Source organism: Podarcis melisellensis (assembly GCF_964234715.1).
Source record: "Podarcis melisellensis genome assembly, chromosome: 15".
Taxonomy (NCBI): Eukaryota; Metazoa; Chordata; class Lepidosauria; order Squamata; family Lacertidae; genus Podarcis; species Podarcis melisellensis.
Window position 1 is genome coordinate 2,774,374 of NC_138532.1, and position 71,653 is coordinate 2,846,026.

Genomic DNA, 71,653 nt, shown 5'->3' on the forward strand with positions numbered 1-71,653 from the left:
TGAGCAATAGAACTAGCCCTGCTCTTGACATTCCATGTGTAGGCAATTGAACCCTCCAGACTGGTCTTTTATTGGAAGTGTATTCTGCTTTGTGTGCCTTGTGGGGCATCTTTGGGAAAAAGAAAATGCTAAGGAGTAAACCCTACACAAATTCAGACTGGAGTCCCTAAGACAATTGGATGGTGCCTTGTACTCCTCCCTGCAGCAACTCCTGCAGCCAAGCTGGTGCCAGATGTACTGCTCTGCTTTCCTTTGGACCACACCAGTGAGGCCAAGAGGGGAGTCTTGTTGTCTGGGTAGCCCAGGACCTCCATACACACTGCCCAGACTTGCACCCAGGGAGATCACTTTGGTGCAACAAAAGTGCACACACAGCTGGACATTTATGGTATGAAAAGTTATAGGATTTCAGCAGGAAGTAACAGGTGTGTGCTTATTGGAAATGAGGCAGCATGATCACCCAAAAACCTTACTGACACAAATAGCATTCAAAACAGGCTCATGTGGTATGACTGCCCTGAATGTGAAATAAAAGGGATATCTGGAATAACGTGTGGATAGGGAGCAAGATGGGCTACAGATTCCACCCAACCCACATAACCAGAGTTTGCAATTGCATGAAGTCTAAGGGTTGTAGCTAGTGTAAGTCTTACTAAGAGTAGACCTATTGAAATCAATGGACATGAGTATCTTAAGTCCACTGATTTCAATGTGTCTACTCTGAGTAGGACTAGTGTTGAATACGGGCCTCGAGTGAAAGAGATCCTCTGATGGAGCACTTCTGGTGGTCTCTGATGTTTGGCAGCCTTTACTAGGGACTGAATGTTGATTGTAGCAGGTCTTGCCCTGTAGGAAAAAGCCTAGAATAATCTCTGCCCACTTTCAAATGTATGCTGACAATTTTGTATATTGTACTCTGCTTTGCTGTATTTTTATGAAAAGTGTGGTTAATAAATATTTAAATATATAGGCAAATAAATAGTTTCCCCTATCCTCATCCTTTCTGCTGGGGAATGCATGACATTATCAAAGCACTGCAGTGAAAAGGAAGTGATATTTGCTGATATTTTTTACATTGATTCTTGTGTAAAGGTGTCCCATACATGGAGGGTGGGGCTTTCAGACATGGGCTGTGTACACACTACACCTTTAAAGCGCATTCTTTCCCTCAAAACACTGTGAGGGGTAAACAACATCAGCAAGAATTCTTTTAGGGAAACTCACTTGACAATGTTGGGTTTTGAGAGGTAAAGCATGGGAGATAACTGCAGGCAATTGGGACCCTTTCCTACATTAAGTAGGACACAAGCCCCAAGGAAGCTATGAGGTCCCAGTCACACAGAAAGCCTTTGGCTGGGTTTGCTAACAAGGAACCTTAGGCTGAAACATTCCAGGGCGTACCGTGGATAAAGGCAATGACTGGGAACATTCCTATCCATAGCCCATTTCTTTCAAATTTGTAGCAGTTGTTATAGGACTGGAGGTTGGATAGAATGGGTTCCAACCAAGCCTGTGATTTTGTAACTGTAAGACTGTAGTCTCTAATAGCAGGACCTGCTGGACTTGTCAAATCAGTCTCTTTGTTAAAGTGTGTTAGGTATCCATTTACATGTGTAAAGAGTTGGTCAAGACCAAACATGTTACCATAGAGACAACTGGCTGGTGATGCTCTTTCAGGAGGGGGTAAGCCTTCCGCCCTCACCTGGCTGGATGTCACGTCATCCTGGGGTGGGGAAATAAGCCAGGGAGCTTGTATTTGTCTTAGTCTGGTCTGACGTCAGGAGGTGAAAGAGAGACACAGAGGCTTGATTTGCTTTCTTTGCTGAAATAAAGCTGTGGCTTTGGAGGTTGTAGGGATTGTTAATGCTGTGAGCTCTTCTGTCTTATGCTTAGTTTGTACATATCTGTAAATAAAACTATATATAAAGACATTACTGTACCCAGAGACCTACATTCCTAGGAAACCAAACCCTAGAATCAGAGAATCGTAGAGTTGGAAGCTACCCGGAGGGTCATCTAGTGAAATCCCCTGCAATGCAGGAATCTCAGCTAAAGCATCCATAGCAGATGCCCATCCGACCTCTGCTTCAAAACCTCCAAGGAAGGAGAGTCCACCACCTCTCATGGGAGACTGTTCCATTGTCAAGCAGCTCTTACTGTCATAAAGTTTCCCCATATGTTTAGTCAAAATCTCTTGCAACCTGAAGCCATTGGTTCAATTCCTACTCTCCAGAGCAAGAGAAAACTAGCTTGTACAGTGGAGTACAGGGTCAGGTTTAAAGGACTGGTTTTGACCTTTAAAGCCCTATGTGGCCTAGGACCCACATACCTACGGGACTGCCTCTCTTAGTATGCCCCGCGGAGGACCTTAAGGTCCACAAATGACAACACTTTGGAGGTCCCAAGTCACAAGGTGGTTAGATTGGTCTCAACTATGGCCAGGGCCTTTTCAGTACTGGCCCCGATTTGGTGGAATGCTTTGTCAGAAGAGACTAGGGCCCTGCGGGACTTGACATGTTTCTGCAGGGCCTGCAAGACAGAGCTGTTCCACTTGGTCTTTGGTTTGGATTCAGTCTGACCCTTATGTTTCCCTCCCTTATGGTTTTGATTTATGGGATACTTTTAAAATGAGGCTGCATTTTAAATTGCATTTTAATCTGTATTTTAAATTGCCCCCCCCTATTATGTTTTTACTGTAATTTTACTGATGTTAGCTGCCCTGAGCCCGGCTCTGGCCGGGGAGGGCAGGATATAATTATTATTATTATTATTATTATTCTGTGTGACAGTCCTTAAGACATTTGAAGATGGCTATCATATCTCCTCTAAGTCTCCTCTTTTCCAGGCTAAATGTACCCAGCTTCTTCAAGCGCTCTTTGCAAGGCTTTGTTTCCAGATCCTTGATAATCCTGGTTGCCCTCCTCTGCGGACATTCCAGCTTGTCAACATCCTCCTTAGATTGTGGTGCCCAGAACTGTCGTGCTCCTTAAATTGTGGTGCCCAGGTGTGGTCTGAACAGAGTGCTTCTATTACTTCCCTTGATCCAGACACTAGACACCTGTTGATGCAGCCTAGAACAGCATTAGCTTTCCCCCCTGCTGCATCACACTGTTGACTCATGTTAAGCTTGTGGTCCACCAAGACCCCTAGATCTTTCCATGTGGACTGCACATGTACTGGGAAAATGCTGGAACCCCTGGAGCCTCTTATCACTTGGATATTGGGGTGCGCACAGCAATATACAGTATTAAAATTACGTTAGTGTTTTATGTTATTGCTCATGTAATGTGAAACCTTACCTTGTACTTGAGAACTTCTAGAAATTACAAGTTTTTTTAAAAAACAACAACGCTATTTCACGCTGAGCAACAGGAAGTGATGTTTGCTGGCATTAATTGACCTAGGTGAGAGATTTGCTAAAGTGCTGCCTAGGGGGTCGAAGTACCAGGGTGTCATGTTTAAGGACCCTACAGGAAAAACACAGGAAGGTCATTGTGTCAACCCCTTGGTGGAAATGCAGCTGAATACACACAGGTCCTAGGCAGTCATTCACAAGAGGAAGGAACAAAATAGCTTGAATGACAGGGCACGCATGGCACTTGCACTGTGGGAACAGTCAAGAATAGAATGTTTTTAACACATGTCTAAAAAGATGTTTATGGGACGCGGGTGGCGCTGTGGGTTAAACCACAGAGCATAGGGCTTGCTGATCAGAAGGTTGGCAGTTCGAATCCCCGCGACGGGGTGAGCTCCCGTTGTTTGGTCCCTGCTCCTGCCATCCTAGCAGTTTGAAAGCAAGTCAAAGTTAAAGTAGATAAATAGATACCGCTCCGGCGAGAAGGTAAACGGTGTTTCCGTGCGCTGCTCTGGTTCACCAGAAGCGGCTTAGTCATGTTGGCCACATGACCCAGAAGCTGTATGCCGGTTCCCTTGGCCAATAAAGCGAGATGAGCGCTGCAACCCCAGAGTCGGTCATGACTGGACCTAATGGTCAGGGGTCCCTTTACCTTTAAAAAGATGTTTAGAAACAGAAGAAAGCTTTTCTGTGGTGCCTTCTCACCAGATTGTCCCCATCTGTATGTGGATTTCTTATGCATGAATGTTAATACATTAAAGGGCTGCTGCATCTCTGTTGAATGAACATCAGCCATTGGAACATAGGACTGGGTCAAATCATTAGTCCCTGCAGCTCAGTATCTTCTCCAATGATTGGCAGTAGCTCTCCATGGTTTCAGACGGGGGCCTCTGTCTCCCAGCCCCACTAGGAGACTGAACCCAAGACCTTTTGCTTGCCACTGAGTTGTGGTCCTTCCTCCTAGGCCATCTGCATGCCCACAAGTATGTGATTAATGCAGTGCTTTTTTTCTTAAAAAATGTTTAAGGGTACTCTCCTTTTCCTATTCATATTGAAATACTGCCCTTCAATGTGGCCAAACTAAGATTCACAAAATGTTTAGGGGTATGCGTACCCCTGCATCCCCCCCGAAAAAAAGCACTGGAATCATGTATATTTTATTGGCTGGCGGGTGGGCTGGCTGGCTGATATCCCACTCTATCCCATGGGCTCAGAGTGATTTTTAGTGGTCCCACACCTCTGTCAAATTTTAATAGCCCCATCTTCAGTCTAAGGAAATCAATTGTTTAGGGATAAAACAGACCAAGTTAAGTAAAAACAATATTGCAAACAGAAAATCTATTTGAAAGCCCCAAACAAACCAAAGTTGCTGTATTACACCAAGTGGTGCCATCAGGGCAGAACTTTGAGGCAGATGTCGAGCAGCATGGCCAGGTTGGGGGGGGGGGGCAAATGCCACAAGACAGGCTTGCCATATTTTCACATTGGTAAAATAATACACATAACCATCTGATGAACCCTCCCTCCCCAAGGAAGGCTTTTAAGTCTAGAGTCTGAAATTACTTGACTGCACTGCTGATCACACCATAAATAACCCGGTGTTTTCTTTAAAGGACAGTGCTGTAGTGGTGTTGCAGCATGGGCTGTGAGGAGAGCTTAGTCCTCTGTCCAGTGGTGATGGTTGTTAAGAATTCCTGCTTCGTGATTGCAGTCATGAGGTTTTTGTCTATCACATGACGGTGTATGTTTTGACTCCACAGAGTGGGAAGTGACGGAGACAGGATGTTTGTGTTCCTGTGTTCTGTGAAGTGGGACTATTGTCCTTTGTTCTTTCTCTTTGCTGTCTGATGCTAGAGAGAGAGGGAGCCATGTTGCAGTGCTCCGTGTGTTTATATGTAAATAAAGTAGATTAGCCAAAATGCTGAATTGCTGAGGTCTGTTACGCAAACTGCGAACACTCTGTGGATCCCTAAGTGTGCCGGTGTCTGTTGGCATCGGTCGCTGTGATGTTTGGGCTGAAGAAAGCTTTCGAAGCTCCCGAACGAATGACCAGGAGGGAAAGAACATGCCAGTAGGGCATGTGTCTCTACCAGGGTCCTACTTGAGTGTAGGACGAGCTCCTGACACTGGAGCTTTGACTGGGAAGGAAGTAGATGGATAGAGGTTCACTTTCCTCCCTTCTTTTTTATATTTTTTTAATTAAGGATTTCAACATAATCAATTATCAATCATATTATTACATACATTCTTTTCACCCTCCCCCCTCAACCCCCCTTAAAGACTTTCCTCAGCTCCTTTCTCTGATTTCTCAACACATTTTATTCTCTGCATATTATAAAATTGTACATATATTTGTCTTATCTATCATATATTCAACTAATAAAATTTGTGAATGTTTATTCACTGCCAAAGAGTCCAATTATTTTTGTTGTCTTTTTAAGTAATTTGTAAAAAGCTCCCATTCTTCCGTGAAGTAAAAATTGCCCTTGTCTCGCAATTTGTATGTCAATTTAGCCAGTTCTGCATAGTTCATCAATTTCTCTTGCCACTGTTCTTTTGTCAGGATTTCTTCATTCTTCTATCCTTGTGCTATCAAAACTCTTGCCACTGTTGTAGCATACATAAACAAGTTCTTTGTTTTCCTTGGCAGGTCTTGTCCTACAATACAATCCCTAACAAAAATGCTTCTGTTTTTGTTTACAAATGTCATTTTAAACATTTTTTTCAGTTCATTGTATATCATTTCCCAAATTTTTAAAATTTCTCTACATTTCCACCACATATGATAAAAAGTCCCCTCTTTTTCTATACATTTCCAATATATGTTTGACCCGGTTTTGTACATTTTTGCTATCTGTACTGGTGTTATATACCATCTATACATCATTTTCATATAGTTTTCTTTCAAAAGATAGTTGGTGTGCCTCTTTTCTTTCTGCTAGTTGTTCCTTGAAACTTTAAAATGGGGGGGAGCGTTCCAGAACCAAACCTTAAACCAGGAAAGTAAAGCAAGGTGAGGGAAAGGGGTGATTAAAAGGGGTGGGGTCAGAAGTAGGATTTCCAAATGCTGAAAAAAACAACAGCCTAAACTGCTAGTGTGCCTTTTACAGCCAAAATAGGGTGTGGCCATAGCAGCAGAGAGGGGTTGCCAAGATTTTGGGGTTGTGGGCACATTTACAAACCAGAGCAATTGTCATGGGGCCCCACAAGCACTGCTGGACCCCATCACCCCTAATAAGTGGCTAAGTTAGGCGGGGACGATGCTGAGGATATTCTAGCTGGTAAAAAGTTCAGAAAAGAGAAACCCACATGATCTAGTGGCTACAGCAGCTCTCCCAATGAAGAAAGCTTACAACATTTGGGGGTTGTTAGTCTTGGGAACAGGTGAGCAAAAGGAGACATGATAGAAGTGTATAAAATTATTAATAGTGTGGTGAAAGTGGATACATAAAAGTTTGGCTCCTTCTCTCAACCCTTGAACTCAGGGGGATCTAATGAAGCTGAATGTTGGAACAATCAGGACACCCAAGAGAAAGCCCTTCTTCACACAGCAGCCCAGCATTAAACTGTGGAACTCACTCTCACAGGAAGCAGAGATGGCCACCAAAAGTCCATGGAGGCTTAGGGCTTTCCCACACTTTCACTGGTCCCACTGCTTTCCCCTGGGAAAACAACTCTCTAGCACGCAATTGGAGCAAATGGCATTTCGGGTTTTCTCCAGGTTGATGTTTGCTCTGATTTAGTGCTAAAGAGGGGAAAGGGAGAAACCCCTTGGATCTGTGCTTTCTAAGCATGGGACAAGTGGAAGTGCGGATGAGTCCAAGTCTATCAATGTTTACTAGCCACAATATTTATGTTCTATCTCCTCTGTTGGAGGCAGAATGTCTCAATGCTGGGAATCAGAAGTGGGGAGAGTGCTGTTGCCCTCTGGTCCTGCTTTGGGGCTTTCCATGGGCCTGATCCAGCAGGCTCTTTTTAAATTCTTATGATAGAATTGTAGTCCAGCATCTGGGAAGCCAAGGATGAAGAATACAGGTGTAGGTAATACTGAGCTCCTCATCTGACTAGGTAGGAGTTCACAGAAGAGATGAGAGTAGGACCAGAGGCTTCCTGGTATATTGCACAGCCTCTCAGCTGCAGCAACTACATTGCATCAACTCTCAAAACAAAGTCACAGGGATTCATTTCTACCACTGTGGGGCAGTGGAACTCTTAGCACAGCTGTGTCTGATGTGGCTGCTAGTGCTGAGTCATGCTCCTTGCATCTAGGGGCGCCATGTCACAGTGGGCGGGGGGGGGGCGGGTGCAGCTCAGACCCCGTGTTTCAGACGGCCCTTCAAGATCAGCTGTATTTCTGGGTCTATTGGCGAAACATATTGTTACAGTAAAATGGGCTATATTTTGAACAAAACAGCTGGTGTTTGTGTGACCTAATCTTGTTCTGCGTTAATAGCAAGACTGCAGCTATTATGGGGTGTAAAGAGTACATTGCTGGGTTGCATCCAACCAAGGAAGTAGACCCATTTAAATGTGTTAGTTATGTTGAAAAACTTCAATGGGTCTACTCTGAGTAAGATTAGCATCGGATACCATCCATTCTTTAGATTTTTTTGTCAGTTTAACTGGGCCCTTCAAACTTGGGGCCCCCAACGTGGCATTCATGGGCGCCATGGAGCTAACAGACACCCACTTTATTACCTGCCAAGGTCTCCTGTTCCTCCCAATCATTATTTTTAAAATTTGAGCCTTATTTGGCTGGTTATGTTTTGGTTGTTTGGTGAGGAGGTTGCCTGTTTTCTGTGGGTTGTGGGTGTTGCCTGCTTTTTTGTGTCCGTTTTTGTTTTATTTGGGATGTGTAGGTGACTTACCTTTTGTCGGAGGGGGCATACCTGAGCATCACCAGTTTTTCTTCTGTGACATTGGTATTTTGTAGTTCCCGTAAGAGATTTCCAAATGTGCCCCCAGGTCACAAAATGTGGGAGACTCCTGTAGGAAGGGGCAAAAATGGCCCCTAACACTGGATGGCCTGTCCTGCAGCAACTAGGACTTTTGCTGCCCCCCCCCCACCTTTGCAACCAGCCAGTTCCTGACAGAGGCACTATGGCAGTTCAAGAACACATTCCAGCCAAGCAAAGGGAGTGGAGCAAGACCAGTGAAGGGGTGGCTTAAGAATGGCTGGAGGAAGAGTCCCAAGGGCCAGATAGAGTGGCCTGAGGGGCCACATTCAACCCCAGTCCTGGGGTTCCCCACCACTGATAAAGGTCATATCCAAGCCATACATTTACAGCACTCTTATACCACTTTTAAAAGTCATGGTTCCCTGCAAAGTTTCCCAGGAACTGAAGTTTGCCACTGACCTATAATTCTCAGGACAATTGGCAAACTACAATTCCCAGGATCCACATTCCCCATTATAGGTTGTTCTGTACCATTATCTAAGGGACACTTCTATTTATAGTTATTGTATATTAAAAACTAAAAAAAAAGTTTATAAAAAGGTCATGAATCAATGAGTAATAGCCACAAATAGCTCTCCAGGAATCTAGTTGCTTACTAAGCCTTGCAGTTCCCAACTCAATCAGATGACGTATCATTCTCAAGTCTCTTGTGACCCAGCTGGTCAGCACATCCAGCTATTCACTGGGTCAAACAAGACAGCCATTATATATTACAAGGTTTTATTATTTATAATGGAAGCTTCTATGTGGGGTTAAGTAGCAGCTGGAGGGGGAAGGGTTACCTTTCCCTTCCATGCACTGTGCTTCTGATTCTGATTGTGCTCTCTTGGGCAGCTATTTACATTTGAAAAACTAAGACACTTCGTTGCAACCATGCATCTCAATGTCACATTTAGTTTGATTTAGTTTGATCCCAGAAAGTGACCACTGTTGGTGGCTTCCTCTTCCTTTAGATAGTTTTGCTGCTGAACTCTGCTGAGGTCCAGCTGTACCCCAGGCTGACTTAGGACCAGTATTGTTGCCTGGGTTTATGATGTTGGAGAGAGAGGTTTGGAAGAAGTTCCTACTCTCCAGTAGCAGAGCTAGCACAATGGCTTCAAGCACATTAAAACTTGTTTAGGTTTACATCTGCCCTCATCCACCTTTGAACAAAGTTCCCCACAGAAATACTTAAGCTAGAATAAATCACAGACACTTAGCTTTGCAAATAAGTGAACATTTTACTCACAGAGTTTCCAGAAGTTACAGCAAACAAGTCTCCATCTGTTGGCAGTAAAACAAAGAAGAAGAAAAAGGTTCTAAACGCCTTTAAAAAGGAAAGTATTTGGTTTCCTTACAAAAAAAGATCATGCAATCTTTGGGTTAGCAAAGATGCAAGCTTTAAAGACTCCTTTCAGAGTGATTCAGTTCACTTGCAGGGAGCCAAGGTCTTATGGCTTCTTGCTTGTTTCAGGAAGCATGAAGAGAAAAATGCTGAAAAGTGGGATGGGGTAGGGGAGAGCAGAGCCTGCTGAGAGGCTGTCAAACTACACCCACTTGCAACCTGAGCTCAGGTTTACCCTTTCATGCACCCTTTCATATTCCAACTGCACATCTTTGTGGCTCAACAGGGCATGCAGTTAAACTGTTAATCAAAAGGAAGATGGTTGGATCTCTTCTCACCCCGAGCCCTGATAGCCGCCATGTGTGGTGCCTGCCTTTCTACCCTCAGAGAGGTAGGGTGACTACTGCCACAATGTTACAGAAGACGACACAGATTTGTGTAAGTAGATTAATAAATAAATGTGCTGATTTCTATGTATAGATACAAGTTTAGAAATCATTAATGTAATTTAATCAGAAATGCAGAATTTTGCAGCATAGTGAAGAAGACAGGGACTATATGGCCTGCTTGTGGACCTGCTCAGTGCGCTGTCAGGTTGATGTGCAGGGACACATTAGTCCCGCAACATCTGGAGGGGCGCAGGCTCCTTATCCTCGTGCTTCTGTGTTTTTGACATGATTATATATGGATGGAAATGTGACTATTTTAAAATTTCTAATGGCTTTTTCTAGTTGTGAGTTGCTTTGAGCTCAACCTGGTTGCTTGGGAAAAGTGGCACACAAATCAAAAGCAATATTAAATCAAATCAAAGCAACCTTACATCAACATTGGCAGTGGGAACAAATCCTCCACCATAGCAACAGAGTAAGCCATTTTGTTAAATGCTCTGTGCCCCCATACCTTGTGGCTGTGTCTCTCTGCCACCGAGTGTCTGCCTAATGATTGGGCCAGCCCTGAAGGCAAGGGTGGCAATGCAGATTTTGCCCACAGTAGGACCTTTAGTGTTGGGTGCAAGTGTGACAGAAGTATACTGGGCTTCTAAGCAACTTCTGGCACTTATTGGTAACTGAAGAAGCTCTTATTACCTTCTGTGTGTGAAAACAGGAGGCTTTATGCTGTCCTTTATATTCTACAGGTAAACTCTGGTTTTCACAAAAGCCTGCCTGAACCATTCTGGACACCTGTTCCTGTACATCTGCAGATGTTCTTAATTAGAGATGGGGCAACCAGCTCAACTAAGCCGCCCTCTAGAGGAGCTTTTGCCCACCTGGCAACCTCTAGAGGTTAAGTACTACAACTCCCTACATTTGCAACCTCAAGCCCTCGTCCGATAGCACCCCTATGCTAATGGCAAACTCATTCTCCCAATGCCAATCCTTATGCAGCCAAAAGAACACCATCAGTGTACAAGAGGGAGGTGTCAGCAGGGATGGGGGGGGGGAGCACACATTTTCCCCAAATGCAAAAAATATTTAGAAAAAATCTTAAGTGTGCAGAGCCTCCCACCGATACAGATCCACAGTATACATTTAAAACATAGTTAGCATCAATTTAAAGCATGTGACTTCTCCCAAAGAATCCTGGTAACTGTAGTTTCTGCTTCACAGAGCTACCATTTCCAGCATGCTTAGCAAACTATATAGTAGCTCTCAGCATTCTTTGGGGGAAGTCATGTGCTTTAAATGAGCATTGAATATGCTTTAGATGTAAGCGTGCTCTAAGCGGCTAGCGTGCTCAAAGGGCATGGAGCGCTGACTGACAGTTGTGGCAGGGGGAATGGAAATTAGTGTCGGTGGGCAGGTGGGATGGAGTATCCTGAAAAAGGACATGGCAGGCTGGCTGAACAGCAGCATTCCACAAGGAAACATGTTTTATAATCCCCAAAAGTACCGCCCCCCTTTCATCTCTTCTGTGTTGGAAATTACATCTTAAAAATGGATATGAAGCTCCTCTAAGACAAGAAGCTGACGGACGAGAAAGACATTGTAGCATTCAGGATGGGTGAGCTCCTATCTGTTCAAAACACATCTGCAGCTGCTCCCTTCTCCTCCCAAGTATCTGGTTACAACACGGAATGACTGGCATTAGCAGATACAAATTTTATGTTGAAGACAAGCAGCTGGTTGTTATATTCCTGCATTTAATACAAAGTTCAGGTTAACTGCTGGGTAGTAAGAATAACACCTCCCTCCTAATTAGCACAGGCTTCCTCAACCTCAGCCCTCCAGATGTTTTTGGCCTACAACTCCCATGATCCCTAGCTAGCAGGACCAGTGGTCAGAGATGATGGGAATTGTAGTCTCCAAACATCTGGAGGGCCGAGGTTGAGTAAGCCTGTATTAACATCTGCTTGTTTATGAACCAGTATTTTAATTTAAACAGGATTGCCTAACTGTCCCAAAATACCATCAGCTGCCATGTTCAATATCTGTTCAATCTCCAGCAATTAGTAGCCAATCACATTTAGCTTCATGTCATGAAGCTTCACCTGCTGGTTTATGTTTACAAATCAGAGTCCTGTAAAAGGACCAGGAATGGCCACTCCTGCAGGGTTGGGAACTACAGCCCTCCCAATACTGTTGGACTCCAACTCTCATCAGTCCCAGCCAGCATGGCCAACAGTCAGGGATGCTGGGACTGGGAGTTCTAGGCCAGCAACATCTGGAGGGCTATAGGTGGTTGCAGAAGGGTGTCCAGATGCCAAAAGAGACAGGATTTCTGTATAGAGTTATAGGGGAGGAGGCATAGGAGAGGTCAGCAGGTCTAACCTGTCCTGTAAGCTGCACCTGCTGAAATGCCTCCTTCTGCACAACTATTGAAGGCCAAAGAGCCCTGGTCTCTTTTGCATCCTTCCTAGGTGACTCTTAGAAATGGGTACAGAGTTCAAATCACTGTGACCAGTTGTATCCCCTTTGATTTCAAGGCACCTACACTATGTTACAGGGATGGGGAATCTGAGGCCTACCAGATGTCATTGGCCTTCAACTTCCATCAAGCCCAGCCAGCGTGGGCGATGGTCAGGGTGATGGGAGTTGTCTTGCTTGTGGTCTTCCCATAATGGACATCAGCCTGGTCAATGTGAGAATGGCATGCTGGATGAGGGTGGCCACTGGCCTGATCCAGCAGGCTCTTCTTACATGCAGGAGGATGGTCTTTTTTAATGCATCTCCCTGCCAGGAGGGTGTGCATGTACATTACACACTGCAGAAGCCATGTGCGATTAATCTGGGCATTGTCACTTGCTCTGCATGCCTTTCTGCTTTCTCTGTGCCTACCAATCACTGACACCGCAGCTTCACCTGTGTTACCTGAGGCCCTCCAAACCAGAAAGACAAGTTGCTGAAGAGACTGGGTCAAGGAAGAAACACAAAAGCTGGTATAATTACTCTGCTAAGTGGAGCCGCTCCCTGTCCCAGGAAAGCTCTGCACTAGGGAAAGTGAACTGGATCGGAGTTTATGTCCTCATGGAACTTCAGGGACAAAACCTACAGGAAGCGAATGAAATGAGCAAGCAGATGCGAGCCAGCCAGCGAATCCTACGTCCTAACACTCCCAAGGCTGTAGGGCAGGCTGGAAGTTGGTTAGGCAGCTTGTTGTGGTCAGGAAACTGCCAATCCAGAGACAAAAGCTGGAAGTGTTTCCCTAAAATTGATAGAGCCAGACGGCCCATCCACTGACCAGCTCCAGGAGCCACAGGACTTCTCAAGTTGCCATTCCAAATGACTTCCACAGTCCAGATGCTTGAGAAACATCTCCTTAGAACTTGCCAGTTCCCATATGAATGGGCCCCAAAGGTGGGTGCTGAAAGACTAGGCCCTGTGGGGTCATGAAGAGTCGGACACGGCTAAACGACTAAACAACAACAAAAGTGGGAATGTGGAGGCTGGGCAGCCAAATGCAAAAGACGACAGGGCTGCACCTGCACAAATACAAGTTTTAGTACTTGTAGGCCAGCAATATCTGGAGGGCCATAGGTGGTGGCTGCCCGGGGACCAACTTCAGGGGGCCCTGGGCACCCACAGCCACCGGCGGAGGAAGGGGGGCGCGGTGGGTGCAGTCCGCCCTGGGTGTCAACCCTGAGGAGGGGTGACACCACTGCCCCACCCCCATGGGACACTCGCCCCACCCCCGGGACGCTTGCCCTGCTCCCGCGGGTGGCTAACCCTGCCCGTGGGTGCACAGCATGTGTGCCACTCTGGGTACCAGAGAAGCTGGCTCCGCCTCTGCCCACAGCAATTTTTCTGTGGGTGTCCAGCCCATACCCCCTGCTGCAGCAGAGGCACAGGCGCCAGTTCAGTTGCTGCCGTGAGGTGCGAGGTGCCAGAGCGATCACGCGCCTCACGCCACCATGTTGCTGTTGCAGTGTCATGATATGATGTTATGACATCACATTGCATTGCAGCAGCATGACTTCAAGGTGTGAGGCAAGCACACTGGGCATTCAAAGTGTGGCGCTCGAGTCAGTGGTTGCTGTTGCTTGTCCTGATGCAAAAGAGGCCAGGATTTCTGAACTTTTAATAGAGGCATAGGAGAGGAGATTCCAGCAGGTCTAACCTGTCCTGTAAGCTGCACCTGCTGAAATGCCTCCTTCTGCACAACTACTGAAGGCCTAAGAGCCCTGGTCTCTTTTGCATCATTCCCAGGCGACTCTTAGAAATGCATACAGAGTTCAAATCACTGTGACCAGTTTTATCCCCTGTACTACAGGGATGGGGAATCTGTGGCCTCCCAGATGTCATTGGACTTCAACTTCCATCAACACCAGCCAGCTTGGACAATGGTCAAAGGTCACCTGACAACACTGTTCAGACATCAGCAGGCTTATAATGGGGATGAACGAAATCTCCTGTGAATGCCTGTATCTCAATCTGCTAAAGGCAGAGCTACAGTGACAAACTAGTTTAAAAACTGACAGCCCAGCTGCTATACAATGTTCACTGCGGATAAGGTTGCCAAGGGACCTTTAGACCTACCACCAGAATATCACAGCCCCATCAAGTAAAACAGATCTCTTATATCCAGACTAGGATAACCTCCACGTCATACATTTAAAGCGTGTGGCTGCCCGCAAAGAATCCTGGTAATTGTGGGTTGCAGAGAGACGGCTTGCATGCATGGCTGATTGTGCCCTACTGCACATGTTCCTGAGAGGAAAAACGCATCTGGGGAGGAAGAAACAGTTTGCAAGGGGAGGGGAGAGTTGCAGCAAGAAGCAGTGAGTGGAGAAAAGGTCAAATGGCCCCCCTTCCCCTGTGCTCAGAAGAGAGTGATCATAGGTCAGTGGTAGACTGCATGCTTTTTATGCAGAAGGTTCCATTATCATGTCTCATATTTTTAAGGGAGCCTCCAGGCAGTACGGTATTTTGCAGGAAGGACTCAAACACATGTCATAATTTAAAGTGGATTAAAGCAACAGGAATCAACTCCTAGGAGCAAAGGTCCCTTCGGTCGCCCAATAAAATATTAGCGCCCCCCCCCCCAAGTTAATAGGCATTGCAATTCAAATTGTGTGTGTGCCATGTCTTGTGATCAGTTATGCAGGACAGGGCTTACCTGGGCCCCCCTTCTTTTATTTCAGTTAGCCCCCTTGATTAAAATGTTCTATCTGATAATATACTGCTGCAGCCAACCCAGTCTCTGAGCAGTGCGAGGCTGCAGTGTTTCCTTTGGAGGGACAGTGGAGAATGTGGTGCCTTTATGAGATGTGGTTTATTTACACATACAGTATATACAACCTGAGCCTGCAATGGAGAGGCTCACAGCATTAACACCACAAGAAGCTGCCTTGCTTCTAGCTCACATCACTCCAACTCTCTGCTCTCAATCCTGCCGTTGTCCTTCTAACTAGCAGTGAGCTGAGTGATGGGTCCCCACCCATCTCTGTCTTGCACAGAGCCACTTCCTTTGTTTTCCTTATTGGTCCATCACCTCACTGAGAAGCTAGTTTGGCTATTCCAATAATGAGAAGGGGACTCAGGTATTCAGCCTACTGCCCCCCCCCCCCCGCTCATAACAACACACTACAAATCCACACTATTTTAAAGAGAGAAAAGGAGTATTTGTGGTTTGTAAATGGATGAAGAAATGCGTTGTAAAATATGTGATGAACAAATGATTAACAGGAAGACATGTAAACACTCTGCAAGCAAATCAGGATAAAATTAGGATGAATGTGCATGGTCACATAACTTCCCCACAAACAAATCAGAATGAATGCTCAATGAAGACAGGTCATATCCTGACCCCTGTGAAAGCTTTGTGCAAGTAGATCAGGATGAATGCTGAATAAACAGGTCATCTGAAGGAACCTATCATTTGCAACAGAAGAGTGGGGGTTGCCTGGGCATCCATCCCTGGCTTCCTCTGGAAGATCTAATAGGGCTGGTGAGCTCAAGGAACAGCCTGAAAAGTTCTGGAATCTGGGGGAACAATCTTCAGTCTAATGCTCTGCAGCTGAAACAGCTGGCTAGAAAGAAGACTGTTCAGTTGGTGGGTCGTACCCCAAACTCAGTGAGCCACCTCTATTTTTTCTTTCTTTGCTTCATAATTTAAAGAGAGAGAGGAAGGAAGGAAGGAAATACACCCATATGGAAGGAGAAATGAATAGCTTGGCAAGAGAGCTAAACGTGGTTTGAAAGAAGGATCAGTTTGTAGTTGCATTCACTCCTCTGCTTCCACAAAGTAGCACAGGAGAAGAGGATGCTCGTTAGATGGGCCTCTCCAGCAGCCTCTTCTTATGTCCTTATGAACTAGATGGAACAATGTTTCCTAGGTTCCCATGAGATGATGGGCCACCACTTGATTCGTAGGGAAGGGTGTGCGTGGCCTCCCACACATGCTGCATCTAGGGAGGGTGCATTTTGGCCAAGATAAGAGATTCTACTGGATCTGCTAGATAACAAGGGCTAGTCTCACTTCTCAGAAACGTTTCCTCCCACTTGGGTGCTTAAAACCGGCCGCACCTTCTTTATCGGACGGCATGCACATAGCCCAAGTTGGGAAGTGCCAGTACACACCTCCTACCCTTAGAAAGTAGCTTAAGATAAGCTTGGCTCAGTCTTCCTAATCAGTTGAAAAGTAACAAACTGTACTTTTTGGAAACTGGTGGATGTGTGCCAGCTTGCTAGGACAAGGAGGCTGAAGAAGGTCAGAGTGGAAGAGGCTTATCCACCTAGTTAAGCGAGACTAACAATGCAATCCTCGCCATATCTACTCAGAAGCAAGTCCTATTTAATTTCATGGAGCCTACTTAGTCCCAGTTAAGTGGGTTAGAACTGCAGCCTTATTAGCTTGGGCATGGGGAACAACAATATTTTTTCTCTTGGTGCCATTTTCCAGACATAAATCAGTCCCTTCTAGCTGCTATTTGCACCCAGGAGCTGGGATTACAGGTGCCTGTATCATGCCATAGAACAGGCATGGTGGACCTGAAGCCCTCCTTGTGACTTCAGCTAGTTAAATGTTTTGTTTGTAAATGGAACATGTTTTATTTATAATTTTTATAATTTATACAAAACGCAATTAAATAAAAATATATACTTTAAGTATTTCTCAATGACCAGAAACAAGCTTTTTTAATCTGGTTCTGTCCAATATGTTAAAGTGATTTCGCATTAGGCTGAGTAAATAATTCACATGACTGAAACCTGATTCTGCCACATCCGAAGTAGAAATTGCCATGAAAAACACTTTTGCTTTATCCCACCAACCCTGCTGCAGCCGGGCCTCTTGCCCACGACAATCAAGGGGCAGACAGCTTGGTGTGCGCAGAGGACGAGGACAAAATCCTGACAAAATCCACTTCAAATGTGCAAACCTAATGTTGTGGCATGTGAGTGACTCCTCCCTGCAAATTAGTGACAGTTCAGAGGCATCTGTCATCCCACAACACTTGAGGGCCACAGGTTCCCTAATCTCAAAGCCCAGGTTGCACCTTGTTTTTCCATCCTGGTTGCTGATAGGTATGTTTTAAATCTATTTATTTATAAACTGACTGTCTTCTATAAAAGTCCTCTGAGTCTAAAGAAGTACCGTATACCAGAAAAGAAGTATCCAGTAGCTGTTTGTGAGCATTTGTGCAGTGATACTTCCACAGGGCAATTGCTATATTAATGAAAGCACTCTCTGGGAGAAATTATTACATGTTCCCAACCACAAAATATTGGCCTAGGTCCAGTTCTACTTGTAGATATTTGCAAGCAACTACTTGACCAGGAAATAGGCACATTTGGCATCAGACAGGCCCATTGCATTGGGGGGGGGGCTTGGGGAGCATCATGATGTACAAGCACATCTGCAAGGACAACCACATCAGTGGCACACAGTCAGTGGACATAAATAGGATGTACAAGGAGGAGGGGACTGCAGCTCTCACCATCCCTGACCACTGGCCATGCAAGTTGGGGCTGCTAGACATTGGGAGTCCAACAGCATGTTGAGGGCCACACATTCCCTATTCCTGATGCCCAGGGTGGATCTATAAGCCTGGTGGCACATTCTAGACCAGCACATTTATTGTGGCATGAACAATTGTGGGTGAGAGACCACTGCATCATACACTTGGTTGTCTGCACATGGGACTGTTGTCTGCACATGGGTACAGAGGGAAGAAACAGATATAGCTGGGACAAACTGCAGTGAAATGCAGGAAGCGCAGTCTTAGGACAATTCAGTGAGAGCTTCAGTGTCTGCAAGAAAATCATGGTGACCTTTCTAAACAACACTGGACTCATCCACACTTCCTTTTGTGCTGTGTTCTCCAGGCACAGGTCCAGGATTTCTTTTGCTTAAGTAAACCAAACTGGATGACTTTGATGGAAGCTCCCTGAAATATTTCTTAGTACCCCATTTGCTCTTCCACCTTTCAGGCACAGTGATATCAAGACCCTATAAGGCATGGATTACCTTGTTAAAGTAGAGACATCACCTTGCCAACAAAGGTCCATATACGGTAGTAAAAGCTATGGTTTTCCCAGTAGTGATGTATGGAAGTGAGAGCTGGACCATAAAGAAGGCTGATCGCTGAAGAATGGATGCTTTTGAATTCTGGTGCTGGAGGAGACTCTTGAGAGGCTCCAATACTTTGGCCACCTCATGAGAAGAGAAGACTCCCTGGAAAAGATCCTGATGTTGGGAAAGATGGAGGGCACAAGGAGAAGGGGACGAGATGGTGGGACAGTGTTCTTGAAGCCACAAACATGAGTCTGACCAAACTGCGGGAGGCAGTGGAAGACAGGAGTGCCTGGCGTGCTCTGGTCCATGGGGTTACGAAGAGTCGGACATGACTAAACGACTAAACAACAACAACACCTTGTTTATCCCTCAATAACATTATTTGACTCCATTCCCCCAAACTTGCTTTTCTGGAGCTGCCCCTTCTACATCTGCATGTCACATTCCCATCATGGCTTCCTGCAAAGAAATCTGGAAACTGTAGTTTACTCCTCACAGAGCTACAGTTCGCAGCATTCTTAACAAACTACTGTTTCCAATCATCTTTGGGGGAAGCCGTGTGCTTTCTCTGTATAGTGTGGAAGTGACCACAGTGAGATTTGGTGGTAGGATTCTGGAGGCAGCAGGTGGAATGTGTGTGTGTGTGGGGGGGGAGATGCATTTATGATGCTCCTGTCCCTGAATGAGTCCCCACAGGTAGGAAACTGCTGCAACAGTGAGCAGGATAGGCCAGAACTTTTCTCCCTGATGTCCTAAGACAGGGATGGCCAAACCACGGTCCTCATTTTTGACTCAGGCACCACCCATTTTAGGAACTGGTCCTGCTCACAGTTGGCTTCAGCCCTGCTTACTGCCAGCATGCGCCCCTCAACCGATAGTTGCAGAGGGAATGCAGCCGTCAGCAAGGAAGTTTCCTAATGTTTCATTGTTTTCACTTGCAGGGAGGCTTTCATGTGAGGGAGCATCCCAAAGCAGGATCCCTCCACCTGCTGTCTGAAGCCATAGAGTCTATTCTCTCTACTCAAGAGTAGGGGATTCAAACCGCCGACCTTCTGATCAGCAAGTCCTAGGCTCTGTGGTTTAACACACAGCACCACCCGCGTCCCATAGTTTTTTTAGTAATAATAAGTGCCCTAAGGAAGTCAGATTATCCTCTGCCAGGGCCAGGGCCTTCTCAGTGATGGCTCCGACCTGGTAGAATGCTCTGTCCCACGAGACCAGGGCCCTGCAGGATTTAACTTCCTTCCGCAGGGCCTGTAAGACAGAGCTATTCCGCCTGGCTTTCAAATTGAACTTAGCCTGATCTTTTATTCCCCTTCCTCCCCCCCGCGCTTTTTATGAAGATTACCCACTCTGGGATCCCACAGCTAATTCTCCCCTGGTCTCCACGCTGGCCCAAGTAGGACTAATTTAGCCAGCTAGCCCTGGTGATCATCTAATGTTTATTGGATGGATTTCCCCCCTAAATTGATTTTTGAATTTATTGTTATTCATGCTTTTATACTGTATTTTATGCTGTTTATTGTTGTATCACAACTGAGTGTTTTAAATTTGTTGTTAGCCGCCCTGAGCCCAGTTTTCTGAACCGGGAAGGGTGGGGTATAAATGAAAATTTATTGTTTATTATTATTACTTGATGGGGGCAGCGGCCCCCCTGGCTATGCATCTCCCATCACCCCTGACCATTGTCAATCCTGGCTAGAAGTGATGGGAATTGGAGACAGCAACATATGGAGGGCCAAAGGTTCTTCAATGGACTGCTTCCATCTATACAGTGCAGAGAAAGGCCTGTGTGGATGAACATGGCCTACAAGGGGTTTTACCACATTCTGAACCCTCAGGCCACTGGACCCTCGCCTGACATTATCTGTGTTGCAAATTGACCCACAGGGACAAGCATGAGGGTCAGCACTTTCCTTTTTTAATTGCCTGCGCAGAGCTAAGAGATACCTGCCACCGACACATGGATTTCCACAGGCTTATTTTGTTGTGCAGTCCTACCAGACTTCCACAAAACGGTGGGTTAAAAATAAAATTTAAAAGTGTGGCTGCCTCCATAGATGGCACTGTTAAAAAAATCCCTGCCCACGCAATATGTCCACCGATGCGTAACATGGAATTGCCTGTTGGATTTTTCCTCAGTGGTTTGGGATAATGCAAAGTCAATGATGGGAAAGTGCAGGTTGCCACTTGGATGAGAACAGTGTTGCATGGAAAACATGCACACATGGGGTGGATCAAATCCACTTTAAACTGCCATGTGTACACTGCCTAAGATATCCAAGTTGTTTTTATTTCTTTCCATTTAACATCTTGCTTTAATACCTTCATCTTGCATCTTAAGTTTATTACCGACATTTTTTTGGAATGTGTTTTAAAATTATTACCTCTTCATTTTATTATTTTCATTTTATTTATTTCACCAGAAATCCACAAAAATACATTATGAAAATCTGTATTTCTGTATATACTACACACCACAACTTGTAACCGTATACACCTGTAAAACTTGTAGAATCATAGAATTGTAGAGTTGATCCACATGCTAGTACAAACCTTTGGAGCGGGTCATTGGTTTTCTGGAGAATTTGTAAACAAAACGAAGCTCCATCATTCTCCTGCTTTGTTCCCTTTGCCAGTGTTTATTTGTGAGTCAGTTTTTCTGTAAGGGTGATACACCATATTCTCTTGCACCGAGCATTACATTCGCACCTTCCAAAATGTGGCTATAACTATAGGTGCTGCTACCAAGAGAAGTCCAATTAGTAGCATATCCACCAAGTCCTGACTGTCATTGAAAACAGAATGGGTAACGCAAGCTCGGGAGACTTTGTTACATGCGGATGCGTTTTTCTCATTGCCACGGCGGAGACCCTTGTAGTAAAGCGGGTAAGGCACCCCAAACCCCACCCGGAGTCTCCGCTGCCCCTGCATGCGCTCACGAGTTGGCCCCGTGAAGTCATCACAAGGCGCTGTTCTTTGCAAACCTGCCATGCCTTGCAAGCCCGCAGACTGCGTGCACGCGTGCCTGAACCCACTCCCCGTTCTGGAGAAGAGGAACCTTCTATTTTATGTTACAGATAGGTAGCCGTGTTGGTCTGCCATAGTCAAAACAAAAAAAATTCCTTCCAGTAGCACCTTAAAGACCAACTAAGTTAGTTCTTGGTATGAGCTTTCGTGTGCATGCACACTTCTTCAGATAGCACTTCGTATCTGAAGAAGTGTGCATGCACACGAAAGCTCATACCAAGAACTAACTTAGTTGGTCTTTAAGGTGCTACTGGAAGGAATTTTTTTTGTTTCTTCTATTTTATGTTGGCAAGCCTTCTCAAGCCGTCTTCCTTCGAGCCAGCAGCAGCCCAAGTCAACTTGACTGTGCCTGCTTGCATTCTGAGCGTGGCATAGTAGTAGTAATAATAATAATAATAATAATAATAGTAATAGTAGTAGTAGTAGTACAGTACTTGGCTTTCCCCTTTGCAGCGGGGCGGGAACCAGGCAGGACCCGATCCCGCCCAGTGGGCGAGAGCCTCGCTCTTTCTGCTCCCGGGGATTTGCTGGCCGGCCTGTGAGTCACGGCGCGCGCCTGCAGGATTGCAGCTGCCAGGAGGCTGCGGCGCGGGGCGGCCCTTGCCAATGGCTCGCCAGCTTTTGCGCGCAGCCATTGGCCGGCGCGGGGCCGCGGGGGCGGGCGGGGGTGTTACTTGAAGAAGTGAACTTTCTCCCCTCCTCCTTCCCTGCGCGCTGGCTCTCTTCTTCCCCGGCAGCTGCCGCCTGGCTCGGGCTGTGGCTGGGATGGCGCTGAGCTGCGGCGTCGGGGGCAGAAGCGGCAGCCCGGCTGGGGCGGCGGGGGGCGGCCCCGCGGCGGCGGCGGCGGGTCCCGGGCTGCTGATGGAGGTGGAGAGCCCCGGCGAGGAGGAGTACGAGAGCCTGCCCCCCAGCGCCACCCTGGGCACGCACATGATGGCCGGGGCGGTGGCCGGCATCCTGGAGCACACGGTCATGTACCCCGTGGACTCCGTCAAGGTGAGCCGGCGGGAGGGCGCGCGGCGGGGAGCCAGGAGACCCCGCGCGAGGGACCTTCCGCTGCCCCTTTCGGGCGAGTCCTGGTTGCCCCAGGCTGCTGGGGCTCCGCCGTCCGAGTGGCAGCGGCTGCCATGTGTTTCCTTCGCCCTCGCGTGGCTCCCGAGCGCCGCTCCCCTTCGCCTTTGACTCCAGGAGAGCGAGACTGGGGGGCAGGTCCCGGGCAGGGCAAAAGTCGGGCTGCGCTGCAGCATGGCAGTGCCATCTGGGCTCTTACAAGCAACATCTCTGTAAAGGTCGCAGCTGACAACCCCCCCCGCCCCTTCAGCCAAGAGGGGCGTGTTTTGCTGGCTGCCCTCCGCCACCCATATCCTCAAATTGCCATTTCTTGACTTTACTACTACTTACAAATAGGATCCACTCACTCTGCATATTTCTGCGGTCTAATAATAATTGTGCTTCAGCATTGCAGCTGGAAATGCTGTTTCTGCTAATGATGGTGCTTAGACTTGAGACTAAGGATGCATATACATTCAAAGCACATTTTTCCTCCATCCTGAATCTCAGGAACCTCAGTTTACTACAGTTCCTGGCACCCTTAACAAACTACAGTTCCCAGGATTTAAAAAATATATTTTACTAGGGGAGTGTGTGCTTTAAATATATGTCACGTACGCAGCCTAAGAGATGCTGATGTTCTGTGCAGTGAATCATTGGCAGAGAGCACCCCTCTTAACCAGTCGGTGGACCAGGGGGACTAGGCTAGTCCCCTAAATGTGCCTAGTAAATTAGAGTATTAAAGCCCAGGAAGCTTCTGCCCAGTTAGGGAGGGATGTGTGTGACCCCCGCCCCCAGTCGTCCTCACACTATGAAAAATTTCACTGCACACCACCGCTAGTTTCTCCAGTGCACTGGGCACTGTTAACCCTGTGAATACCGTAATTGTTATGTTATCCCAGTCAGGATTAAGGAGGGAATGTGCCTAATTCATGTTAGTGAGAATACAGTAGGAGGAATGGTGGCTGCAGGACTTGGTGTTCTCCTGCTGCTAAATATTAAATTTCTAGGTAATCTTCAATCTGGAGTAAAAGTCTTGTCTCCTTTCCCCCACGCTCAGTTTAGCAGCCCTTCTCCTGCGTTCTGTTACTTGGAGATGACTGCACCACCTCCCTAGATGAACAGGAGAACTGCTTTCCCTCCTGTCATTTCAGTTGGTGGTAGGCTCTTACCAGGCACTTCACAGGAGTATTTAGAAGTGAGCTCTGGTGACCATTTTGGCATTATTGCTGAAGAGGCATCATGGAGTTCCCCTGCCCACCTGCCAGCAAGACTGCATTATCCAATTTCTTGACATACGCGTATGTGTTCATTGTTCAAATAAATTGCCAGTGCAATCCTAAGCATATTTGTTCAGAATCCAGTCTCATTGTGTCCAGCAAAACTTAGCTGGAAGTAAGTATGCATAGGATTGCAGCCTACAGAACTCAGACTAATGTTAACATTGCTTTAACAAAAAAAAGAGCCGCTCTTCGCACCCCTCATTGATCAGGTTTAGTCTCATTTGCAAACACACACTCATTAAATCATAGAACTGTGGATTTAGAAGGGACCACCAAGGGTCATCTAGACCGTTCCACTGTTGAACAGCTCTTACTGTCAGAAAGTTCTTCCTGATGTTTAGTTGGAATCTCCTTTCATCTAACTTGAAACCCTTGGTTCAATTCCTCCCCTCCAGAGCAGGAGAAAACAAGCTTGCTTCCTCTTCCATGCAGCAGCGCTTTAGATATTTGAAGATGCTATCATTCTACGTTCTCTAGCAATATTTAGTATAATAGGCTAATGCTTTCTGCCACTCACTTGATTGCAAAAGAGGTCTGGCAGCAGGGTTGTGTCTGGTAACAGCATGGGCGTGTGCCTGACGTTACAACTCTCATTAACAAAAATGTGGCAATATGCTACTTGCTTGCCTTGCGAAGCACACTCTGGTTTGGAGCAGGAATTCGTGTGTTGCTCAAGAGTGAGGGAAAATGCAGTTGGCTGGCTGGCTTCCCTCCCTCAGTTGTTCTTGTGGCTGGCTGGCGATTCCCTGATCTCAAGTTTTGCTAAGTTCAATCTTGAATGCCAGGGAATTTTTCAAGGCTTGACTTGGGAGTAGCTGTCTCCTGTCTGCTACGCATGGGGCACAGCAAATGTGCCTGCTCTGTGAACAGAGGAAGGCCACAGCTCAAAAAGTGAGTGTGAGCTTTGCACGCAGAAGGTCCCAGGTTCAAGCCTCTGCCAGTCAGTGTAGACATTATTGGTCTGGTCTGGTCTGACTTGGTATAAGGCAGCTTCCTATGTTCATGCTATCGCTCTGACATCTTCTGCAGCAGTGGGAATCCTGTACACATGTTTAAAACATCTTCATAAGTTTCCCATGGTACTTCAAGGAACACTGGTTTTCACACCGCCATTTCATCTTCCACATAGCATGTATATCTGCCCCTCGTTTGATCGAACTCTTTAATATTCTCAACTCTTTACTTGAAGTCTACCTAGAGGAATGATGCTTCTAATCAGAGTTGGGGAACTATTTCAGATTCCTAGAACCCTGCTCCCGTATTTTAGTGATTAGGTACCAGGAATCTGATTGGCCCAGCTCCTGCCTGAGGGAGGTGGTATTTCTGAGTTGGAGGGTGGCCATGGTGGTTTAGGGCTGGGCGCAGAGCCAGGACAGAAAGCAGGGCTGGCTCAAGACATTTTGGTACCTGAGGTGAAACACAAAATGGCACCATGAAACAATGAGTGGAGATCTACATTGGGAACAAGGGAGTAATAAAGATCTACATCGGGATCTGCTGCCCCTGTAGATCCTGCTGTCTGAGGCAGTTGCCTCACCTTGCCTCATGGGTCGGCCAGCCCTGCAGAGCGTTTGGTGATGGAACGGTGCTGAAGGAGCAAGTGGTGTAACCTGAGATGCAGCCTTGGCGTTTTGAGGTCAGAGTCCATCTTGTATTGTCCTACTGTAGCTTCCACTGTTATAAAACAAATTGCCTGCTTTCCTTTTCCAAGTGTCAAGTTAATAATACTCAAGCTTGTGCAACTAGGAGCTAACCTGCTGGACCCCTTTGTAAAGTGGATTAAACACATTAAATTCTTTTGCGTGTGAGAGAAATGCTGGTAAATAAGCAGTAATGAGTGGTTTGGTGGTGGTTCAGTCATCTCTGTATAATCCTTTGCTGAAGGTGGCAGGTGCAGGTGAGCCACAGGTGATGATCATGAACTTGTAGGAGCTGTTTGAAGTGGGAGCAGTGGGGTAGGTGAAGTGAAAAAAAACCCCCACACTTGCACACCCTTTTAACAAAGGGCAGCACTGAACATGGGCAGAACGCCTTTCCCAAACCCCGGAGCCAAGTGTAGCTTTCCCCAACACATTTAGAATGAAGTAAAGAAGCAGGTAACAAGGTTGTCATGCAGACTTGAGCCTGGATCGGTACTATTGTTTGAAAAAAAGAAGCATTCTCTTCATTGTTCATTCCCATAAATTTGAAGCTTGCTGTTGATGATAGATAGCCCCCTCTGGTGTACCACCTCCAAAACATAGGGCGGGATTCTATACCAAATTGTGCATAGCTTCTTACTCCCCATCTCCTTGCATTGAGTGGGCTCAACAAATGCACTTATATTTTTCTTGGTGTAATGCAATGTAATCTTAACATCCAAAACACACGGGAATGCAGGAAGACTATTGGTCCCTCTAGCTCAGGATTGTTTACCGTGATTGGCACCTGCTCTCCAGGGTCTCAGGCAAGCGCCTTTCCTAGTCCGGCCCGGAGATGCGGAGAATTGGAGCTGGGACCTCCTGCACACAAGGCAGATGCTCTGCGATGGAGCCGTGGATGGTCCTTGGTTGGTTATCTTGCTTGCAGCAGGGAATGCTGGAGGATGGCAGGACTTTTCTAAATAAGTCAGATGTAAGTGAGCATAGTTTTTGAAAACTAACATTAAACGGCTCTACTCATTTGGATTTGTGACTGCTGTTTAAGAAGCGGATGATGGTAAGAACATTTTCACGCCTTTACATTTTTATAGACTCTTGAAGCATTATTATTACTATCAGTATTAAAATTTGCATTCCACCCTTCATCTAAAGATTCCAGGGTGGTTCACATTATAAAAATACAAAATGAGAATACAAAATACATAATAAAACAAAAACAAACCAATAACCTCCCTCCCACAAACACATTAGAAAGCCATAGAATGTTAATCAGCCAAATGCCTAGTTAAAAGTTCTTGGCTTGACATAATCTAGAATTTGTCATAGACCTTTTATCAGGATCGTTATGCATGCTAGAGAATTTGGGTTGGGGTTCTTCCATATTGTTAGGTGATGAGACCCCCCCACCCCAGTTCAAAGCCCAGTGGACTAGGAGAAATGGAGTCCCACTCCAAAGCCCAGACCGGGGTGGTGGTGAGGGACTATGTCAATTTCAACATCTCACAGTTTCTTATTATTCCATTCTTAAGTTCAGCTATCCACATTTCTATATCAGTTTGTGAATTTTATTTTATGTTCTCATGAAAATTCACCAGAAATTTAGTGCAAATTTCTCCTAATATGCATATATTTGTATGCAGTGTTGCCTAATGCACACATTTTTGAAAAGTATGTTTCCCTGATATAATGCATTTTTGTGCTTTTTTCTGCACACTAGTATATGCATTTTTGTACACATTCCTGGCTAGCGAATTGCATTGCAGAATTTGGAAGGGTGACTGAGTCTCAGTTCATGCATTATTTTGGAAAGTACACATTAGGTAGGTTTGCCTTTAAATATGAAATGAATTTGACACCCCGCCCCCCCATCCCTATTCCCTGGCAGTATGGTAGGAGAATACAGAATGCGGACACTGCCAGGCAGATTTGGGGTGAGCTACATAATGACGGTCATTGCATAGCTAACAAATGGTTAGAGTTCAGCAGGTGGCTTAGGGAGTTGTATATCACATGTAGGAGGAAGTGGAGACTTCTGAGTTTGGTGACGGGTCCCCTTTCTTCACTCTTTTATGGATAAGGAACTTAAAATCATTTCCTCTACTACTGAAGGAAGATGCTTCCTTTGAAGAACTACGTCAGCTGGCTTATGAAACCATCTTTGAGCTCTCCTTTTAATTCTTCCAAGGTGGTGATTTGGCAGGCTTAAAGGTTTAGAGTGTTGTAAAACATGTTAAAGAAACAAGAGAGGTGGAGGGACAGGGAGAGTCTTATTGGCATTAAATTACGTGATAAATCTCAACTTGGTGAACTTGAAAATGTGGATATGTGCTGAACACTTTGCCGTTCAATGTATAGCAGTAATTGGTGAAAGCTGATCTGTGCTAATTGCAAAAAGAAATAAATTTCATGTTAATTGTAAAATAGTGACATATACATACACCTGAACACCCAGGGGCAACCTACAGTTAAAAACATAACAAAAAAGAGAAAAATAAAACATCAGTTTTTTTTAAGGCAGTTATGCTGAGTAGACCAGGTCTTGAAGCCTCGTGGTTTCATGGAATGTGTGACAGCTGTCAGTTGACCATCACAACAACTGTAGTTTTTGGTGGAGTTGAACTCTGCTTCACATGCCAAGAGAGCTTTTTTAAGGGGTTCCCTTATCTTCCTTACCCCTCTCCCTGTTTGGACATCTCCTCCCCACTCTGGGCTTTGGTCTCTCTATCTCTCATTGGGATGAGAAACCTTCGTCCCACCGGAAATGGTTGGGCTACAACTCCAGCAGCTGTGACTATGGACCATTCTTGTTGAGGCTGATACAGTTTGTACCCCAGTAGCATTTGTGAGCCACAGGTAACCCATGTCCAATTTATCCCCTGGTCTTTCCATCTCTGGCCCCCTAGAGCCATATACCTTGAAGCTGATTTCTGTGTTGACTGGGGTCACACCCACACAGTACATTTAAAGCATATTTATACTTCATTAGTCATGTCTTCCCCATTGGGAAATGTGGTTTGTTAAGGTTACTGGGAATCATAGTTCTCTGAGGAGCCTTCTAAGAACTCAAAGCACCCTTAACGGATCCTATAAACTGAATTTCTTAAGGGTGCCGAGAGTTGTTAGGAGACCCCTAAGAGAGCTACCATTCCCAGCACCCTTAACAAACTTCAGTTCCCAGGATTCTTTGGGGGAAGACTATTAATGTGGTATAAGAGTGGTTTAAATGCATGGTGTGGCTGTGACCTGGTTCTTTGAGGCTGCAGGGGGCTTGAATTGCATTCCTAGAAAACTTGGGAGGTGCTGTGGCTGAACAGGAGCCCTTTGGACAAAAAGTATGTCCTCTGCCATTTGGCGATGGTCCTGAGCTCTTCCCTTCCTGCAGAAAATGGCAAATTTCTCAGCGGAGTCTGTGCATGGGAGATGAAAAGTTTCAAATCCTCTGGCCTAATTTTTTGTTTAGTGTGCACTTACAGACAAAATGTGGAGTAGGAATTTTTGTATGTGCAGTTGAAAAGTTCATAATATCCACTTGGAGGAAAAAAATTGGGTTGGGGCAGCAAGCTAGATACATTCAGTGTGTGTGTGTTTATCTAAGCGCTTAAATTACAGGTATCATCAGGGTCAGCAGGTAAACAAATTTTGTTAAGGTAGAATGTGCTCAGATTCCATGCTTAACACTGTCCGTATCTCATTAAGACACACCACTCTTGGGGGTCAGGCGTGTCTCTTTTTCACCTTGAGTGGCAGGTGACACTTTGTTATAAATACCTTCATATGCTCCTTGTTTTGGTGTCTGAACTTAGGCAGAATCATTATTGAACTGTTTCTGTATAGTAGCTAAAAGATATTGACTCCTGGGGAGAACCCAACCCCCCATACAGAATGTAAGCAAGCAGTCTATGATGCGTCGTGTTCATATTGCTTTTGGGGATTTGTGCAGTTGGAAAATCTGCTTTTAAAAAATTATGCCTACGGCTGTGGAGTTCACTTCATGTGGGTTGAAGGATCCAGGAAGCAACACAGCAGGAGCCAAATTCATGGTTCTTAGAAGTCCTATGACTTCTACACGTGATACCCAATGTTACTCAAATTAGAGTAGACATATTGAAATCAGTAGAGTTAAGAAACTTAAGTTTGACTTAGTTGGCTATCAACTTTTGATTTGGGGGTTGCTGGGAGAGATGGTTGTCCTGTGTTCAGGCCTTCCAGTTCCACCACAAGTGCTGAAGAAGAACATCTGCCTTGTCAGCCACCTATTACGGTACATCATTCATATTATTACAGGGACCTCAATATTCGTGGGACTTCAATGAAAATTAAAATATTTTCTGCCCAGTCTTTCCACAGTGGAATCTACAAGGCATCTTAACAAGCATGTTTCAAATACAGCTGTAACGAAAAATCTGAAATAATCCAGCTGCAAGGTAACTAAAATGTGAAATATAGGCTACAAAAGAGCAGCCTTCACTTAAAAGCGCTTTCAAATGAGACAGTCTTCAGAGGGTACAAGATTGCAAGCCATATGGGAGCTGGTCTGGGTGAACTTGGTGGGACTTACTTCTGCACAAAATAAAATGCATAAAAACTCGTGCTGAAAGGGACCTTGGGATTTGTTCTACAGCCACCAAAGCTTGAAGTTTGTAAGCAAAAAGATAGGTCCTTTCTCTCAAGTGGCTGACGGTCTAGACCAGGGGTGCACAACTTGTGACCCTCCAGATGTTGTTGGACTACACCTCCCATCATCCCTGATCACTGTCTATGTTGGTTGGGGCTGATGGGCGTTGTAGTCCAGAAACATCTGAAGGGCCGTAGGTTGTGCACCCCTGTTCTAGATCATGGATCATCCGCCTGCTGTCTTACTGATGCTGCTGACTGGACCCCCAGCTCCCACCAGTCCCAGCTATTGTGGTCAGTGGGGATCTCTGCATGTTGGACATGGTATCCACACAACTTTGTAAATAAACCCATAAATCTTATTGGATTGCCGGGGTCTGGCAGAAAAGGGAACGAAAGCTCTGTCCTTCATGCAGTATTGTGGTCTTCATCAAAAGTTTGCTTGTGTGAAGTTCCTGTTTTTGACCTGAAGATCCATGCTGATTTTGCAGATACAGTGCTTGTCAGTGGTGGACCAACTGTGGTCTGATCCAAATATTGTAGATTGGCTTTTAGGCCCAAATCTCGAACGTGATGCTGTGTGTGTGAATTTCAGACTTGTGTGACCTATTTGTTTTGTTTTGCTAGGATCCTCCAATCTACCAGCCGGGAGTAGGTGCAGGAGAGGGGCTCCAGGATGCCCTGGGGTGCCATGAAAGATGGTCAGGGCTGCTGCAGGCAACACCGGCCTCTGTCCCTCTTTCCTTCCCTGCCGCCTCTGATGCCCTCTCGCGTCTCTGCCTCCCAAAGGCTTGCACAGCGAATGGTGCCTCTGGGTCTGGCCAGGGGGTGCTTCCCAGGCCCCTGTGGGGCAGTGTGAGGAGGCACCTCTCTTTGGGGGTGGGGACAGCTCAGAGGCCAGGGACGGCAGCAGCAGTGGGCAGGGTTAGCAGCCGGCCTGGGACTTATAGCTTGGACAAGCATTGCATTGCTGTAGTCCGCTGGCTTCACGGAATGCTGCTTGGCTAAGTTTTTGCTTGCTTGCCCATCATGTTTAATCAGGACTTAGTGTGTCTTCTGCATGTTTAAGAGGTTGCACAGGACCACTGAAAGACCACAGGGTGAAATGCTTTCATTTCTTCTCTGTCGCAGGTTGCACATGGCCTTCTGAAATGACATACCATACTTTGCTGTGTATAAGACTATGTTTTTTATTTCAAAAACATGTTCAAAATTTGAGGTCATCTTATACATGGGTAGTGTATTGTGGGGCCGTGGGATTGGTTGCTGCCACGGGTTGGAGATTGTTATTGGTGGCTGCTGCAAGAGCTGTTGATTGGCTGTTGCTACGGCAATTGGGCGGGTGATTTGCTGCTTTTTTTGGCAATGGAACAATGGGATTTGCTGCTTTTTTTGGCAATGAGGATAGTTTGTTTTGTTGACGCATGTGAGCAGCATTGTCTATCTGGTGGGTGAGTGATTTTTGGTGTTCCCCTCCCAAAAAAAACTTCGGGGAATCCCCCCTCCCCATTTTCTTAATTTTGAGTCCCCCAAAATAGGGGGCGTGTTATACACGGAAAAGTACAGTAACTGGGGGAGGTTTGGTTCTCTTCCCTTTTCTGCTCTCCTGCTTCCAGCAAAATTGGCTTCTTGATGATCAAGTAGCTAAAGAGGAGTTTTTGCATCCCTCCCTGGCTGCGCTGCTCTAATCCAGCAGGCAGTTATTCAAAAGTGTGCTTTGGCATGCTTTTCCAGAGTGTGTTGCCAGAGCTTGGCAGAATTAAGTGTACACAAAGTTGTTTCGCATGGCTTACGAGCACTTCCTGTTTTTTTGGATGGAAAATGGCTCTGCTTATCTTATGCAATGTGTAGCAGGAGAGCCAGTGGTGTGAATCAAGGCCTTCTATTGGTTCTAGTTTTTGAAAAATCTCTTTTTGAAATTTAAAACTAAACCTCCCTAAAATGAGAGGATGACAATTTTGACTGAGTTTCTAGGACAGAGCTTTCCAAACTGTGTGTCGCGATACTTTAGTGTGTTGGCTGCAGTGTGTAGGTGCGTCACGCAAAAACTCCCTGTGCTCCTCCTGGGGCTGGAAAGGGAGCGGGCAGCCTGCCGGGTAGCTAGTAAAACTGAATCAGTGTGTCGTGAAATGATGCATGTCTAAAAAGTGTGTCACCAACATGAAAAGTTGGGAAAACTTTTAATTGGGGGGTGAGGAACACTGTGCCCCTCCAGATTGGGCTGCAATTCTCATTATTTCTGACCATCTGGAGGGCACAACACTGTGGAAGATAGCCCAAAGGGGGCCCAGTTTCCCATTTCATTCCTGGTTTGGTGTAGTGGGTCAGAGACTAAGCTGGGGCCACATCCACACCAGCCATTTAAAAGCAGCATAATACTCATACATCTATGCTTCCCCAAAAGCATCCTGGGTACTATAGTTGGTTAAGGGTGCTGAGAGTCATTAGAAGACCTCTATTCCCTTCACATGTGGAGTGGTTCAAAAATCCATGTTCTTCTGTGAACATGCTGGGCAAACCTTGCTCCTCCTGTGCACCATAAGAAAATAATAATATAGACCTACCATGTGCTATTCTTATGATGCCTCCAACAATATATTGTGTGAGGGGCACTTGAAAAATGCTATATGAATGCTTGCTGTATCCTCCGACTCAGGGTGTGCCTGCTAGATGATCACTTTTCTAAACATTGTTCCTTGGCCACTCTCTGTGACCTTGTTTTGCTGGAGGTGATGGAGAACCAGAAAGTCGGAGGAGATGAAATAGGGTTTCTCGATTAGAACACCAACTGGAGTGATGTATACAGCAGATAGTTACATGTAGCGGATCTCTCTTTTTGAGGTGGTGAACTTTGCATGCATTATAGACCCTTTTCCAGAATCTGCTTTAACATGCAGGAGTTCCATGGATGATATGTGAGGATTTCCTGAAAGGGCAGGAAGTTCAGTGGTTGGAAATGTAGAAAACAACTACTTTTTAAAAAAAATCAAACATTGTACATTTCAGGGCTAGAAATTTGTTAATCTGGCACTCCCATAACTCCATTGTGATGCTGGGCAAATAGATAGGATTATGAAAGAGTTAAGACACTTCTTGGGGTTTGCCCACTACTTTGGACTTTTCCTCATTTTTCAAAAAATGTTTTTCCCCCTTTACTGAAAATCCCGGCGAGACTGCGAGAAACTGAAAGCAGCATTTCCTCTCCTCTCTGCCCTTCCCTTCCCTTCCTCTGCTGCCACCACTGGAACTAAATAACTTTGAAACTGTAAGAGCAAAAGTCCTAAGTTGCATCACAGCCTTACTTTGGCAGTGATATCTTGGTCTTCCTGGTCAAAGTGCCTTTAAAATTGCTGCCTCAAATGAGGCCATTCATTCAGGCAGCTGTTGTGGAAGCTTGTTCTGTTGCGTAATTGGCATAACAGGAAGAGTCTACCGTCCTGAAGGTTGCTCAGGGCCTTTATGCACAGGGATTATGAAATTCTCCCTATGCAAATTTCTCCCCAGTCTTTAGGGCTCCAACTTACCTGAACTTTGCCACAACTGATGGGCGCATTCGTGCCTTCTGTCTCCCCCCAGTCCAGTCCCCTCCGCTGGTGTGCAGATCACTTCTGCACATGCGTGTCAGGATACCAAAGCACAACCTGGTGGTGTGACATTTTGCATGCACTGATTAAAAAACTGGTTTTGATCCCTCCTGGCACATTTGACTCTGCAGCATGTGTTTCTATGAGCAATTGAGCACTGAAGTATGCAATTGCCTGCACATAAGGAATGAATTATGTCTTGAGGTGGTGCCATTATGCGATGAGTGGTTCAGGTGATGGCTGGTGAGTTTGGTGTTGTTGTTGGTTGTTAATCTGATACTTTTCCTTCTCTTCACCATAAGGTCCCAAGGCAGTTTGCAGCAATTATAAAACTACAATATTGAAAACTGTTTAAAACAAACTACAGTCACAGGAATAGGGTTGTTCCTAAAAACCTCTATCTTGGCTGTCAGTTTGTTCTGTTCACGTTAAGCAGGCTATTGGCCCATATTTCCCTTCCGTCTGCCTTTTGGCCGCTGTGAGGCTATTGTGTGCTGCTAACCAGGCACACAGGGCTGCATGCCTGCGGTGATGATTGCTGTGCATGAGCAGCTTCTTGCTGTCTGGCCCAGGTCCCTGGGAGTCACCTAAAGGTGACGGGTTAAGCAGATGTCATGGTCTTGGGCGAAGGATGCCATGCAGCTCAGAGCAGAACCCTGTGTACATGTACCGTCCATGAGAATAAGTCTTGCTGTCTTCAATAGGACCCAGGAAAGTGCCTGCCACAAAGGCCTTATTCTCTGTTTGTGCAATATGGACGTGATGGATCCTAGAAGCTCTTGCACCAAAAACCTGCCTGCTGCATTTATCTGTGGGCGTTCTTTTTTCTCAACAAAATCATTTTCTTAAGAATGGTCAAAGGATTTATTTTGTTTTCTGGAGTGTGGAGGGACTTGCCCACGATCTGCTTACTGCATTTTGGGTAGGGAGGAAATTTCGGTCAGATGGGCTAGCAGTGCTGGAAATGCCTTAACTTAGTTGCTTGCGGATCAGTTTTAGCCCCTGTTGACTCAAAGGTCTCCCTTTGTCCGTGTGCATCTTCTTGTCAGTGGCAAAGCAGACTCATTCTGACCGGGTATGAGTCTGCCTTGCCAGGAGTCCAGGTATAGAATGCCCTTCAACGTTATCTTTTAGGTGCTGGTAACAAAACAACCCCCCTTTTTATTTTCCCAAGCTATTTAAAATTCTATCAGTGATGTGTTCTTAGTACTGTTTAAGCTGTCTCATCTGCTGCTTTTTATCTTGATTGATTGCATTGTACCCCTTGTGTTTGTTGTTCACTCAGTGGCCACAGGCGACTAGGAATTCCATGCAGGCGAGTGGGTGGTCCGGCAGAGGAGGAGGAGCAGATCTCTCTGTCTCTTACTCCATGAATCCACTTCTGTGCTGGCCATGGAGGATAGGGAACCCACCCCTCAGCTCCACCCCTCCTTTGCCAGCCTGCTTGGCAGAAGGGATTATTATTAGTCTGCTACTAAGAGGGTAGTATCCTGCGTTAACGAGTCTGGAGATGCAAGCTGCTACTAGGCTCAAGCTCATTGGTGGAAAGGAAGACTATAAATGTAATAAATAACAGTTAATAAACAGTTTTTAAAAGCCCATGAAAAGTTATAAGGCTGTCATAAGCAACTTTGAAAGTTTTAGAAAATGAACAGTGATAAAATGATTTTATATTTCAAATGTTTATATATCTGTGGATTGAGTGGAAGGGAGGAATGGTGGGTGAATAGTCTGGTCCTCTTGGGCTTCCTGGTGTGACTTTTTCAGCTCCAGACTGAGCCATAGCAGGGCTAGGGAGTACTTGGCCTAGTGGAGGATGAGCTGTGCTTGCATTGGGCCTGTTCTTCTCATCCAAGAAGAGAGGGGGAAAGTTCAGAGTTCGATGAAAGTGTTTATTATTGAGTCAATGTGACATTTCCCAGTATTTATGCAAGTGTAAAAAGATAGGCCTCTGCCCCAAGGAGTGTGCAATCTAAATTTAAACAGGAAAGAGGGGAGTGAATTGTGTTGACATGTGTCAATAGAAAGCTTTCATTTTATCTTCTTAACATGGGCCAGAACCAAATGTTTCCTGCCAGTCGGTTGCACAATTGCAAGGGAAGCTTGCATTTTCTGGCCCAGGCCTGCTTCTCCCTCCCTGCCTACGTAACCTTGTTTCACTGCTGGGAAAGATGACGGAGCATGTGGAGCGCTCTGAGTGTGGACGCGTTGACTAACCTTTAATGGCAGGCCTCTCGGAACACGGAGTGTGTGCAATTGCCATGGCTGCTTGCTAGCAAGTGGAAAGTGAAGGAATTCTAGACCTGTGCTTTGCCAAGGTAAACTTTGGCTGCACTTGCCAAAGAGAGACTTTCCCTTGGCTTGTGTTTCCTCCTTCTGCAGAGCAATCATTCTGGGGAAGATTCCTTCCAAGCTTCTGAGAAGCTCTGCCTTTTCCTGATGGGTCTTAATCATTTTGCGGTGGTGGTTGTGGTCTGCTGCTCCTCGCATTGAATCTTATTTATATGAATGTGTGGCTTTGGGGGCAGAGGAAGCTGCCTTATACTGAGTCAGACCATTGGTCCACCTAGCTCAGTATTGTCTACACTGACTGGCAGCAGCTCTGCAGGACTTTGGGCAGGGAGTCTTTGCCAGCCCTTTCTGGAGATGCCACAGATTGAGCTTGGAACCTCATTGTTGTTGTTGTTGTTTAGTGCCTGCATGCCAGGCACTCCTGTCTTCCACTGCCTCCCGCAGTTTGGTCAAACTCATGCTGGTAGCTTCAAGAACACTGTCCCACCATTTCGTCCGCTGCCATCCCCTTCTCCTTGTGCCCTCCACCTTTCCCAACATCAGGGTCTTCTCTTCTCATGAGGTGGCCAAAGTATTGGAGCCTCAGCATCTGTCCTTTCATTGAGCACTCAGGGCTGATTTCCTTCAGAATGGATAGGTTTGATCTTCTTGCAGTCCATGGGACTCTCCAGAGTCTCCTCCAGCACCAGAATTCAAAAGCATCCATTCTTCGGCAATCAGCCTTCTTTATGGTCCAGCTCTCACTTCCATACATCACTACTGGGAAAACCATAGCTTGAACTAGATGGACCTTTGTTGGCAAGGTGATGTCTCTGCTTTTTAAGATGCTGTCTAGGTTTGTCATTGCTTTTCTTCCAAGAAGCAGGCTGCTGGAACCTCATACTCTGCCACTAAGTTGTGACCTTGCTCAAAGGATGCTTCTTCTCTTTTACTTGCGTGAAGGCAGGTAGATTGCTCATTCAAACGTTTAGCTTTCCTGGAGCCTTTTTTAAAAAGATGGCATCTGAGGTTATAGAGGGGAATCCTTGGTTGTGAAGCCCTGAGTTTGGTCCCCGTTCTCCCCTCCACTCTGACAACTGTCCATTTGCTTACCCCCATCTCTCTTTCCCTTCCTGGGCTCTACATGCCCTGCTATGCAGGATAGCGGGGAGAGCATGAGACTGTTCATCTTAGGGTCGTGGGTTTGAGCCCCAAGTTGGGCAAAAGATTCCTGCATTGCAGAGGGTTGGACTAGATGACCCTCCTTCTCTACAATTCTATGATTCTAAGAATGGGAGGCATGTGAATGGCTGCTGCTGCTGCTGCTGCTAGTCGCTGATTCTCACAGGTGAGGAGAGTCCTGTCGTGCTTGGCTCCTGCTTATGGGCTTCCCATGGGCATCTGGCTGGCTGCTGTGACAGCAAGATACCTGACTAGATGAGCTTTGGGCCTGTTCCAAGAGGGCTCTTCTTCTCTTCTCTTCTCTTGGGCAGGCGAACAGGAAACAATAACAGTGTAGAGTAGCAGCGCCTACAGGGCCCCATACACTAGCAGTGGGCGCTTTGCTGTGGAGTGTGTCGCTGGGGGTGAATCCTGTGCCCTGCGTATACAAAACATGGGAAATGCTGGCTGTCTCAATGCTTGGGACAGAGGCATCTGCAGTGAAGAAGAGCAGGGGCTAAGATGCTGGAAAGGATGCGCAACACATATTTTAAAAAGTGTGTGTTGGGGGGGTGTTGGTCTGTCAGTAGTTGCAAGCGATGCCTCCACACTTGCAAGCTGCTCTGAGCTTGGAAGAATGGGACTATATGTAAATGAAATTAAATTGCTTTTTTCTGAAGAGGATCCCTGTGGTACCTATTTTGCAGCAGTTTCCCTTGTGGGATGCTTGAAATCTACCTGTTTTCAATACAGTTTGCCTAACGCTTCATTTGCAGTTGGTACCGATTCATTGTTAACTAAGGAACTTACAAAGCAGAAGCGCTTCTACAGTGGCCCCATTAGCTAAAGTGGTGCTTCAGGTTAAGAACAGTTTCAGGTTAAGAACTGGCCTCCAGAACGAATTAAGTACTTAACCGGAGGTACCACTGTACTTTGCAAAGTCCTCCTCCCCACATCTCTGGTGGTGAGTTCTCTTCCCTTCCTACCCACATGCCCTGCTGGACTCTTCTAGGGAGAGTGGAGTTACTGAGACAGCCTTGCAGAAGCCTTGTGCAAATGAACAAGACCTACCCAAAAGGAGGAGTTGGTGAGACCATAAATTTTGCATGCCCAGTAAGTCACTCCAGCCAAAACTGGTGGAGCCCTCTTGTTCAGGGCTGCCTCCTTTAAGCTGTTTATTTATTAGGTGCCTCATAATGGTGATTATTTGGGCAGCGCACAGTAAGTTAAGAAAAAAATCTGATGTGGATTCACAGTAAAAGCTAAACCAGTGCTGGGATCAGGACTCATCCTTATCTCTGTGTATCATTAGTTCTTCTGATGAGGCTTTTTGAGGGCAGCTGCCTCATTTGTAAGACTGGAATGAGGATCCTTCCCCTGGAGTTAGGGCAGCTGCTGGGATCTCCATTCTCAAAAGAGAGAAAAACAAAGGGAGGCTTCTGCAAGTTATTTTGTGCAAGTGTCTTTGTGTTGTGGGTTGCACCCAAAATTTCTCTTCTTCCGGAATGCAGCTCCATTAATGTCTAAAGAAAATCTCAATTACTTTATCTTCCAGTCATCAGCAGTTGGCTTAACTTGAGGGTTGTATTCCTAGATATGTGAAGGCCTGGAAGAAAAATGGAAAAATTGAGGACCTCCTCCCCATTATTCTGTCCCCACCCCCCACTGGGCCTTCACATCTCTCTAGGTGCTGTGACTTCTTCTTTTTAATGAGTTTGTGTTCAAATTTGGGTGCCCGCCCTGCAGAAGGCTTATTAACTGTTAATAATGTGTAGTCAGCTAGAAGGCTGGGACTTATTTTGCTTGCTCTGGCTTGCCCTATTTCCTTTCAGCACTTTAAGAGCTGGCTGCACTTTAATAGCCAGTAGGTGGGGTTTTCCCTTCCCAGGTGGTGCAGTGATGGGAGCAGCCATGTTGGCTGAGCGCCTTCCTGCTGTGGAGAAGTTCAAAGATGCAGAAGTACCATGATTTCCTGAAGGGCTGTTGGATCGAAGAGGGCAAAGCTTATCCCTGGGTTTGCCAAGGATTGACTCTGTAACCTTCTGTATGCAAAGCACCTACTCCATCACCGAGCAACAGCCCAGATGTGTAGGATTGACTTGTCAGGATGAGTGGGACTTGTAGCATCCCCACATTTTGGAGGCACTGACTGCCCTCTGCACTGGGCACTAAAAGTCCATGGTTATCACTACCGGTACTCCAGTATGAAGAATGTCCAAGGAGCATAACTGCTTGGATTCCTAAAATACAGCGCTTCCCTCTAGCCCCGTTTTCACACAGGCTGCAGTTGCATGCATTTCCCATTCTTGGGCAAGCACAAGTTGCTACTGGTTCTGCTTCAGGGTCCACACTTGCAAGACATCTTTATTTTAGCTTTTATTGACATAGCCAAAGGGGATTCAATACCAAAGCCTTGTGACATATTTTGTTTTCCAGTGCAGCTTTGTGGTAGGAATGTAAATCTCAGAATGCAATGTCTCAAAATAGTTTGCAGGAAGCTAAATGGAAACTAAAGTTCACCATTAAAAGGGATTTTTTTGGTTGTGTTTTACTAGAATAGCATTTTAGTGGCATCTCTCCATAGACAGGCATGCCAGGGCCAGCGTTCATGGATCTTAGTCATATGTGCTTTGCTACTGCAATGTAGATTCCAGATGCTTTTTTATTTTTGAGGCCTGTCCAAGGCCAGTTCTACCATTAGGCAGAGGGAGTCAGCTCCTTCAGGCATCAGATGCTGGGCAGGAGGACAGGAAGTGGCAGCAAGGTAGTGGAAAGATGGCTGTATGTGCTATGCACCCTCCAAACTTGCCTACTGCTCTCATTTGTGGTGGCCACAATTGCCATGATTGCTTGTCCAGTCAGCTTCTGAACATGTAAGCCAAGGAGTGGAGGTACCATATAACACCGGTCCTTAAAGACCTACATTGTCTCCCAGTATGTTTCCGAGCACAATTCAAAGGGTTGGTGCTGACCTTTAAAGCACTAAACGGCCTCGGCCCAGTAGACCTAAAGGAGCGTCTCCACCCCCATTGTTCAAACCAGACACTGAGGTCCAGCTCTGAGGGCCTTCTGGCGGTTCCCTCACTGTGAGAAGCAAAGTTACAGGGAACCAGAAAGAGGGCCTTCTCAGTAGTGGCGCCTGCCCTGTGGAATGCCCTCCCATCAGATGTCAAGGAAATAAACTACTATCTGACTTTTAGAAGACATCTGAACGCAGCCCTGTTTAGGAAAGTTTTTAATGTGTGATGTTTTATTCCATTTTTTTATATTCTGTTGGGAACCACCCAGAGAGGCTGGGGAAACCCAGCCAGATGGGTGGGGTATAAATAAATTACTACTACTACTACTACTACTACTACTACTACTACTACTATCTTGTTCCTCACCTGAAGCAGCAAAATATCTTGGGCAGGCCCTACATATGCTTCATGTTGGCTTCTGAACTGATAAATCTGATGGGTAGCACAGATCCTGGATTCATGGGCATAATAACAGTGTGGGTTGCAGTCTAAACCAGTGTTTCCAGGTAGATATTCCCCTCCCCTCTCCCTGGGGTTTTGGGTCTGTGAAGAGGGTGAGGGGGGCCTAGCGTTAGAAAAGGCGTTTATGAGGTACAGAGTGAAAAATTTAATTAGGAACTATGAGCCCCAGAAATATAGGGCATGGGCATGTATAGAGTGCATTTCTGTTGCCATTGAGGAACTTCTAAATTTAATAAGATGATTCCACAGTGCAACAATATTCCTTTAAAAAAACATTTTATGATTCTTGGGAATGGTGATTGATAGATAAATGTTGGTTATATATTGATTTTTCTTGATTGTATTTCATTTACATTCCCAAGAATTTGGGTTGCAGTTAATAACGGCTTTATAAGGTCATAAAGGGATCAGTGAACTCAGAAGTTTGGGAAACCCTGATCTAAACAGAGGCATAAAATTCCAGAGCTGTTGGACAGGAACTGTGGGGATCCAATGGATTGGATGCCTTAGTAAAGGTAAAGGTACCCCTGCCCGTACGGGCCAGTCTTGACAGACTCTGGGGTTGTGCGCCCATCTCACTTAAGAGGCCAGGGGCCAGCGCTGTCCGGAGACACTTCCGGGTCACGTGGCCAGCGTGACAAAGCTGCATCTGGCGAGCCAGAGCCGCACACGGAAACGCCGTTTACCTTCCCGCTGGTAAGCGGTCCCTATTTATCTACTTGCACCCGGAGGTGCTTTCGAACTGCTAGGTTGGCAGGCGCTGGGACCGAGCAGCGGGAGCGCACCCCGCCGCAGGGATTCGAACCGCCGACCTTTCGATCGGCAAGCCCTAGGCGCTGAGGCTTTAACCCACAGCGCCACCTGCGTCCCTTGGATGCCTTAGAGGGACATAAAAAGGTATCTTTACCTGAGACAGTGAGGAGTAGCAGTCAGTGCAGGAGTTGCTGGAAGGAGGTGTACAAGGTGTCATCCAACCATCTGAGGGACTCCATTCCAGATTTGTGTAGGGTTTGCCCCTTAGCCTTTTCTTCTCCTGAAGATGTTCCACAAGGCAGCGGAGATTTAGGACCAGAGTTTTTCTTCTTCTAAATGGGCCACCTTCCCAGGTTGAGGAGCCCCATCTACTCAAAAGGAGACCCATTGAATACTCGGACCTAGTTAGCCATGTCTGCAAATTTCAGTGGGTCTGAGTATGATCAGCATGGGATGCAAGCCAGGGCCTTTACAAGATATCTACAGCCCTTCCGGGTTGATCTCATGTGATGATCTTCGTCGAGGGTTCTTGCTGTGGAGGATAAGGCTGCCAAAGCCAACCAGCCATGAAAGCTATATGTTGCCATCAAGATCAAGAGTGGCCTTCCTGCGAATAAAGGTTCTGCATGGGAGCATCAGTGGCAGAATGCTGTTCTGTTCATGCCCTATTTGTCGGTTCACCATTGAGGCATCTGGTTGGCCACTGTGAGGAACGGGATGCTGTGCATTTCTTTACAAAATTAATTTTATAATACCTGGAAGTCCTGGTCAGGGTGGACTCGTGGTCTGAGTGTAAGGGCATTTCAGATGTTCATATGCTGCTCAGCTTGGAGAGATATTTTTTGGTGCTGATTCAAGCGGCTGGAGAGTGTGTGCAAATGGGAACTGTCAGAATTTTGTTTCCATTGCCAAAGAATGGCTTGTCCAAGATGAGTGGAAAACCCTTCCCACCCCCTTGCGTGCAGAAAGCTTGTTTGCAGGAGTGTGCACCAATGTGATTCCTTACCAAGCCAGTATTAACAGGTGCCTCATGATGTTATTTCCCAGGCACACTTCTGTGTTCTTCACCCAGGGGCGTTTTGTACTATAAGCCTTGAAGGAGTGTTTGAAATTCTTAGCCCCTTGCGACCAAGTGAAGATGCCCGGGCACCAGGATGTTGTCTGATATCTCCACCATCTAGGGGTTCATGCCTGGGGCTCCTTGGATCTGGACAGTTTCCACACACTAATACCACATCCTGTATATAACCACATGTCAGTTATATTTTATATGCACAATCAGAATGAATTTCAGGAACCAAAATGCTTTTTCTGTGCATCCGGAACAGGAGCGCTGAACAACATTATAGTCACTTGTTGTAGCTTGTAGTTCACTTACTCCGTCCCAGTGCCCTGCTTGCAGTTGTGAAGAATATTCTTACGTTATGAATGGTCCATGCCTAGGGCTTTTTTCAGCTGGAACTCATGAACTCAGTTTTGGCATCTCTCAGGTGAGTTCTAGCACCTCTCAGGTAGGCGCCATTGCTATTCTAAGAGGATGAGGGACGCATTCAGGGTGAGTTCTGGCACCACTTTTTCTAGAAAAATAGCACTGCATGCCATTAACAAAAGGAGGTAGGAGTCATCCAATATATATGTGGATAAAGTGACTTTTCTTCCTTAAGTTCTCAAAGTTCTTAACCTAGCTCCAGATTGTCATCTGAACAAGCCAGGTGACAGTCAGTCATTTGAAAAACAAGATTTAGCTGTCTGGCCCCAAAATGGCAACTATAGACAATCTGTTTTGGTGACTGTAACCTTGGTTTAAAGAGCCATTTGGCACCTAGCTTATATAGCTGAGTTTCTAACACTGATGAGTGGCAGAAAGGCACAGCTGGGCTTTATGCTCTTCCAGTGCTGTTGGTCTGCATTCTCTTATTCCATAATTGTGTTGAATTCGGGCATGAAGTTGAGAATCACTTCGTCCTAAAAGCTTAAAAAAGCCTCTGCCTATGGCTGTGAAGGCTTGCAATCATATGGGTTACATGTGATGAAGTCAGAGCAGCTGAGCAGGGCTGCTAAGTGTCACAGTTCCCTTCAAAGCAGAAAGTATGTTTTGCAAGTGAATGGACTTGCCAGAAATGCTGTAATTTGTCAGATGCAGTCCCTGCAACACCCTGCACAGAGAGCTGGGTGTTCATTCATTTCAACGACTTCCATGATCATCTTGCTGATGCAAAAGCCAGGACTGTAGCTCACTGATAGAGCACCCTTGGCCATATATTTTCAAACTGTTGTCCTAGGACCATAGTGGGGTCTGCAAGCTCCATTTGGGTGTTCTTAAGCAGTTTCAATGTGCAGTTCTTTAAAAAATGGCTTGTGTTTATATCTGTCAAGCTGTCTTGGTGGGGTGTGTGTGTGTGTCATTTTGAAGGGCAAAACAATCCTGTGCAGTAGTAACAGCAAATTCACTCTTCCAGAGTGGATCCTATCTATCGGGGTAACATCACATGTGTGGGGCTGGTGGGTGAGAAATGGCCTCCTGACTAGAGATTCCCCGCTCCTGCCCCATACACCTCTAGTGGCACAGGTTGCATGCAAAGAGGAGGTATCTGTGGGCTTTCAGGCACTCCATGATTTGCAGATAGACAGCATTCCTTGCAGAGGGTGGGGCGAGACCCCCGCCCCTCAAAAGAGAACCCAGTGAGGAATGAGCATATTCAGTGCACTAAATATTGAAATTGGGGCGGGGGCGGGGTGGAGTACAGAAAATCCAGGAATGGAGTTTGGGCATGGCTGGCTAGAACCCTCAACTAGAGCCCTCCGCGCCTTAGCGTCTTGCTCCAGGTTCCCCTTGTAATTCATAACAAAACAAAATGCTGGACTCAGTAGACTTTTTGCCTGATCCAGGCAGTTGTGTATGCATGAGAAGTGTCTGTGTATATAGCAGGAACAGCAGGCTCTGATATCTGCCTACATTTTCCGATCTGTCTTGCAGACAGGGGTGTCTTTTGTAATAGTGTAAACATGCTGAAGGATTCATTTTACATAAACCTCCTTGTGACTAAACTGGGTGTGGTGCTCAAATATTTCAAAAATGTCCCTGCTCCATTTCCCCCTTTGCATTTATCCCTTGGACCAGCTATCCCTGGAAAGCGATCTGGCTTTGTATGACGGGCTTAGTTAACAAGTTTTTGTTGTGAGTGTAAAAGGAAGCAAAGCCCAATACTCGCAAATCCTCAAAATAAATCCATTCTCGGACTGGACCCCCCCCAAAAAAAAACCCCCCACAAAACTGGCCCTAAGACATCTTACATAATTCTGTTGTTGCCTTTATATCTGTCAGGCCATGATAAACCTGGTAATCGTGACTTCGCTTTCTGTTTTATCTAAAAGGGCAGTCTCCAGACCAATGTTTGGAGCACTTCAGGGTATGAAAATGTCCTTATTAAAGATGGGTGTTATTTTTTATGTCCTTGAGATGCACAACTTTCTTTCCTTGTCTCTCTCTTTCCTTTGACAATATGGCCTCAGGTGGGTCCCCATGGGAGCTTGTCTAGAGTCAGGCAATTGGACCTCGTAGCTCAGGATTGACTTCTCTGACAGGCAGTGGCTCTCCAGGGGTTCCAACGCTGCTCCCCGGCTGCAGCCTTTTTTACAAGTGCCATAATAACGTTGGTTTCACGTACGTTAGGAAAAGTACGTGGAAACAAAAGTATCTTCAGTTGTTTCCAGGAAGTATAAAGAGTGTGTCCCACTCTTTATATCTCAACAGGGATTCTGTTCCACAGGGCAGGGGAAGACATGGAAAGCCTAGAGCAGAAGTCTGACCTTTCAGGAGCATCTCAACACCTGAAATCAACATTATAGATGCTATTTGTTTTCTGCAATATTATTATCAAGCAATTATTAATAATATAAGTGTGTGTGTAAGATCTTCAAGATCAGTCTCCGAAAACTACTTTGCCTGCTTTGGGAGGCATTAATGACAAGCATGTTTGCCTCATACAATAGACAATAGAAGTTGTTACAGTAAGTGCCACACTTTTTAACAGCAACCAAAAAAGAGATGTCAGTGTTATGTACCCTAAAGTACCCCCTGAAAAAAGTACTGCTTGAAATTGACTTGGAGAAGCACATAGGCATCGGTGTGGCTTTTGTCTGCTTTCCAGATTGCTGGCCCAAGCCCCTTTGGGAGGCAGGTTGGGAGATATATGGAATAAATGAATAAATACATAAATACATGCAAATGTGATATAAACACAAATGTGATATAAATACACAGTTCCTTTAATTGCTTCTAGGAAGGCTGTGCCAAGGCTGGTTATGTGTTCATCACATGACAGGCCAATCTCAAGTTTTTTGGCAGCTGGCAAATTGGTGTTTATCCGCTGTAATTCTTCTCTTGCATTTTTCTTTGCAGCAAATGAGACAATCTTCTGGGATTAGAATTGCATCCCTTTTTCATCCTTGTAAATAGGTGGTTGTGTTGAAGTGGGATTTGCTGTACTTATGTTAGTAAGGAAGCCTGGATTTGCACCTTGCTGTTGACAGTGGCAAGGTGGTGGGAACTCCCTCTTCTCGCTGAGGCAGAGCTGTGAGACTGCAGAGCGAGAGATGGTGTCCCGCTGCTCAGAGTGGTTTTGTGCTCCAGGTTGGAATGCCGTTCTTCAAAGGAGAGACGCAAGCAAGCAGCTCTGTGGGGCTTGAGTAGACTTGCTGGGCCTCTGCTTTGATTTCACGGCAACTTAAACAGCCCAGGCCTGAACCAGTAGAAACAATCCAGGTGACTATTAAGCATTGCCTTAAGCAATTAAAACAGCAAGGTGGAGATTTCTTGGCTGGCTAGTGAGTTCCTAGCTTTGCCACTGAAGAGCTGGAGCACCTGAGACCATGGCACAGCCTGACCGTATACCTTTTGGCTGTACTTTGGTGGAACATCATTAGCACATGCACACAAAACTTGTAAGCTTTGAGAGCAGGTACATTTCCAGACATGTTTAATGAGCAGGGAAGCGAGAGCTAATGAGCATTTGCACAGAATGACAGTGATCTGCATTGCTCAGGCTGACATTAGGCTGTTGGGACAAGTCCAGTCTGCACTGGCAGCGTTGGTTCTTCCTTCCAGCCAAGTAGCTTGAATTGCATCCCAGAGTCTTGCTGTCCTGAGATCATGCGCTCGGACACAGATTCCAAAAAGCACTAATGCGATAATTAGCATTTGAATCATAGGGTTGTTGGGTGAGGTGGGTGCACTTGAGAATGGCTTTCCCTCAAATCATCCTGGGAACTGTAGTTTGTAGGCTGCTGCAAACTGTAGCTCTTTGGTAAATGAACTGTTAAAGTGGTGTGGATGTGCTTTAAATGTATGGTGCGGATGTGTCCTCTTCTGTTTGATCGCTGTTGGAGGATTTGAAGAGTTCTATCATGTTTCCACCCTCCACAATCTAAGGACTTATTTTTATACCTCTGACCATCGTCATTGTCTTCTTCCTGAACCCTTTCCACTTTCTCTGTTTCAGAAATGGGGAACCTGTAGCTCTCCAGGTAATACTGAACCACAACTCCCAGCAACCCTGACTATGACGGCTGGGGCTGGTGGAAGTTGAAGTTCAGAAACAACTCAAGGGCCTCAGGTTGGACACCCCGGACTATACTTTTTTTTAGAAAGTGTGGCACCAGAGGGATACATCGTGTGCCAGAGGAGGTGTAGCTAGTGCAGAATAAAGTGACACCATTGATGCTCATGGCTTGGAAATGTGGTTCTTTTTACTTCAAATCACACGTGCCTGTTGCCTTTTGCAGCTGCATCACATTTCAGGCTTAGCTTGTGTGCTGGCTGTAATCTCACAATTATTTTCATATGTTTGAGCTCAGGCCTAGACAGAGAGGACACTCCAGAACAATAGGTTTGATTGCTGAGTCACTGTGGATGCCGCAATACAATACCAGGATTTGTTTTTGCTCTCTGGGGCTAATTTACACTGCAGCTTTTTCTCCAAGCAGCTCAAGGTGGCCTACATGCTTCTCCCCCTCCTCATTTATTCCCTGTAGGTTAGGCAGAGAGTGAGCAACTGGCGCAAGGGCACCCAGTGAGTTTCACGGCTGAGTGGGGATTCGGACCCTGGTCTCCCAGGTCCTACTCTGACAGTAACTGGTGCATGATACATGCAGTCAGCACCCAGACTTGCCTTTTCTCTCTGTTCTGAGCTCAGTGCACTGCCACCTGCTGATCAAAATAATGACAATACTGATAATAATGTGATTCTGGGGTGTGTGCAGAGTGTAGGTTGGGATGAGCTCCTCTGTAACAATCCCTGATTTTAGACAGGTGTTTCTCAACCAGGTAGGCATATATAAATACTTGGGTGGGGGTGTCAGGGTTTCCCCCCAATATGTGTACAATATAAGTACGGAGGGGAAATACAAATTTCAATTCTCATAATATTTCAGTCTTTTCCAAAATTCATATATAGTAATTAGGCGGGCCGTGGGGTTTTTAATCTTCTGCTTTCATCAAGGTGTGGCCTCAATGAATGCTAGGTATGATGAGCTTCCTGTTTGGAAGTCGTGCTGATTCTTCCTTGCCAAAGTCTGCTCTTCATTTTAGTGCCATGCTTTGGGCCAGTTTACCTGGGACAGAAGCCAAGTTAAAGGATCTGAAACTTCCAAGCTCCCCCAGATTCCTTTTTTAAAATGGTGCCGGATTTGCTATCTTACAAGAGGGTAGTTTGAGTGAAGATTGCACATTTTGTTGGAGGAGCAACAATTTAATATCTGTGCCAACTAGATCTGATGATGTTAATTTATAGTTTGTCACTTAGCCCTGCTACTTGATCTTCTGCTGCTTCTACACCAATCCGTTTCCCAGCATGATTATCTTTACAGCACAAATTAAAAGTGGCTTTTGCACAACAGGCCCAGAATAATGTGGCTCTGAAACCACAGAAGGTGCTTCCTTTGTCCTACTCATTTCTACTCTTGTTTAAAGTGGGTGCTCATTACTGAGACATGCGAGCAAGTACATACAGTTCTCGTTTGCAGCTTCTGTTGTATTGAGAGAAACAGCAATAAAGTTCTCAATAAAGAACTTTAAACCCAGCAATAAAGTTTGGGTTTTGTGGGGAGAGAGTGCTATCCTGTTTGGCTGAGTTATAGCGCCCCCTGCTGGCGCGCTGTTGGAGCCTGTGTGTAAGGTTCCTTGGCTTATATATTCATTTTTAAAACAGGTCTTCACAGATTAGGAGTTCGTAGCTCCTCCAGGACTGCCTTGTCCCACATGAACCAACCTGGACATTGTCTGAGTCCCAGCTTCATATGCCAACTCAATAAGGGGCCTGTTCCGTGGTAGCTCCCTGTTTGGGGAATGCTCCCCCAGGAGAGCATGCCTGGCACAGTCGCTGGCTGTTTTTAGGCACCAGGCAAAACCTTTCTTATTCACCCAGGCGCGTTGTGTTTAACTGGGAAGGTAGCTAGAGATGGCAATCTCTGTTGCAATCCTCTTTCAAGTGGACTAGGTAGCGCTTTTCCTTTCAAATGCACTGTCAGTTGAGTAGTTTAATTCTGTTTTGCTGCTGAGTGTAATGGCTTTGTTTTATCGGTGTGGCTGCCTTTGTGGCACTTGAGTGCAAAAATGCATAGATAGATAGATAGATAGATAGATAGATAGATAGATAGATGATAGATAGATGATAGATTAGATAAGATTAAAAAGCTCAGTGGCAGAACCTGGTGCCCTCAACTTAATCCTGGGGGCCATCAAGGGCTGCTTTCCTCATGCTTCTTCAATTCTTTCTTTCTAGACCCGGATGCAGAGTTTGCAGCCCGACCCCAAAGCCCAGTACAGAAGTGTGTTTGAGGCCCTGAAGAAGATGATCCAGACGGAAGGCTTCTGGAGACCCTTGCGAGGGATCAACGTGACTGTGGTGGGAGCCGGCCCAGCGCATGCCCTGTACTTTGCCTGCTATGAGAAAATGAAACGGAGTTTCAGTGACATTATTCGCCACGGAGGGAACAGCCACCTGGCCAACGGTATATTGACATAACCAGCCCAGGGTTGCCAACCTGGTCTCTTGCCTCTCAAATGGTGTACTTTTTTCTTGCGCTCTGGCATCTTCCGCCTGCATTTCTGCTTCTGGAAAAAAGACGCTGGGAAGACTCCGCCGGTGGCCGCCTAAGCGCTCTCTTGCTGCATTCAACTCCTTGTCTGTTTTCCACAGGCATCAGCAGTGTTAGAGTCTCGTGTATGAAGAATACAGAAGTTACGTAGTGCTCCAGAGCCCCTAAATGTTAGATGTTGGAGAAGCATTTGACCCTGAGCAACTCTGGTTGGGGCCATAGAAAGCAGATACTTGAAGCAACTTGTTGGTCAAGCTTGGGCAGCCCTCTAGGGAAGCAGGTTCTTGGGGCTTTTTTGGGGGGTGTGTGTGAAATTGCTTCTGCTTCTAAATCAGTATCTAATCTTTATGAATCTATCCATTGCATTTATATATTGCCTTTGTGCCAGGGCACTGAAGACGCAGTGGTTGCTGGTGCCTTTGGGACACTGTAGGGCAGGAGGCAGGGAGATCAACAGTAAGTGCAGCCAGAGCCGGTCTAGTTTTGCCCCATCCTCTGCCTCCCTGCTAAGTTCTGTAGCGCAACACTGAGACCAGGGAGGAGGAGGAGGAAGCTGACAGGCATGGCCACCCCTTAGACAGGTTGCAAGTAGAAAGGCAGGCTAGCTGGGGGCTGGCTGATGGCAGACGGGTTGGTGGGGCAGTGCCCTGTTCACCCTAAGACAGTGGTTTTCAACCTGCGTGCTGTGTCACCCTGGGGTGCCTTGAATGATGGTCAGGGGTGCTGTGGGCAACACTGGCCTCTGCCCCTCTTTCCTACCCTCCCTCCTCTGATGCCCTCTTGTGTCTCTGCCTCCCAAAGGCTTGCACAGCTGTTTGTGGCTGTAGCCCTGGCTACAAGCTCCCCAGGCGAATGGTATTCTGGCGCTGGCCAGGGGGTGCTGGTTGCCAGGAGCTGAGGCAGCCTTGGAGTAAGCAAGCAAGTGGGTGAGGGAGCCCAGTCAGCCAGTCCTCCAGCCCTTGCTGTTTGGGTGTTTGAAAAAGGGTGAGAGGCTGCCTGCTCTGCAGGCAAGCGGGGACATAACTGGATTCCTGAGCCCCACAGGGGAGCTGCAGAAAGAACGTAGTTGGTCAAGGGAGCCATGGACTCAAAAAGGTTGAAAACCTCTGCCCTAAGGAATCAGCCTCTGTTGCCAAGGTGGCTTAGAATTATAAAACACTAAAACAAGTGATCTATAGCATAAAGTTGGCTGGAGGAGCAGTCCAAGCGGAGAAGGTCCCGATTCTCTTTGTCTGCCTGCCTGCCTGCCTCCCACTCTTGGCTGTCATCTTCAGAAGCTTACGTTCTGGTCTAGCCAGCCAAATGCCTTTGTTCTTGCTTTGTCCCCCAGTATTTGGAGGTATCTGACCTTTCTTTTGGTAGGTTTTATTTGGGGCCTGTGCTGATATTCCCACTCTTGAGGGAACTATAGTAATAACCCATGGAATAAATTCTTCGCTCTCTGAATTTGCACCTGCCTGGCTTTGTAACCACAGATTAATGGATCAATGTAGAAAACATCCAATTTAAATGCAGTCAGTATTTCAGGCTTGGTGGTCTAAAATACAAGTCAATGTGTATAGTATTATGCAGGGTGTTTTATATATATATATATATATATATATATATATATATATATATATATATAGTGTGCCAAATATTTAATATGCAGAAATCAGTTTTAAAGAATCCAGTGCATATAGCAGATGCAGACAGTGGGTCGCTTTCAACTAACTTAGAGTAGGCCCATTAAAATGAATGGACCCAAGTCAGCTTTGTGTATTAATTTCAGTAGGTCTACTCTGAACAGGACCCTCTTTGGATGCAACCCAGTGTCTCTTCAGATACAAAGTTGCCCATGGCCATTTCAGGGGACATGTCAGCTATTGCTGGCTGTGTGGCCAGTCACACCTAGTGAACTGTGTCTTCTTGGTGCTGGCGAATCTCTCTCATACCCCAACATTATGATTATATATTTATTTGTCCCCTGCCTTTCCCCTCACATTAAAGGATTGTTTGAAGGGAGCAGCACTTAGCATATTTCCCTTGCTCAGAATGACAACATGATGCCATAGCCACAGAAGAATAATGGAGGGATAAAAAAACTTAAAAAACAACAGTGTTCTGAAACAAATAGGATTTATTTATTTTCAGTTGATCCAATTGGGACACTTTAGAAAAGTGTTTTAAATAGCATGTCATGGCTGTACATAATCTTAATAATGTTATGTTTTACGTATCCAGTATCTTGTTTGAAATATGTTAAGACTTAATTCAGAAATGCAAATTAGGAGTGCAAATAAGTATGCGTCTTTTGATGAGTATCTTTTGAGGTTTATCTTTTTTGGTTTGAGATTGCAGTTGCTCCCTCCCCCCCCCGACTTTTTCATAACAACTTCGTCATAGGTAGGTGTACCTGGAAGTCAGTATGGGCAGGTAGACAGTTTAAAACACAGACTTCCTTTGCACAACTGCACAGATGAATTTCATAAGAACGAACTGCCAAAGAAGAACCATTCTTCCCCCAGATGGTCTCTTATAAGTTGCTGCGCTGTATTTTTGCAAATGGTGAATGCTTCCATATGTCTACTGTGGCTTTTTTATATAAAAGTGTTGTGGGAGCTGTTTTTCTTTTTCTTTTTAAAAGGAGCAATGTGATTCCTGATGATGTTGCATAAATAAGGGTGATTATGTATTGTGCATTCAAGAGCTCATTTGGGTGCAAAAGGAAAGGCGAATTGTTGAGGATTGATTTGTGAAAGGGGACTTGTCTTTTTTGTATGTTTGTGCAGGAATGGCTGGGAGCTTAGCTACCCTACTCCACGATGGTGTTATGAATCCAGCTGAAGGTAATGCCCTCGCCTATCAATGGTTCCGTGGTGAGGAGAGGAGGAAAGGAGAATTAAAATTGCCAGGAACCCATAAGGCCTACATAGTGCTTTGAATTGTTTTTTCATTTTAAACTGTTTTATTGTTGATTCCACGCCTCCCATGAGTTTTTATGGGAAACTATTCACAAATGGAGTCAAATAAGTAAATGAAATGTTGCAGATTGGGAGACACAGACAGTTCAGCATTGTCAGTAAAAAGGTAAGGGTAAAGGGACCCCTGACCATTAGGTCCAGTTGTGACCAACTCTGGGGTTGCGGCGCTCATCTCGCTTTATTGGCCGAGGGAGCCGGCGTACAGCTTCTGGGCCATGTGGCCAGCAGGACTAAGCGGCTTCTGGCGAACCAGAGCAGCGCACTGAAATGCTGTTTACCTCCCTGCCGGAGCAGTACCTATTTATCTACTTGCACTTTGATGTGCTTCCGAACTGCTAGGTTGGCAGGAGCAGGGACTGAGCAATGGGAGCTCACCCCTTCATGGGGATTTGAACCACCAACCTTTTGATTGGCAAGTCCTAGGCTCTGTGGTTTAACCCACAGCGCCACCCGCGTCCCTAGCATTGTCAGTACTGACTGGCAAATGACTCCCAAATTTCTGCGAGGGTCACCTGGGAATTGAAACGGTACATTTAGAGCAATTACATTAGTTTTGTTTCAGAAAGGGCAACTCCAGCTCCCATCACGCCATGCTTTTAAGTTCCATGATACCATTTAAACAGCCATGGCTTCCATCCAAGAATTCTGGGAGCTGTAGTTTGTTAAGCCCCTATTACCCTCACAGAGCTACAGTTCTCAGAGTTCCCTGTGAAGAGGCATTGATTGTCAAACGATGCTGGAAATAATAGCTCTGTGAGGGGAATAGGGGTCTCCTAAAAGCTCTCAGCATTCAGTGTTTGTTGGGGGAAGCCATGACTGTTTAAGGTGGCACCACAGTGCTGTAAAGGTAAGGTCTGAATGTGGCCTTTGTCTGATACAAACACTTTTGTGACTGACAAATGTCCCCGCTTGGCAGCCTTGAGAATCCAAATGAAATCTACTTTAAACTTGACAGTGGATTGGGTGACTGATATTTAATCTGCCAGATACTTTAGTGTATTTGGCTTTGCAAGTTTAAAATTTTAAACTTTTCAGATCTTGTAATTCTGAAATTAAACTTTTGGGACTTTGTCTTCCTCAAATATATTATCTGGGAAATTACAATGGCCATTATTTACTATTCTGTTATTGGTTGGTACGCACCGCCGAAATCTGTGAATTGCATGTAATTTGGCTTTTCTTATTTCTTTTCTTTCCCTGCTCGGGGCGCCCCCAACACCTCGCTGTGCCTTCCTGCCCACTGAGCCAGTGGTGAAGCAGCGCATGCAGATGTACAACTCTCCGTACAAGACGGTCCTGGAGTGCATCCGGACGGTGCATCGGACGGAAGGGATGGGTGCCTTCTACCGGAGCTACAGCACCCAGCTCACCATGAACATCCCCTTCCAAGCCATTCACTTCATGACCTATGAGTTCATGCAGGAGCAGATCAACCCCCGCCGACAGTACAATCCAAGTACGCACATCATATCGGGGGCTGTGGCTGGGGCTGTGGCGGCTGCCGCCACGACTCCCCTGGACGTCTGCAAGACTCTCCTCAACACGCAAGAGAACATGGTGTTGAGTTCTGTGAACGTTAGCGGACATCTCTCTGGAATGGCCAATGCCTTTAGGACAGTGTACCAGCTGGGGGGCATCGCTGGGTATTTTAAGGGGGTCCAGGCAAGGGTGATATACCAGATGCCTTCAACTGCCATTTCCTGGTCTGTGTATGAATTCTTCAAATATGCACTTACAAAGCGTGAACTGGAGAAAGGGACGCCGTGCTGACATGTCCTGGTGCTGCAGCTGCAACCCAGAACCTCTGAGATGGCAGAGTCCCTTTGTGGGGGTGCTGGAATTCTCCAGGGCTCTTTATGAGACTGTGTAAAGGTTTCTGGTAGATTCACCCCTGGGGACTGCTCTGTGTGTGTGTGTGTGTGTGTTTTCTTAGATGCCAGAGAAATTGATTCTGTACCTTCCCCCCTGCTTTTGTTAAACCATATTGTGCAAGGATTGTTTGGCTTGAACAAGTATTTATAGTTTTATTTGGAGTTTATAACTGTGACCAGTTTGTACAGGGTTCTACAAGGCTTGAAGTGCTTTTGAGGGCTGCCCCTGAGGGGCGAGGGGCAAAGAGAGTTCTTGTGGATTGGACTTTCCCCTCTTTGAAAATGTAAAAGATTGAGCCTTTTAGCTGAACAAAGTTCTATATAGAGAAATTATGCGATATAAATTGATGGATAATGTTTATCCTTTTATTTTTCTATATCAGTGAGTTGGGTGGCTTTTAAGAGTTTTAACAGCTGAACAAGAGTTCTTTTTGTGTGTGTGTCAGAAGAGGCTTCTGCACTATTTTGAAAAATTGTGAATAGCATTATCCCCACCTCTCCTAAACCAGAATGGCTTTAATCATCACTTGTTGTCCAGTGTCATAGTGGTAAAGAATTCTCAATCCTTAAACAGCTCCTTAAATTCTTCTGAAACTGGATACTCAAAGAGGCATAGGACTTTGAAATCTTAAGAAACTGCCTTATGTGAGTCATTTCCCTTTCAATGTATTGGGATCGGTAGGCACTTCTGGAAACTTCAACCAGTTTTGACTAATACCGAGTAGAAGACCAAGAGTACGTAGTTTTGCATAAAACTGTGTTTTAGCAAACCCTTAAATGCCTCTGATGGTACTTTAAAACCAAATTGCATCTCAGTTTCTGAACACGTGTTGTGTGACTTTCCCCCACTAAGACCCCTGTGCCTGTCCAAGACCTTTTGCAGCTGTGTGTGTGTGTGTTTGCAAATTTCACTCCTGCAAGTGTGCTGAGGGGTGGGGCATCAGTTTACATTTCCTTAGGAAAACTTGCCTTGAATCACTTCTTAGTTTTTGTTGTTGTTTTTAAAAAAGGAAAAGGCAAAAGACTGACAAGAAAAGGCAGCTCTTTGTTGTGGTACAGTTATAATGCCTCTGAACCAAAAAGCCTTTGCAGAGGCAGAGACAAACTTCACTCTCCCCCCCCCCCCCAAAAAAAGAGAGCGAGTGGTGATGTTGCTCTTGGCCCTCTGGCCTGTACAAATGAAGGTATGTAGAGTTAGTTCTAGCACTTGTGATAGCTTTGTGTCTGCTTTTTTATGAACACAACTTTTGTGCTGTCCCAGAAATGTTTTGTCCATACAAAGAGTACAGTTTACAGTGGTACCTCTAGTTACGAACTTACTTCATTCCGGAGGTCCGTTCTTGACCTGAAATTGTTCTTAACTAGAGGCGTGCTTTTGCTAATGGGGCCTCTTGCTGCCACTGCGCCGCTGGCACACGATTTCCGTTCTCATCCTGGGGCAAAGTTCTCAACTCGAGGTAACTCTTCCAGGTGAGCGGAGTTTATAACATGAAGCATTTGTAACCTGAGGCGTTTGTAACTCGAGGTACCACTGTATTTTTATTTTATATATATATATAGTTAGCAAATCAGGACTGCAACTGGATGGTCCCGTTTGTTGTGTGCTACACATCCCTGTATGTGGGAAATGTACAATTCTAAAGCAAGATACCGTATTGGCCCGAATATAAGTCACACTCCCCCCCCCCCCAATTCCAACCATGAAAAGTTAAAGTGTGGCTTAAATTCGCAACCTTACAGAAGTTGGCTTTTACGACATCACTGCTGAAACAGCTGTGCTAGGTCCGTGGCCCTGCCTTGCCTTTCAAGGCCGGAATGGAGAGAGCGCCCCGCCCCAGATGCCAGCACGAGGGCTGTTGGGGGTGTGGGACAATGGTACCCATCCTGACTGCGGCTCCCACGCCTCCCCCAAGGCGTCAGGGGGATGGGGGAGGCCGCTGGCAAAGCAGCACAGCTCCCCCCCCCCCGCCCCAGGAAGCATCCCCGGAGCATGGGGGAATGGTCCCCGTAGGATTTTCTTCTACATTTACAGGTGCCATTTACAGGTGTGAGTGCCTGCAGAATTTTAAGGGAGTGGCTTATATTTGGGTATTGTCTTTTCTTCTCTCCCCCCTTTGAATTTTATAGGTGTGGCTTATTTGCAGGTGTGGCTTATATTTGGGTCAATACGGTACTTAAAAAAGAAGAAGAAATCCTGTTGGGATTTAACTGAACAATATATAAGAAATAATTGTAACGGGCTGCCTCTTCCAAAGTGCCTGGGTCTATACACTTTATAAATAATAGTTATTTATAAATAGCAGCTATTTCATAGTAATCTCAATGCACTTGGTGGACTGGCTGCAGATCAGCCTGATGGGAATGGTAGTTCCATAGACCTGGTGGGCGCCATGTGGATGAAGGCTGCTCCAAGTCTATGGGTTGTAGAAGGTTGCTTTTGTGCTTGAAAGTGCCAACGCTCAGCCTGATCACTTTAATTATAAATACTAATGCACAACTGCTTCAGAATATTCCAGTCTGCTTCCTCAGCAGCGAGAAGTGAAACAAAAATACCTCAGAGGTTCCTTTTCTTTCTTTGGTGGGTTCTGGTGGGCTTAGAGCTGCTGCTGCTGCTCATTTGCATATTGGCTGCTACCTTTTGCCGCCATCCCAAATCTTTCTAATCAGTGCTTTTTTGCGGGGGGAGGGGGGAGAGTGCAGAAAAGACCCAAAAGGTGCCGGTACTCATATCTTTAAAAAGAACCATGAGTTTCAGTACAAAATGGGGGGGGGGATGGTGAGGGTACTCCATACTGGTCAGTACTGTCACAAAAAAGCACTGTTCATAATATATTTGTGGCAGAACGACAGGGTGTGCGTGATATGGGGCTGGTTCTTGAAAGAGCACCCCATGTAAATTTCCCCTCCATCTCCCCACCTCATCCTGACATGGCCAGTAGGGTCGCCTTTACCATGTTGTGATTGTATGTCCACACAGCACAGGCCCCTGATCTCACCACATGGGGGAAGTGTTCCTACTGGGATGGGCAGCCGGGGAGTAACTGACACAAGTCTTGTCTTCAGGGGTGGGCGTAACACGGAGGTCTGCCCTAGAACTTGCCGTGATCACTGGCCAAAGCACTACACCTGGAATTGCCCTTTACTTGACAGGGATGATCGTCTGCATTCTGAAGGTGTCCTGAGGTCTTCCTGTGGAGGGATAACCAGTCCCAAAGCCTCCTGCCATTTGATGGTTATATCAGACAAATTTTGATCTCCCCTCACCCTGCTGTGGCATTTATTTTGATTTAGGTGGGTTTCTCTCTTCCATGTGTGTGTGTTTGTATTCTCTGGCAAAAAGAGGATTCTATTCCTGGTGGTCAAATATTGATTGTAGAGGTGCACAGTTGAATTTGTAAAACACCTCTTGAATCACTACTTAAGCATTTTCAAAATCATGTGTCTCTTGCTTCTCGGCTTTCTTAGCATATATGTTTGGAGCAGAAGGAGGTTTTGGGTGGTATTCCACTGTATCCTACACAGAGTAGACCCATTGAAATTAATGAACCTAAGCTAAACATGTCCATTAACTACAATGCTTCTACCCCGAGTAAATATTGAATTTGCTGTCAAGCTTGCACTAAGTTTTAAAACCATTCTGTTAATACTTCTCACTGAATGATTTCCAGGAAGCTGAAGGATTTTTTTAAAGGTACCACTCAATATCTTCAGTTAAATGTTCTTCTGCAATGTACTTGCATGCTGATTTTCATTGCCCTTCTGAATACAGGCACTGATCACTTGGATATAAATGCAGACAGCAGTCCCAGCATACATTTAGTAACTTGGCCCTTGAGTAACTTCCTATTGTTGGGGAATAATCTTTGCTGTTGCCTTTTTGGAGATGTATGAGAGCTAGAGGCATGTTGGCTAAAAGCAGGGTTACTGCATTACTTGACTGGGGAAAACAGAATTATTATAGCAGCTACTGCTGGAAGATGAATGTGTGTGCATCATGGCTAGTTGCCTGTTTGTTCAACTGAAAATTGATATTAGGTTGCAAAATCAATAGGATTATTTTTCATTCTCTTAACAGTGTGTATGTAGCATTTTCAGCCTTTGGAATGTAGAGGGAAAAGACATTCCAGAGTGTCATACAAACCAGAGGAGAGTTTAGCAATAACCTTACTACAAGCTGCTTTTGAAAATCCCTCCTTTTCAGAAATTGGTTGGATGTGTATGTTTGGACAGGGCTTGCCTTGGATGAACTGTGCACAGAACTAGTGACATAGCTTTTTTTGAATTGGACCCAACTTTCTATTCGTAGATCAGAGTTGCTTTTGCCGAAGCGACTGGTGGATAACCACAAGTCTTCCACTACAGGAACATGCTGCAAGAGTCTGTAGCATGTTGGTTATGCCACATGCCTGCTTAATCACTGCACATTTTGAAACATTTTATGCACAAAACCCTCTATCACAAGAAAGTGTGAAGCAGTCTCCCAGTCGAGTTGGAAAATAGGCCTCTGGGAAAAGCAGTTTGGAATCAGCTCATGCATTGACTAGTGGTGTGACTGAAAAAGAAGCAGCACAAGTTAGCCAATCAGGGATCCAGTTCACAGCAGCATCTGCGCTTGCTAATGTTGCAGAATGCATGCATGAGAAGACAGAAGTTGCTGCGGGAGGGAGATCTGTAGCCGTGTCCCTTATGCTGCTGCCGTTAATACATGCCTGTGACCTTAAGGACAGTAACAGTCTAAAATCAACCAAATATAACTGACCCAGCCCAAAACTCTGCTGGCTAGTATTTTTTATTCTGTTGGGAATATGATTCAAAATACAAAAGAGGCATGGGGGTGGGGGCTTGCTGGACCATCCTTCTGGCTATGTTCCAGCCCTACATGTGCACACCAGCAGTCTGGCTCCTGGGGTCATTTTCCCTAGCCAGATTGTAATTCTGTAAGAAGGTGTGTGTGTTGGGTAGAATGGGGAGGGCAGGGTTCAGGAGCCCCGTCATCATGTTTTCTGCTTTAAACCTCACCAACCACTGTGCACACAATTGGGGACAGGCTTACATTTAAAGACTGGTCTCCCTTGATGCCTATTTGAATTGATTTCCTTGCAATCCAGATCAGAGGCTAGGATGTCACCATGAACTTGGCTGGCTTCTCAGAAGCTAATCTGTGAAGCAGCTGGGGAAGATTCTGACAGCCACCCGTGGGATGCTCTCTGAGTGCAGTCTTCATTTTTTAAAAATCAAACAAATCTGAATACTCATGAATGACCAGTGGCTGGGACTGGAGCTCCCCTTCTAAAACAGAGTAGGAAACGTGTTCTCCAGGGATTACAGACTACACCTGCCATCATTCCTGACCATTGCTAATGGTGGCTGAGGCTGATTGGCATGGGGAGCCCGATGACATCGGGGGGGGGGTGACTCGCTCCCCGCCTCTGCTCTAAAGCCATCTTCAGCTATGCCATGTCTTGGCTTAAGAAATTAAAATATTCTAGCAGCTAAAGTTTTCTGAAAGGTCTTTAAGAAACAAAGCAGACAAGTGCACACAGTGCTGCTTTGCATGCTATAAACGCACATTTATTTTTTAAAAAACAAGGGTGGATTTTTAAAAATTGATATTTTGTTCTTCTAAAATTGCCTTTTTATGTATTTACCAATGTCTACTTTTTAAAAGAATGTTTCTACATATATGTATATGTATATATTTAACAGGGGAGAAAGTTGCTTTTCTGAGAAATGCTGCTACAGTTAAAACACTGGAGCTTAAGAAATAAAAGTATTTGATCTGATTTCCATATGCATGCATTTTGTGTTTGATTTATTTTTTTGGGGGGGGGGTGGTAAATGGTAACTAGGAACTTATACTCAAGTTGTCTGTGGGGCAGAATTCTGCAATATGTTAATTATATTTTATCCCACCTACCTCCAAGGATCCCAGGGCGGTGTCACATGGTTCTGTTCCTTCATTTTATTTTCCCCACCTCCCTGTGCGGTAGAGCAGGCTCACTGAATGACTGACCCAAAATAACTCGGTGAGCTTCATGGCTGGGGATGGGGTGGGATTTGAACCTGGGTGTCCTCTGATCATCACAATTATAACAAGTAAAGGCTTGACTTATCTCGCTTTGCATATCATGAGTCTATCTTATATATTACTTTCACCTTTTAAGTTGAATTACTGAAATAAATGAACTTTTCCACAATATTCTAATTTTTCGAGTTTCACCTGTACAAACCTGGTACTCACATCAAAGTGAAGACATGTACCTTAAAATGTGTTGTAAGCACACAAATACGTGTTCAGAGGTACATCTTCTGCATACCTGTTGACTCTGGCATCACAGATGGATGTGCAAAGCGCTCTTATCTTTTTTCTGCATGTGGAAGCACCACAAAACAACTGTTTTGCAGAAGAAAATTTGGTGATCGCTGAGACTCCCCACCCACAGCAGCCAGTAGAACACACCCCCAACAAATAAAACACTGCCAAAAAACAGATCCCTTCTTGACAAATAAAAAAATATAAATTGGGAGTGGCAGTGGCTTCTGTTGGGCTTGGAAAAGTTGTCTGATGGTATCCATGGGTACCATTTGCAGGCCCCAGTGCTATGTTATAATGCACACGATATGTAGAAATACATATCCTGTGTATTTGGAGATGGGTGATGGAAAGACACAGACCCCCTCCATGACCCTAGGAAAGGATTTCATGATTTGGTAGTTGATAAGAAATTCATAAATGTACAGAATTCAGTAGCCTGTATTATTTTATGAAACAATGTATCTAGCACATGAGACAGTGCAAGTAGATTTAAAACTGTGGAAGCAGATGGCGGGGTTTCAGAAACTGAAATAGGGTTTCTAAGGGGCTGGAGGAGGTACAGTTTCTCTTTTCCAAAGTTCAAATGCAAAAATAAAAATCTTTATGTTCATGCATACAAAGAAAGCAAACTTTTTTGCATTCTGCCAAAGGCTGGCAGGGTATAATCATTCTTTTTCTTTCTTTACACTTCACTACTTTCTTTACACTTCATCTGATAATTTTGCTTTGGAATGCAAAGTCTATGCTGGTTCCCCTTTCACGTAGCTTTAAAAGGGCTATGTGCCATGTTTAAAGAAACTAAAAATTAAGAGTCCATATTTTGTGGTTTTCTTCGTGGGGAGGTGAGAGTGAATTCAGACATGCTACCCTTTTCCTGCTCCTCTCCATCTGTTGTCTGAAGTCCAGGAAAAGCTAATCCACATGATTCTACTGACTGCAAAATAAAAGTACAAAAAGTTACAGTACAGCATGTGAGCAATTACTGCAAGACAATTGCCTTTTTCTAGCCAATTTCTGCCTTACTGCTTAAGCACTCTTCTGCATTTGGCTGATCTCTTCACACTGTTTTTATAGTGATTCTGAGAGTACACACTGGGGACACTGTCTCTGAAGATCTCCTGTTGATACAGATTTGTATTTACAAAGATTAAGGATAAGCTGCAGCAAAGAGAATATGATAAATGAGTATACCACATTAATGCTACTGGTATATACAGATACAACAGTATTAACTAATTGTACCTTTCACCACCATCCCTAACCTCCATATGACATGTTGAACTGTAAGCTTCCCAGATAGCATAGTTGAAGGGGCTCTGAAGCAGCTCTGAAGCAGGAAATCGTAGGAAGGAATTTGGGGATCTCTACCACAGACATCTCAGTACCCTTCACAAACTGCAACTCCTGTGGTTCTTTGAAAGAAACACAGATAAACATGTTTCAAATTGGTTTAAATTTGCAGCATAGATATGCCAGAATTGAGAGAATTTTAAAATATTCACTGCATTACTGAAATCTGGAAAACACTGTTGCTCCCAATTTTAGTTCTCTTCTCCCCCATAGAGTTGTCTCATTAGAAAAAAATTGGGCATTAGATTGGCAGTGAACATTTCTTGTACTTTTGTTTTGGTGCTTGCTGCAAGGCCAAGGTGGTGGTGGTGATTTATTACTTACACCCCACCCATCTGACTGTGTTACTCCAGTCACTCTGGGTGGCTTTCAACAAAATATAAAGGAACAAAACATCAAACATTAGAAACTTCCCGAGACAGGGCTGCCTTCAGATGCCTTTGGAAAGTTGTATAGTTGGTTATCTGTTTGGCATCTGATGGGAGGACGTTCTACCGGGCAGGTGCCACTGCCGAGGAGGCCCTCCACCTGGTCCCCCGTAACCTCACTTTTTGCCAAAAGGCTCTTGGAGCTGGATCTCAGCTGAACCATGCGGGTGGAAACGCTCCTTTGGGGATACAGATGCGAGACTGTGGCTACTTCTACATGGCATTTCATTGGGTACTTCGTGCTCCCTATTCCAGCAAGTTTTTTACAGCACTTGCATGCCATCAAAATGCCACCATTTTTTAAAAAGCTTACTTGATTTTCCAGGGAAATGGTAAATCTGGATTAAGTGGGGAAATAAAATGAGATGGCACACACACACACACAATTTATAAATTAATTTTTTTACAATTTTTTTACAATGTTTTACAATTTTAAATACTCATTTTACATCCTTAATATTTCAATGACTTCCCTTCTTTCCATGGTTCATTTTACATATCATAAATCCCTGCAAAAACTATACCAATCAGTATTCGATTATTGCATCCATCAAAACTTATTTACACTGTTGAATTTATCTTAGGGCTGCCAGTGTTTTCAGCTCTACACAATTATTTTTCATATATTCAATAAATGTTTTCCAATCTTCAATAAACATATGTTGTTCTTGTTTTCTTATTCTATATGTTAAGTCTGCAAGTTGTGCATATTCTGTCAACTTATCTGATTCTGTCTTGTAGATCTTAGCAAGCCTGCTCAGAGTTAAATACCATCTGTGAATCATTTTCAGATAGTTCTCCTTCAAAGAATAACATGCTGTAAAATTCAAGTCAGTTTTCCAGAGTTTTCCCCAAAATCTATATTGTGTCCTCTATCTATTGCCCAGTGTGTCATTGAGGCTTTAACAAGCTCGTCTTTCGTTTCCCATTATAATAACTGATTATACATTTTAGACAAAAGTTTCTCTTTGTTTTGTAGAAGTTCTTTTTCGAATTGTGAGCTTTGGTTCAAAAAACCATTCTATCTAATTTAAACATTTCATGTAACTGATGGCATTGTAACCGATCTATAACATGGCTCCTTACATTTTCCATTGATTTCAGTTTGGGTTGAGATGGCTTTTTCATGAGGAAGAGTTGTAGATGCTGTGCAAAGATTGCCTGCATGAGCAGCACTAAGTCAACAATAAACGGTTGTCTTTGTGGTTTGTGACCAAACCATAGAGACATGCTAGCTGGGCATCACTAACGAGTCCAAGTTCCAGGGGCTCATGCTTTACCTAGGTGAATATTTTGATGTCAGAGTTGCTTCTCTTGGTGAAGAGGCACAGAGATGGACCAGCAGCTGGGTTGGGGACCCCCCCCAGTGTGTTCCAGGGGAAGAACATTTTGATATTTACTATCCCCACAGTTGGTGACTGGTGCCCAATAGGGCAGCAGGCCGAGACAATGTGGGGCAGATCCACACCCTACATTGAAAGCACATTTGATACATATTTAAAACACATGACTCCCTCCCACAACAATTCTGGAAACTAGCTCTGTGAGGGGGAAATTGCAGTTCTCGGGATTCCTTGTGGGGAGTCGTGTACATTGAATGTGCTTTCAATGTGTGGTATGGATTGACACTTAATCATAGGTTTATCCCTGGGGCAGCCCAGGATGTTTCGCTGCGGTAGGCAAAGCAACACCCCACCACCCCACCCGCCAATCTGGGGCCCCTCCCTGCCTTTGCTGTCATGCCTGCATTGCCACCAACCTTGCCACCGCAGCTGCACCCATGGCGAGGCTGGCAGTGGTGTAAGGCAGGGATGGGGGTTGAATCCGTCACCTGAAGCACATTGCTTCATCTTCTCTCATGGAAGCACTGGCCTTATTTATTTATTTTATTATTATGTATTAAATTTGTATCCTCCATCCTTCAGCGGACAAGGTTCTATAAGCACAAAACTCAGACTGAGGAGAAGGAAGAAAGAAAGGTAAGAAAGCCTGCAGGGGGCGGCCGCAGACGTGTCTCATTTGCCTTAATGGACCAGCCTCCCCTCTTCCCCCCAAACAGGCTGCCTTGTGCTAATGGCAGCAAGAGTCCAAAATGGCTGGTGGGCACCAGGCTGGTGAAAGCTGCCTTGGGGCTGCCTTGTGCAGGGCCAAGAAACGCCTTGATATCTTTGGACATGTCATTGCAAGGAAAGTACCATTTCTTACACTTGCTGGAACTGTGATTCATATGGTTTGGCTTTGACACATACTCTTTCAATATGCCTGTCATGGTCAGCAGTTCGATTGCCCACGACGTGGTGAGCTTCCCTTGCTCAGTCCCTCCTCCTGCCAACCTAGCAGTTCGAAAGCATGTCAAAGTGCAAGTAGATAAATAGGTAACACTCTGGCAGGAAGGTAAATGGTGTTTCCATGCACTGCTCTGGTTTTGCCAGAAGCGGCTTAGTCATGACCTGGAAAAACTGTCCGCGGACAAACATCGGCTCCCTCAGCCAGTAAAGTGAGATGAGCGCTGTAACCCCAGAGTCGTCCGCGACTGGACTTAACTTTCAGGGGTCCATTACTTTTTTTTATCACCCCATGGCGCTCTTGGGTTGCAGGGGCAGAGTGAATAGCGCATGGCAGTGCCAGCTACTTGCACAATACGGTGGAGCTCTTACCTGTGCAGGTCATGAGGGAGAGGTCTGGGGCTGCTGACCATCTGGCTTGCATTCCCTTCTCTGCCCATTTTTGCCTCTTGCCCTGCCCCCTGCTGACATGTGGCCCTTTGAAGGCTGCCAGAAGGGAATGTGACCTTTGGACTGAAAATGCACCCCCCCCCCCAATATGCCATGGGTGTTGCAGATTTAGCAGCTTCCCCGGGTTGGGCCACCTCAAATCATGCCTAGTTTGTCCCTGAGTTGGTAAACAGTAGACTAACCTTCTAAGTGCTGTGCCAGAACAGATTTACAATACATCTACGCATAATGAAGATTACACATTCAGATAAAAAAGACACACACAACTACTCGCCCCTAAGATCTTCAGATCAGTAGCTCTTACTGCGTTCTCATACATCTCTCACCTTTCAGAAAAGCACACACATTTATGACAAAGAGGGAAGGGGGTGTTTAAATATTTATTCGATGATGAAATCCAAAATATAAACTTATTCAGGACATTTTATCAAGCATAAGAAACACGTTATTGCTCCATCTCCTGTAGGTAAACACATCAGTCAAGCAAACCAGGCTAATCCAGATTGCGGGACATCACAATCCTGGGGCACTTTTTTAGCTGCCATGCATGTGTGTATGTTAGAGGGCCAGCAAAGAAGTCCACTTATAAAATGCTTTCCAAAGTCTGGAACTGGCAAAGTGAGAAGCAATCTCTGGCCCAATTCCTATTCAAGCTCCATTTTAGTGAAAACCAAGATGGGGCCCTACAACTCCTCTCAGCCCCAGCAAGCATGACTAATGGTCAGGGGAAGTGTAGTCCAATCCATCTGGAGGGCAACACTTTGACTTCATTTGTTTTGTTCCCTTGCTTATGAGAATATTCCATGCGAAAACGATGACTGATACTATGGGTGCTGGCTGTCCAAGTCAGCTGTCAGAGAGAAGGAATGCCTGTCCCCTGTCCTCAAATAATTCAGTTCCCTGTCCTTAAAGGTGACCTCTGAGCATGTTCTGCCCACCACCTGCTCAGAAATGCATCTCCATTTGGACTTGCAGCAGAAAATGGTCTTGGGCAATGGCACCTGCTCACCTCTAAATCTTGGTTTATTACCCCTCTTAAGGCTCCCAAACTATTTGAATTCCTTAACTTCCTCAGCTCATAGATATGCCTTTGTAAAGGCAAGATTCAACACCTTCCCATCAAACGTGCTGAGAAATAGATTCTCCAATGGACAGATATCGCTCTTATGTGATTGTAATTGTGGGGCACCGGAATCGTTGCATCACATAATTTTTGACTGTGCTTTTCACTTACCGGCCAGGAGCAAGTTTCTTGTTCAATATCTTAAGGGAATTGCCGATGATACGATTGAAGCCAAACTGAGATATCTACTAATTGATGATGACCCCCTAAAGTCACTCATGGTTGCCAGATTCCTGATCAGTGTCCTATCCCTAAAGAAGAGAAACGGTCTCCTGTGTGATTTGGATAACCCCTTTAAACCATGACCTATGTTTTAGGTGATAGCACCATTGTTTTAAACCATGATCTATGTTTTAGGCGATATCACCATTGATATCCTTGATTAATTTATGAGCAGAGGGCGATGTATAGGTTACAAATTTATTGTAATGTATGATGGTGGTCTTTGTTTTGCTTCGGTTACTGTTGTCTTTTGTAAGTTTTGGCGATTTTAAATTTGGAGGTTTAAGTATAATATGTTGGTATGGGAAACTGTCGTGTATCGGGCCAATGGCCGTAATAAAGATCAATCCAATCCAATCAATCCAATCATCTCCATGAAGCTGGAGCACTGCACATATACAGGAAAGTGTTTGTGCATTTAATACAGGATCCAAGCTGCAGTCCCAAATTTATGCACAAATTAAGCAAGCTACAGTTTGGGCCTTCTAAATGGGGCTTCTAAATACAAGAAAATGACTAAATTTCAAGTTTTACATATAGGCACCCCCCATACGCAAGGGTTACGTTCTGGGACCCTGCACACAAGTGAAATTGCATAAAATGGGGAGCCCCCTCTAAGCACCCTTTAAATGCTCTTTCTGCCATGAGCTCTTCAATCCATACAAAAATTACTGTATCCAAAAATATCCACAACTAGAATTGAAGCTCTGGCACTGGCAGGAGGCTGGAGGATGTGTGGTAAAGCATCTGCTGCTGCTGCTGCTGCTGCTGCACGACCCCAGACACCAGCTGTTAGGCGGGGAGACTGAGCAGCGTAACCAAAGCCCCACTGCGCCACTGGTCTCTTTGGGGCTTCCACCACCCTCAGCGACATCCTCTTCGGGCTCAGGGACTCCTTAGGGTAGTGATAAAGCGGATATCAAATCCAAACTCTCCTTCTCTTCTTCCTCATGAACCACAGGGACTCTCCAGCTCTTTCCTGCCATTTCTGGGTTTGAATTGAAGTATTTAATTATTTACAAGGTCACGTGTAAATGGAGAGACGCCTTTAATGCTGTGAACTCTCTGCATCAAAACCCAGGTTGAAAATACATGTACAATAAACCTTTTTTAAAAAAACAACAACAACACACACATACACACTTGTCTCCACTGTGTTTTCATTTTCCAACAGAAACACAACCCTGGTTACGTGCCTAGAACCCTGGGATCTCTTGCTACCCCAAGGCGTAGATTGGGGTGGTTTGTAACAATATTGAATCACCTGTAGCTTCCCTGCCCCATAAAGGTGACACAGCTTACAATATAACCTCTTGGTCTAACAAGGGAGAGGATGTGCCAAAGGGATTCTGAAGAGCACACAGAATAGAAGAGCTTAGTTTTTAAAATAATGTATTCAATGTTCCTGAAAAAGGGCTGCTTTAATATCCTTGGGGATATATTTTTTCTGGATGAATACGCCACAAAGTTTACCTGTTATGTGAGCACCAGTTCTTTTAACACACCCTGGAACCCATCATTTGTTTGCTTAAGCTATTAAATTCACCTTTCCCAAGCAGGTGTCCCATTAGCCTTGGCCATGTGGGCTGGGGAATATCCATAGGGCATGAGGCTGGGGAAGACTGGGTTAAATCAGGGGTGGGGACCCACAACCCACAGCCCACATGCCTAATTAGCCCCTCCAAGCTTCCCCATTTGGCTCACCAGGCTATTTTGGCCAAGCCCATGTGTGGGACAGGCAAAGTCAAGACTGGGTCAAAAGGGGGGTTGCAGGCACAGCCCCCACTTTCAGCAGATTGTTGGTGATTGGAGAGAGCACCATGGAGCCAAAAACCTGACAATTAGCTGAGATTGGCTGCACTAAGGAATTCTTCGGGAATAGCCTAGTGTAGCTAAAGGAGCAGGAGCAAGTAGCTTGTTTCTTGTCTGCCGAGACTTTTAAAGGGATTTCCCTTAAGCCTGGATCAGCTGACTGTTAAATGAAAGTCATTTAGGACTAATCTACACTGCTCAGATAAAACATTAAAAATGGACAGGAAAATTGGCTTCCAGGTGGAAAAATCAAAATTGGAAACAGAATTGTTAGAATCCAATACTAAAAATTTGTCAAAAATGTATAACTTACTGTTGAAATGGAATACGCAGGATGAAACAGTGAAATCAGCTATGATTAAGTGGGCACAAGACATTGGTCATAACATTATGTTTGCTGACTGGGAAAAGTTGTGGACCACCGGTATGAAATTTACGGCATGTAATGCCCTAAGAGAAAATATTATGAAAATGATTTACAGGTGGTACATGACCCCAGTCAAGCTTGCAAAAATTTATCACTTGCCTGATAATAAATGTTGAAATGCAAAGAAAATGAAGGTACCTTTTTCCACCTTTGGTGGACGTGCCCTAAGATTAAGGCGTTCTGGGAAATGATATATAATGAATTGAAAAAGGTATTTAAATATACCTTTCTGAAGAAACCAGAGGCCTTTCTCTTGGGTATTGTCGGCCAATTGGTGCCAAAGAAGGATAGAACATTCTTTATGTATGCTATAACAGCAGCAAGAATACTCATTGCAAAGTATTGGAAGACACAAGATCTACCCACCTTGGAAGAATGGCAGATGAAGATGATAGACTATATGGGACTGGCAGAAATGACTGGCAGAATCCGAGACCAGGGAAGAGAGACAGCGGAAGAAGATTGGAAGAAATTTAAGGACTATCTCAAGAAATATTGCAAAATTAATGAATGTTAGAATGACGTTGGTTTAGAAACTGTGTGGTTTCCAGCCGGATTGGATAAGTAGTAAGAAAAGAAGGGTTAAAAACTAAACGAAATTAAGGGAAAGGATTTGCTGAATTAATAAAATAGAAATTGGAATACAGAGAGGGGAGGTATGGGGAAGTCGGGAAAGTAAGTTATAAGAAAAAAAAGGGAATGAAATTATACTTGATTGTTTTTTTGTCATGTTTTCTTTGTCTGTTTTTTATTACTGTTTTGTTTTGTTTTTATATAACTTTTGAAAAACTTAATAAAAATCTTTAAAAAAATAAAAATAAAAATGTGTTATAAAAATGTGGCACCAGAGGGCGCTGTACAGCAGTCAATAGAAAATTGCATTGAGAGCTATATTACTTTTTAAAGCATTTTTACAGATCAGTGTAGATCCAGCCTTAATATGCTATGTGAGAATCTATCAAGAGAACAAGCTTTGGTACTGAGAGGCCTTGGTAAAGTGAGTCACCCCTCCTGCAATGTTGGACCTTCCCAGGATTCAGGAGAGCCCTGCGGGGGAAGCTTACCTTGGTGGCCCTGCCCATTTCTTCCCTGCAGTGCCCCACATGTTGGCTGAACTTCTGGGGCATTTTGGAGGCTAAAATAGCCAGTGTAGTTTTGGTTCAATCCAGTGTTGGCTGGTGCCCAATGGACCTTGTGGGGCTGCTAGGAGGTCCCAGAGGCATGGCCAATGAAGCCATGGGGTCAGGGCCAAGTTGTTCTGGTTTTCTTCCCATCCTTCTCCCGTGGAAACATAGGCACCATCTACGCGGGGCTGTGGGAACCCACACATGTTCAAGTCCTAAGCCATGGCACACATACGCTGCAGAGTGTGCCAACATCACATGCGCATGCTGTGGTAACGTCAGCATGCCCTGGGCACCCAGTGTCGCGGGGTCAAAGTGGTGCGCCTGTTTGGAAAGATACTGCAGACACTTAAGCATTGCAGTTTTACAACTACTTAGCACCTAAACTCCAGTATTAGGTACAAATCCGGAGCAAAACAGAAACTAGATTGTCACCATTTTCTTGCATGGATGTTGTTCAATGAATGAATGGTGGGGATCTGTGAAAGAGAATGAAGAATAATCTAGTTTGTGGTTTGCTTTGAATTGAAATGAGATTTGTGCAAGAGAATTATCCTCTGGATTGTTGTGCAAAATGCCTGTCACCATCTCATGACAGATCAAATAACTACATGCTGTACTGGTTTCCGAAAAGTCCCCCACCTTCCCCCAATTTTGTGTCCAGCTCTGGTTGCCAAAGTTCTATCAGTTGGAATTGGATGACTTTTGTCACGTCCTTTAATCCAGGATCTGGGCAGTATTTGTTCACCGCATGCGATTATTATCTCGTTTACTTGATGCTTTGTTTCTCAATCAAATATTATTGCTGCTTCAGAGGCAAATATCTCACCTCTCTTCCCTGACAATGTCATTAAAGTCCATGTTTACTTTGGATGACAAGATACTGCATAAAGTATAGGGGAGCTTTTTTTTTAGCCACACCTGTGGCTTTGTTCTGCAAATGAAAAAGGAAAAGAATGACAATATATTTATTTGTCCACAATGTCCGTTCAGATTTCTGCTAGCAAGAAAATGGGAAACTAGTGGGGCAATCTGGACAAAGGCACTGTACGTAAACCAGATTTTGCTCTACTGTGTGAAAACAAAGACAATGGGTTTATTCTTATCAGATATTTTGCACTTATTCCTGTGTGTTTGATATAGGCATGCTTGAGAAATACAATTTCTGTGGATCCTGATCGGAACTGTCCTGGGCTGTATTCACACAGCTGTTTATTGCATTTTCATGACATTTCCTAACTGATAATTCCCACATTATACTTGAGCTTTCACACAAATAAAAACCCACTTCCAGAACTATAGTGGAACATTGCACAAATTTAGCACTCATTTTCATATTATACTTTGAGGTACAATAAGTATTTAAATTTTTGTTGTTTAGTCGTGTCCGACTCTTCGTGACTCCATGGACCAGAGCACGCCACGCACTCCTGTCTTCCACTGCCTCCCGCAGTTTGGTCAAACTCATGTTTGTGGCTTCGAGAACACTGTCCCACCATCTCGTCCTCTGTCGTCCCCTTCTCCTTGTGCCCTCCATCTTTCCCAACATCAGGGTCTTTTCCAGGGAGTCTTCTCTTCTCATGAGGTGGCCAAAGTCTTGGAGCCTCAGCTTCAGGATCTGTCCTTCCAGTAAGCACTCAGGGCTGATTTCCTTCAGAATGGATAGGTTTGATCTTCTTGCAGTCCATGGGACTCTCAAGAGTCTCCTCCAGCACCAGAATTCAAAAG

At 45.2% G+C, this 71,653-nt stretch overlaps 1 protein-coding gene and 1 long non-coding RNA gene across 3 annotated transcripts; one reads left to right on the forward strand and one right to left on the reverse strand.

Moving 5' to 3' along the window:
- Positions 1-8,265: 8,265 nt before the first annotated feature.
- Positions 8,266-9,853, reverse strand: LOC309357474. Its single transcript, XR_014163143.1, has 2 exons — positions 9,542-9,853; positions 8,266-8,341 (listed from the first exon to the last, which is right to left on the reverse strand). It is a non-coding gene; the product is annotated as an uncharacterized lncRNA (long non-coding RNA).
- A 12,520-nt stretch (positions 9,854-22,373) lies between these two features.
- Positions 22,374-54,747, forward strand: SLC25A37 (solute carrier family 25 member 37). Of its 2 annotated transcripts, XM_081891125.1 has the most exons (4): positions 22,374-22,615; positions 49,239-49,467; positions 52,326-52,382; positions 53,767-54,747. In XM_081891125.1, exons 1-4 carry the CDS (start codon positions 22,385-22,387, stop codon positions 54,285-54,287), a joined length of 1,038 nt encoding a protein of 345 aa, XP_081747251.1. In that variant the 5' UTR covers positions 22,374-22,384; the 3' UTR covers positions 54,288-54,747. The 2 variants fall into 2 exon arrangements, with proteins under 2 accessions (XP_081747251.1, XP_081747252.1); XM_081891126.1 differs by lacking the exons at positions 22,374-22,615; positions 49,239-49,467 and adding an exon at positions 51,198-51,652 and having other exon boundaries at positions 51,711-52,382.
- The last annotated feature ends 16,906 nt before the right edge of the window (positions 54,748-71,653 follow it).

Bases quoted from the DNA above. Each gene is read 5' to 3' on its own strand.
- SLC25A37 (XM_081891125.1), top strand. From the start codon at position 22,385: ATGGCGCTGAGCTGCGGCGTCGGGGGCAGAAGCGGCAGCCCGGCTGGG. The intron at 22,616-49,238 runs GTGAGCCGGCGG...CTTTCTTTCTAG, and splicing joins ACCCCGTGGACTCCGTCAAG to ACCCGGATGCAGAGTTTGCA. The intron at 52,383-53,766 runs GTAATGCCCTCG...CCACTGAGCCAG, and splicing joins TGTTATGAATCCAGCTGAAG to TGGTGAAGCAGCGCATGCAG.